Raw genomic sequence first — 72,089 nt, 5'->3', positions numbered from 1 at the left:
CTGTTTTCTGTACATGGGCAGTTTATTTTTTTGGCTGCACAGCGAGTCAATTTTTCACAGAATCCCCAGATTTCCTCTTCTTTCCGGTGGCTGTATCTTTAGCTGGTTTGTTTCAGATAAAATGCAGGGGAGGGCTTCATGTGAATAGGACATGTGTGTGACAGAGAGAGCATGAGTGTGTTTGAGAGAAAGGGATTGTGTGAGACAGAGTGTGTGTGAGACAGTGTTTGCGTGAGACTGCGTCTGTGTGTTTGAGAGAGTGTGGGTGAGACAGAGTGTGTGTGTAAGAGTGTGTGAGAGTGTGGGTGAGGATGTGTGTGTTAGAGACAGAGTCAGAGACAGAGACAGAAAGAGAGAAAGAGAGAGAGAGAGAGAGAGAGAGAGAGAGAGAGAAAGAGAGATTGTGCGCAAAACAGAGTGTGGGAGAAAGTTCAGACATAGAGTCATAAATATCAACAGCATGGAAACAGACCCGCCGGGCCAACTTGCCCGTTCCACCCAGTTTTCACAAGTTAAAATAGTCCCATGTGCTTATTTTGGCCCATAACCTTCCATACCCTTTCATACCTATCCAATCCATGCACCTGCTTAAGTGTTTCTGAAATAACAAAACTGTACTCGCTCCGATCACTCCTATGGGCATCTTGTTCCAGACATTCACACTCTGTGTGAAAAAATTGCACTTCTTAACTCTTTGGTATCTTTTCCCTCTTACATTAAACATATGCACTCTAATTTTAGATTCCCTAAAATGGGGAGAAGCTGCCAGCTATCCAACTTATCTATGCCTGTCATGACTTTATAGAACTCTACAAGGTCACCCTTCAATCTGCTACACTGCAGGCAAAGAAGTGCCAGCCTATCCAACCAATCCTTATTACTCAAGCCTTCCAGTCCAGGTAGCATCGTAATAAATCTTCTCTGAGCTCTTTCTAGTTTAAAAAATATCGTTTGCATAGGATGGTAGCCGGAATTGCACACAGTACCCCAAAAGTGGACTGACCAATGTCTTGAACAGCTTCAAAACTACATCTAAAATCCTATATTCAATGCTCTGGCCGATCAACGCACACATATCGAAAGCCTCCTTCACCAACCTGTTTACGTTTTGATTCTATTTTCAAGGAGCAATGAACCTGTACCATAGATCTCTTTGTTCTGCAGCATTCTCCAGACTGTGTAAGTCGTGCCCTGTTTTGACTTAGCAAAATGCAGCACCTTAAAATTTTAGAAATTGATGTCTATCTGCTATTCCTCAGTCGACTGGAGCACTTCCTCATCTCACTGCATTCACTTCCTCATCTCGCTGTCTTGTTCACTCAGAGGGTAGTGAAGAATCTGGAACTCACTGCTTGTAAGGGTGGGAGAGGCAGAAACCCTCATCACATTGAAAAAGGTAGTACATGTGCACTCCCGATGCCAAGGCTATGAGACAAGAGCTGGGGAATTGGGATCAGGAAATAGTGAGGTAGCTGCTATGACCATCACGGACTCAATGGGCTGATGGGCCTTTTTTCTGCACTGCAGATTTCGATAATCCTGTGCCATTTATCTTAAAAGCCCGGTGGGACAATTCGGGATGGGTGCAATAAACAATGTCCCAGCCAGTGGCCCCCCCGTCCCATGAATTAATGTAAAATAAATGGTCACCTTCCTTTAACATGAAGAGAGTTGAGTTGGTGACCACATTCTTGGGATTGCTAAGGATTTAATATTTGGAGTGATGGAGACGGGAGAGCACAGGCAGAGGACCTTCAGCCCATTTTCTCTGTGCTGGTGACAAGTTCAATTTTGACTGATCAATCTCTGCTTCAATCCATCTGGGTGAGCTCCCCACCACCAACAACAACCCCGCGACCGTAACCAGCCTGCTGTGAAACATGTGATTGACAGCCGGGCTAAGCTCAACTCGAAAGGCACCGTGTGCTCTGAGGCAGCTCCGTGAGGAAATGGCAATGGGTAATATCATCAACGTGGTCCCCGGCCACGAGTTAACCCGACAGTGTTGGGGGTGTGTGCACGCTACGACGTCTGTGGGATATAGGGCAGAAAATGTCACATTCTCTCCATCACAGCCACAACGCTGAGGTGACAGGTAACAGAAATGTTGCTTCTGTGTAAATTTACCTCGCCTGGTCACAACAAATTATCGACCCACCACAAATAGGAGCCGGAGTATGCCCTTCAAGCCTGATTCCCCGCTCCTTGCCATTCACCAGGATCTTGGCGAACCATCTAACTCAATCCCCTGCCCCCAACTATCTTCCTCTCCTCCCACATACCCTTTGATCCTTTAGTCCAAAGAACACGATGGGCCGAAGGACCACTTCAGCATTGTATAATTGGAACTTTGTTTCTCAGTTCCGAAGAAGTGTCACTCGAATGAAATGTGTTTATTCTCTCTCTTTTACAGATGCTGCCCGAATTTATCCAGCACATTCTGGTTTTCATTAAACTCTATACAACTCCTTCCTGAATAACATTCAGTGTTTTGGTCTCAACGTCTTTCCGTGGCAGACAATTCCACCATCTCACGTACTCTATCTCTCTCTCACACACACACACTCACGTACGAGCAGGTACTTTCTCTCTTACCTCTCTCTCTGACAAGTACACAATCTCTCTCCCTCTCTCACACACACGTAGTCTCTCTAACATACACATGTGCTCTCTCTATCTTCACAAGCACACACACTCTCTCCCATACACGTGCAATCTCTCAATCCTCTCACATACACACATGCTCAATCCCACACCCACACACATCCTCTCTCTCTCACGCACACACAGACCTTCTCTATCTATCTCTCTCTCTCACACACAGACACACACACACACACACTAATTTTCACACACACGCACTTGGTCTCTCTCTCACATACACACTCTCTCTTGTCCTCTGTCTCACACATGCAGTCTCTCCCACACATACATGTGCTCTCTCCCTACGCAAGCACACACCCTCTCTCTCTCACACACACACGCGCACACACACACTCGCACACACATGCAATCTCTCAATCCCCACGCATACACACATGCTCTCTCTCACACACACATGCTGTCTCTCTCTCTCACACACACATGCCCTCTCTCTCTCTCTCTCTCTCTCTCTCTCACACACACACACACACACATACACGCGCGCACACACACAGTTGGTCTCTCTCACATAAACACATACACACACATATACATTCTCTCTCTCTTTCTCACACACACACTCTGTCTCTGTCCCACACACATGCGCTGTCTCTCTCACACACCTTCACTCTATTCACCTCCCTCACACACACATGCACTCTCTGTCTCACACACACACAGCCTCTCTCTCCCACACACATGCACTGTCTCTCTCACACACATTCACTCTCTCTGTCTCCCCCACACAAACATATTCACTCTGTCTTTCTCACACGCACACAAATGCATACCCTCACTCACACATACATGCCTTATAACTTCCTCTCGCACACACACTCTCTCTTTCACACACGCGGGCACAGACACACAAGGGGGCTACACACACACATGCATTTTCTCCCTTTCTCTCACACACACGCACACACAGTCTCTGTCGCACATGCACACGCACTCTTTCTCTCACACACACTCTCTGTCTCATAGATGCACACACGCACCCTCTCTCTCTCATACGCATGCACTCCCTCTCATGCATTCAGATTATGTGTCTCGCACACACACATTCTCTCTCACACACACGCTCTCTCTCTCTCTCACGTACACACACAACTACACACACACTCTCTCATACAGACGCACTCCCTCACAAACACTCCCACTCACACGGACACTCTGTGTCATGCACACATACTATCTCTCTCACACACGCAATCCCTCCCTCTCTCGCACTCACAGTCTATTTCTCTGTCCCTTACACACACACACATGCACGCTCTCTCTCACACACATATTCTCTCTGTCTCACACACAAATCCTCTCCCTCACACATACACTCGCTCTCTCTCTCATAGATATATACTCCACCTCTCTCATATACACACACACACACTCTCGCATACACACTCTCTCACAACCATGCACGCTTTCTCTCTCACAGGCACACTCACTCACACGTACACGCACTCTCTCTCTCAACACATACACGCACATGCACTCCCTCTCTCACACACATGCACTCTCGCACACACATGCATTGTCTCTGTCTGACACGCACTCTCACAAACATGCACTGTCTCACCCATGGCCACTCTCTCGCATACACACTCTCTGTCACACACACGCACCCTCTTTGACACTCACCCTCTCTCACACCCTCTCTCACACACACTCTCATGCACACGCTCTCTATCACACATTCACACTCTCTCTCACACACACGTGCTCACCCTCTCTGACGTGCACTCTCCCTCACTCTCTCTCACACACACGCACTCTGCCATGCACATACACACATTCTCTCTCACAAACACGCAGCCTCTCTCTCGTGCACTCTCTCTCTCACACACACTTCCTCTCTCATACACATGCACATGCAATCTTGCACATATGCGCACTCTCTCACACATACACACTCTTACACACAAACACACTTGCTCTCTCATACGCCATCTCTCTGTCTCGCAGTCACTCCTTCTCTCACACAAACATGCACTCCCTCTCTCACACACGCATACGTACTTCCTCTCTCTCACGCTCTCATTCCATCTCACTCACACAAACACACACGCTCTATCTCACACAAACACACACACGCACATAAGCACTTCCCCTCTTTCACACATACACACATCGTACACAAAGGCACACACACACACACACACTCTCTCACAGACACACAGTTTTCTCTTGCTGACCCGCACTGTCACCAACACATACGTAGTCTTTCTCACGCACATGCACACATTGCCTCTCTCTCACACATAATCCCTCTCTCGCATGCACTCTCTCTCTCTCTCACACACACACACACGCGCACTCTCTCTGTGTGGCAGTGATATCTCTCCACAGAAAAGGAGGTTAAAACGACAAACAAACACAAACACGCACAGACAGACACACACGCACTCACACACGACTCCCCAAATCAAACGATCTTTCCCCCCAACCTTTTGACATTTCCCCACTCCATCCCACTTGCCCCTTTTTCAATTTCACTTCCCCACTTTGTCCTCCTTCCACTTCTCCTGTTTCCCTTCCCCCACTCTATCATCCTTCCCTCTCTCTTCCATTTCCATTCCCTCCACTCTATTCCGCTGCACTCCTATTCTAACCCCCTTTTCCCCTCAATATTGCCTCCGCCCATGTGCTCTCAATCTCGCCACACCCTACTCTATATCCATCCCGTTTCCCCTACCCTCTCCACTCGATTCCCCCTCCCATGTTTCCCCTGTACCCACTCTGTGCCCTTTCTCTGTTTTTCTGTCCTCTAACTCTAAACACTGACCCGTTTACCATGCCCCCATTATCGCACCCCTCTGTCATCCCTACTCCCCACTTTAAGCCCCTCCCTTATTTGCCCATCCCTCACTCTATTCCCTTCCCCGTTTCCCTGTCCCTCACTATGCCCTTACCCTGTTTCCACTGGCCCTCTCTCTGCTCCTTTACTGTATTTCCCTCCTCTACTGCTTCCCCTGCCACCGCACTCTAGCCCTCTCCCTCATTTCCTCTTCCCCAAAACTCCTCATTCTAACCCCCTTATCCACACAGTTCTGAGGAAAGGTTAAATGACCTGAAACATTTACTCCCCACATATGCATTTCCAGCAATTGCTACGTTTATTATTCTTCTGATTACTGCATAAAGAGTTATTTCAATTTTCAATCTCTGATAATCATCTCACATCAGATCAATAGAATTCCGCCAGCTTACCTCTACTTAATTTTTATTAACTATCAAGATGTTATGTATTGGAAATTTGCTCATTTTCAAATATAGAATTATTGTGTACAAAAGCAAAGCCCACCAAGAAATTACATTTCCAGCAACTCAGTGATAGATTAGACCCATCCCAAAGTACACTATCCGTGAAAAGTCATGATTTGGAGATGCCGGTGTTGGAATAGGGTGTACAAATTAAAAAAAAACACACAACAGCAGGTTATAGTACAACAGGTTTAATTGGAAGCACACCAGCTTTCGGAACGCTGTTCCATCATCAGGTGGTTGTGGAGGAATAAAACTTCCCACTGCTGAATAAATACCGCGCCCATCGTGTTTTTCTTTCATTTTCCATCTCAACACAGAATTTGGAGTGAGGCAAGCAGTGAAAGCGGATGCAGAGGTGCATCATTGTGATTTAGATAAGTTGTGAGTGGGACAATGCATGGCAGATGCAGTTTACAGTGAGTCAACATAAGGTTATCCAATCTGGGAAGAAGAACAGGAAGTGGACTATTATGCAAAAGTGATGGATTGTTAAAAGAACACTGAGGACACTGGGATGTTATGATATAGCTGTACCAGAAATTAATGACACCACATTTGGAGTACTGCATGCAATTCTGGTCGCCCTGCTGTAAGAAGACTATTATTAAACTGGAAATGATGCAGGAAAGATCTACAAGGATGTTATTAAGACTGGAGGTTTTGAGTAATAAGGAGAGGTTGGATAGGCTGGCGCTTTTGTTCCCTGGAATGTCAGAGGTTAAGGGATAGATCCTGTAGAGGTTTATAAAATCATGAGGTGTAATGATAAGATGAAAAACGAAGGTCTTTACCTCCGGGGAAGGGGAGACCAAAATTGAGGGCATATGTTAAAGGTGAGAGAGGAAAGTTTTAAAAGGGACCTGGGTGGTGCATATATGGAACGAACAGCTCGAGAATATTATCAAGGCGGGTACAGTTACAACATTTAAGAAACATTTGGACAGATACATTGATGGGAAATGTTCAAATAGATATGGGTAACAACAGGCAAATGGGGGTAGTTCAGTTTAGGAAGCCTTGTCAGAGGATGGGTTGGACTGAAGCGTCTGCATCCATGCAATATGACTCTGTTTATATGATTAGAGACACACATGCTATCCTTGCCAATAATGCCCTACATCGTTTGCCTGAATGAGGGGCTGTGGTGTTTAAAAACCGAAAACTCAATCACAGTCTGTGATTGCTCTAATCTTTAACAATTCATTGGCATAGTCCTGCTGTTCTTCCCATGGACACATGGCACCTATTGGGTAGGAGCTTTTGCCCTCACGCTGATGTTGTCCCTGATGTTGTTTACCAATTTGTAATCAGACGTGCACTGCTCCTTTCTTGGTGTGCTGCAGTTATCAAATCCGCACGTGGGCGGTGTTAAAGTATTAACCTCTTCAACAAAGCCTTCATTTACATCAGTCCGAGCCCTTAACTGGTGCCATAGTAGTGTCCGTACCGCCGGACTGAGAAACCAACATTTATTACACATGGGAGGAGAGCATCACTGGACAGGTCAGTATTTATTGCCATTTCCTAATTGCCAAGAGGGCAGTTAAATGCCAGCCATATTGCTCTGGGTCTGGCCTGAAAGCAGCTTCCTTTCCTAAAAGACATTAGTGAACCAGATGGGTTTTACCGATAATCAATTCACGGTCACAATCAGCCTCTTAATTCCAGAATTTTGTTGGAATCAAATTCCACCATCTGCCGTGATGTGATTCACACCCCGGTCCCAGAATATTACTGGGGTCTCTGGATTAACAGTCCACCCATAATAGCACCAGGCCATCGCTTCCCCTTTCAAAATTCAAATCTCCTGCTCTGGAGGTGTGTGATACGCCCACCCCCATCATCGTGGAGTTTCCAAAACATCTGCAGCGAGAGTAATCCCATACATTCCCACAATGGTGTTCAGAAACTCAGAAAGCCAGGCTGAGCCTTCCAGCAGGTTGTCAGATCTTTCGGAGATTTAGCCTTTTCTGTAGAGACTCTCTGTCAGCCGTGTCTCCTCTATCTGGATTGTCAGTAACTTGTCCCTCAGTGCCTGTTCTGCCTGTGCTGACAGAAGTTGCGAGTTGAAGCTCCACGTCCCAGGACACTTTCACCCTGAACAGTAGCCATTGTAGCTGCTTGGTTTCTGGTTTAGTATTTCCCACCTGTTAGATCAGTCTGACGATTCCTGTTCAAAGACAGTCAAAATGGGAGAGATTCCTAATCGTCCATTCACAGTATTCCTCCCCTTAAACATGGGCCAACTGAAAAAGCTCAATCCTCAGATATGTACATGAGAACGAAGGAAAGGCAGGCATTAAGTTTACAAAGGCCACTGGCAGCCGAAATAAATGGCAAATGTAAAACTCGGTGGTCTGTGAGGCTCAGAATAGATTGACAGACACAGCGACGTGAAAACAACTTCCACGGAAGAAAACGATTGTAGTCAAATGCCTTGTGAAACACAGTTTCCATCATAACGTTCACAAGTTTGTCTTCTGTACGCAGGAGTTGCATTATAACACTTCACCAAACGATCGATAGAGTCGATCGAACCCCACTTCTCCTTCCTAGTCTGTCTTCTTGCTTCTTACTTGGGCGGAATACTCTCATAGACATTTCCAGCTGTTCCATCTTCTTCCTGCAAGGGCTCGCTAATGTTCAATGCAGAGTATGTGATACAATACTCATCGGCGTCAGTCTGGCATCCTGCAATTAAATGATATCAAAAATAAAATTGGAATCGAGTGAGAGCAGAAAGCTGAAGGGGAAGGAGAGGTCAGTTGGGGTACAGAGCGCGGAATATAAGGAGAAAATGGGAATCACCAGCAGGCAGTTCAGGGTCTGCGAGTTTGAAATCTGGTGGCTCAGTGGAATGTCTCTAACTCTGAGCCAGGAAGGCAGGTTTGAATTCCCACATGCTCCTGTGGTGTGCCATTTGGATTACAGAAGTGGAATGGTGATGTTTGAGCGGTACAGAGTTTTGGTGAGGCCATTGTGAAGAGTTTCAATCTCTGCACTTTCGGAAGAATGAGATTGCAGTGAAGGAGTGCAGAAGAGATTCCTCAAGATGTTGTCCGGGATTGAAAATTTCAGCAATGAAGAAAAGCTGGATAATTCGTCTTGCTTTCTTTGGAACAGAGTAGGTGGAGAGGATTTTGATTTTGTTTCCATTTACTTATGGATGGCAGCATCGCTGCCTGGGCCCAGCTTTTTTTTAGATTACTTACTGTGTGGAAACAGGCCCTTCTGCCCAACAAGTCCACACCGACCCGCCGCAGCGGGGCCCACCCAGACCCATTCCCCTAGACCTAACACTACAGGCAATTTAGCATGACCAATTCCCCTAACCTGCACATTTTTGGACTATGCGAAGAAACCGGAACACCCAGAGGAAATCCACGGGGAGAATGTGCAAACTTCACACAGACAGTCGCCTAAGGCAGTTAATTGAACCCGGGTCTCTGGCGCTGTGAGGCAGCAGTGCTAACCACTGTGCCACTCTGCCACCCACAGATTCCAATTTAATTTGTTGCCCTGTCTCCAAGTGCTCTTGTGAGAATGTGACTGTGAGCTGCCTTCCTGAGCCACTGTGCTTCCACATGTTGTAGGTATACTCACAATTCACTTAGGGAGAGAATTGCAGCAGTTTGACCCAGCGACACTGAAGGAACGGCTAATGTATTTCTGAAAGATGGTGAGTGGGTCAGAGGAGAACTCGCAAGGTTTGGTGTTCCCATTTGCTGCCCTGGTCCTTCTCGATGGAAGTAGCTGTAGATTTGGAAGGTGCTGTCTGGTGATCTTTGGTGACTTTGTACAGTACACCTTGTAGATAGTACACACTACTGCTACCAAACGGTGCAAATGACAACGGACTGCCAACTACTTAACGAGTAATGTTTTCATAATGTAGGAAAGGGAACTAAATCAACACCAACAGTTTTGCCCCAATTTTGAAACTCACTTGCCCCAGAGAATTGGAAGTGGAATGCAATACAGAATGATCTATTCCATTGAGAAACCATTGCTGTTTATTTTTCTGTTTTTAGAGACAGACACAACTCTGAGAGGGACGGGGAGATGTGAAAGAGGATGCAGAGATGCATTGGTGTGATTTCGACACGTTGAGACAGTAGGCCAATGTACATCAGATGCGATTTATTGTGGATCAGCGTGAGATTATCCAATTGAGAGCAAAAACAGGATGGTGAATTATTAACCATATGGTGATGGATTGGGAAAGGTCCCTCATACACCAGTCACTGAAAGTGAGCATTGCAGGAGCAGCAGGCGGGGAAGAAGGTAAATAGAATGTTGGCCTGCATAGTGACAGGATTCATGTCCAGGAGCAGGGATGTCTCTCTGCAATTACACAGGGTGAGACGATATTCTGCCAGACTGTGGATGCAGTTTGGGGTCTCCTTATCTGTGGAATGACATTCTAGCTATGGAGGGACTGCAGGGAAGATTTTCCAATGTGATTCCTGGGACGACAAGACGGATGAAGAGAGACTGGATTAACTATTAGATTCTCAGTAGTTCATAAGAATAACGGGGAATCCAATAGAATTGCAAGAGGACTAAACATGGTAAACACAGGAAGGAGGTTCCCGATGAACAGGTGGGAGTACAGAACCGGAGGGGGGTTACAGTCGAAAGGAGACGGAGTAGGACCGTGATGGGGCATAATGTCTTCACACAGAGAGTGGGGGACCCTGTGGAATTCTTTACCACAGGTCCACAACACGGAATACTGTTCAGGGAGAAGTTGGATAGAGTTCTTGGGGGCTAAAATGAGAAAATGGGGGAAGAGAAGACAGATTTGGATGATCCGATTGAATGCAGAGAGTAGATTGGAAGGGCTGAATGACCTTCACCGGCCCCTAATTTCTATGGTGTATCCTTCAATTAATCTGAAAATAACCAACAGTTGACCACTTACACTGTGGATACAAGGTATTAATCTACCTACACTTTCTGTGGTAATAGATGTTGTCTATATAGACATAAAATGTGACATACCTTTTTCACATTGTGGAGAAAGCAATGCTGTTGCCTGAAAATAAAACAGACTAAGATGAGAAAAATCTCTTTGCAGGTATTAACAATTGGATCAGGACACATTGGTGGCTGATCAACACTGAAGACGGAGCTGCATTTTGCAAAAGCGTAGCTGTGTTTTTGTCATCTTGTGAAAAAAAAACAAAAATAAATGCAACAATTTCAAAAGTGTGTCCCTCTCAATCAATTCAGACACTTTAGAGTATCGCACTTAGAAAACTTGGCTCCCTTTAAATCCTGCAATTGGTTTTCTGATCATTAAGAAGGTGTATCAGCTTTTACAATGCTGTTTAGTGTATCATCTTCTACAGGCCATCTTAATGTCCTCAGCCTTTGCGTCACTTGCCCAGTTGTTGAACATAAAAGACATGATTGAATTATTCACGTTAAATACATTTGAGTTTTAACTGCTGTAAGCTGCTAGTTCCGTGTGGTTCAGCTGGCTGCATGGTTCGTTTTTGCAATGCATTATACGCCAACTTTTGTCAACATGAGTACAATTCCCACACCAGGTGAAAAATACTCTGAAGGGCTCTCCTTCTGAATCTATCCCCTCTCATGAGGCATAATGACACTCAAATTAAACCACCTCTCAGCTTACTCCCACCACTCTCTCTCGTTGTCCAAGGAGAGAACAGGATAATGGTCTGGATGAACAAGACTTTTACTGCTCATCCCCTGAAACGGTGACTAGAATGTGTTCTGAGAGACAGATTTCATTGTAGATAAGGCCAATTTCGGTTCAAATGCCCCTTATGTGTGTTTACAAGCATCTGCATGATAATTGTAAGCTCAACTTTCTGAGCAACAATACGCTTAGCGATGCTTTAATTTTCTGAGTTATCTCAAATCGTTGAGTGGCAGTATTAGGCAAATCGGCCTTGAGCATTATATAACAAAAAGATGACTTGTTTTCTCTCTCTCCACAGATGGTGCCATATCTGCTGAGTTTCTCCAACACTTTCTGCATTTATGTTCTGCAAAGGTAGCTCAGTCTCTATCCCTTTATCTCCACAGACGCTGCCAGACCTGTTGAGTTTCTCCAGAAATGTCCGAATTTGTTTCAGATCTGCAGCATCTACAGTTCTTAAATTTATGTGGAAATGATCTCTATCTGCCTCAGCTAAGAATAAAGTGCATGTCCCTCTGCCATTCTCACACAGAGAATTTATATACATGTGCAAAAAAGTAATTGCAAAGCAACCACCATCATAACCCACCCACCCAACACAAATAGATATATCTCACTCTAATCGCACTGCGTGATTGTTACGGATCACTGACAACATATAAATCATCTCCAAATTGTTTACCTTTACCTTATATTTAGGAGAATAAAGGAACAGAACAGATCAGATTGATGCTTGTTTCTGATTGGCTGGCTTACTGTCCACTCCGTTGACGCTGGTGATTTTTTTAGTTTTGCACACGCTGCATTCCCTCACAGTCTGTCTCTCAAAGTACTTTGGCACGTCCATGTTCAGAACTGGTCACAAACACAGACATTTGCTCAGCAACTGGAATCGTGTTATTGCTGGAGCTTCAATGATCCCAACCCCAACCTTCCTCATCCCCTTTCTCACAATCGTATTATTGAAAAAATGAGATCTTTATTGGTCTTTGTTCTCTTCTTGATGGTGACCTCTGAATAACCAGAGCCACAGTGGTTTTCTACAAAGAAAATAAATGCACACAAAAAATACGCATGAATCCGAAAGTTTTATTATAATGGGCTAATGATCCATAGAATAAATGAATTAGATAGAGAGATGATGAGAGAGAAACATAGACAAATAACTTATAGACCGAGATCAATAGAGCGTGATTAGTAAGGGGGATGAAGGTTAGTGGGAAGAAGGCAGGAGTGAGGTTGAGGAACATATCAGCCATGGTCGAGGGGTGAGCTGTATTGATAGGCTGAATGGCCTAATTCTGCTCATATAGCTTATGGTTCTATAACCTTATTTTGATAGATATATAGACAAACATGCATGTAGAGACATTTCATTAGGGATCATCAAGTTAGCCAAGTCCTCTCGAAAGACAACTATACTGGAAACGTGATCCAGTTCATTTTTGTTTGCTCGAGGCGTTCGTCTGTCTGAGGAATCGGATCTAAGCACATAATCGCTCGTTGTAACCAATGTCTGTTGGATTTCTCAACACCAGAGAACTGCACCCTGTTGAGTTTCCTGTGTTACTCGAGATTAAATAAGCATTACTGAGTCAGGCCAAACACCCTAGTGGAGGTCCAATCACAGAATATTAACAGCCATAGCCATTTAGAAAAGAGATTTGTTGAAGATAGATGTCTACAGCAAAAAAAAAACACATCAAATCTGTGCCAGTCAAAAGCAACCACCTCACTATATTCTGATCCCATCTCCCCTGCACGTGACCCAAAGCCTTATCATGGCAAGTGCATATTTAAATTTTTCTTCACTGGGGATTTATGCCACTCTTACAGGCACAGAGTTACCACCACCACCTGGTTTTTCCTCGGATCCTCCTCTGAAGGTCCTGCTCCTTACTTCAATATATGGTGGCCAAGGTAATAAAGAAAGCAAATGACATGCTCGTCTTCATCGGCCAGGCATGGAGTATGAGTGTTGGCAAATTATCTTGTTAGGCCACATTTGCCGCCACACTAACAGAGGACGTGGAAGGATGAGGCTGAGTGCAGCGAAGGTTCACTCGGATTTTGCCAGCTCTCGTGGACATTGGCCACAAGGAAAGGTTAAAACGACGAGAATTTTTTCACTGGTAGCTGAGACGAGACCTGATAGAGGTCGACAAACTTATGAGAGGCAGAAGGTTTTTCCCAGAGTTGATGTTTCAATTTGCAAGGGGGCACAGGTTCAAGGTGAGAAGGAGGGAAAGTTTAAGGGAGATGTGCAAGGGAAGCTTTTCATGCAGTGAGTGGCAGGAGCCTGAAAAGCATCGCTAGAAGTGGTGATGGAAGCAGGCACGTTGGTGACATTTAACAGGCACCTGGGTGGTCACGTGAACAGGGAGAAAATTGTGGTATACCAACCAAATAAGGGCGGGAGAGTTTTTTCTTAGGTTGGTAAGGGCATGATGATCGGCACAGGCTTGGAGGGCCAAGGGTTGTGTTCCTGTCCTGTATTTTTTTTGTTTCTTTTTCTTTTTATGGCATCCGTTGATCCCTCTATCGAAAGGAAACTTTTCTTCCAGTTTACCTTTTGTAAGATAGTCATCATTTTGTTCATCTCAAGCAAGAAGCAGTTGGCATCGTTTGGGGTGATTGGGGTTGAATAGTACGGCGGAGAAAGCGGGGAATCAAGGACTGAGTTTCATGTTCAGCCATGATCCTATCAAACGGGCGGAGCAGGCTAAAATGGCCAAATGGCCAATGCCTAGTTTGTACGGGAACTGGAGATTGAGTTGGATGGTAAGCCATGATCATAACGAATGGTGGGGCAGACTGAAATGGCTGAATAGTCTACTCCTGTTGTCTAGATTCTGCATTCTCCCTCAGCCTCCGCAGCACGAAGCAAATCGTCCACTCGAGCCCACCTGATGGCTCGGATGTTTATCCAGAAATTCTACCAGGTTATGTTTCTCTCTCACTCTGTAGAGCTCATTAATCACATCGATTGAATGGCACTCACCAACAGTGTGTGCTGCTCCAATTACTGCATACTCCAGATTGTTGGCTGCTGTCCTTTCACCAGAAGGTTGGGATCTAGTTCCAGTTGAAAAGAGAGGGAAAAGACTTCGTCATTTCGAACACAATGCTTTCAACACCATGTTCAACTTCAACAAGACGGCAATGCTATCACAGGAAATACTGAACCTAGCGAAACCTGGCATTCCCTGGTCCGACATCCCTGGTTTCCATCCGAACATAAAGAATTCTCATCCTCAAGGAGCTGCCCAGTTCTTCATTTTGTCTTCAGTAATGTCCTTTGGGGAAGGAAATATGTCGTATTTACCCGGTCTAGGCCCACATGAGACTCCAGACACTGGTAAACTATAACTGTCCTCTGTAGCAATTAAGGATGGACAATAAGGACTGGTCCACATCCCTGTGGGTGAATAAAAGCCATCTGGGACTTGCCTCGTGTGTGGTTTCCTGCTTTGTGTTAAAAGGATGCAGTCATATCCAAGCTTCTTCAATGACCTCTTCACTTTGGTCGTATCTGTGATTAAGAGGAATCAGGGAAACAACGGCAAATCTAAAAACTGTAGTTTCAGTCACTTACCTCCTGGTCTGTGACAGAGTTGAGGGATTGACTGCAGGCATAGAGAGAAAATATGCTCAGCATATTGGAGAGTAGTTTTGCACTGTAACAGTCAGGAGCTGCCAAGACCTTATCTCAGTCATAAACAGGGAACAAACACATCGATAGATGATAATTGTCAAACCCACTTAATGCACATTAAACAGGTGCAATAGGGTTAGAGTGAGGCTTAGTTAGTGAGAAGGCCTTCATTATGCTGAGGGTGAGAGCTAGGGTTAGCGTTAGTGTTTGAGTGAGGACCACGGTTAGAGTTATGTGAAGAGTTAGGTTTCAGATTAGAGTTACTGTTAGCATTAAGTTTATGTTTAGGTTTAGAATCGGGGTTAGGATTAGGGATAGAGCTAGGGCGACAGTTAGGGTTAAGATCAATGCTAGCTTCTGGATTAGGTGCAAAGTTAGAGTAAGGGAGAGGGTTGGGTTTGAGTTAAGTTTAGGTTTAAGGGTTGAGTTTGCGTTCAGGGTTGGTTTGAGTTCAGGTTTAGGGTTAATGTTAGGGTAATGGCTAAGGTTGGGTTAGGTTTGAGTTTAGGATTAGGGTTACTGCTAGGGTTCATTCGTGGTTAGGGTTAGATCAGTCTCCCCAGTGAATTTGAATAAATCTAAGGAGATAGATATTTTTAACGAGTCACAGTTTAAAGAGAATGGGGTCGGAAAATAAAGTTGATCCAAATGTATGGTACTAAATAACAGAGTACCATCCTGAGGGGATGAAGGTCCTCCTCATGTGTCCTATTCCCATCGTTTTATGTCTCTTCTTATCTTTGAGGTGCTCTGGCAGAGAGTGGCTGGAGGGAGGAGGGTCACAGCTACCCCATCCAATGGTCTAACTTTGTGAGTATTCTGCCTCCCTACATTCAGAAACATAGCTTACTCCAGTTCCCGACCCATCGCATTCTTCCGCCCAGCTCCCCTGTTCAGGTGAGATTAGATTTTTTTAGATTAGATTAGATTACAGTGTGGAAACAGGCCTTTCGGCCCAACAAGTCCACACCAACCCGCCGAAGCGCAACTCACCCATACCCCTTACCAAACACTACGGGCAATTTAGCATGGCCAATTCACCTGACCTGCACATCTTTGGACTGTGGGAGGAAACCGGAGCACCCGGAGGAAACCCACGCAGACACGGGGAGATCGTGCAAACTCCACACAGTCAGTCGCCTGAGGCGGAAATTGAACCCGGGTCTCCGGCACTGTGAGGCAGCAGTGCTAATCACTGTGCCACCGTGCCGCCCAAGATGACGTAAACACACCAAGGTCAAAATGCATTGAGTTCACCCATTGATTCAGATGATCAGTGGGAACCAGTTTGATGCAATGAATTTAAAATAGAGTTAGGTGATGTGATGTGTTCAAAAACTAATTTTCAAGGAGGGATGTTATTAAACTGGAAAGAATGCTGAAGAATTTACAAGGATGATGCCAGGACTAAACAGGGCAAAAACAATGACCGCAAATGCTGGAAACCAGATTCTGGATTACAGGTGCTGGAAAAGCACAGCAGTTCAGACAGCATCCGAGGAGCAGTAAAATCGACGTTTCGGGCAAAAGCCCTTCATCAGGAATACAGATAGAGTGCCTGAAGGGTGGAGAGATAAATGAGAGGATGGTGGGGGTGGGGAGAATGTAGCATAGAATACAATAGGTGAGTGGGGGAGGGGATGAAGGTGATAGGTCAGGCAGGAAGGTGGAGTGGATAGGTGGAAAAGAAGATAGGCAGCTAGGACAAGTCATGGGGACAGTGCTGAGCTTGAAGTTTAGAAGTGGGGTGAAGTGGGGGAAGGGGAAATGAAGAAACTGTTGAAGTCCACATTGATGCCCTGGGGTTGAAGTGTTCTGAGGAGGAAGATGAGGCGTTCTTCCTCCAGGCGTCTGGTGGTGAGGGAGCGGCTGTGAACTAGGCCCAGGACCTCCATGTCCTCGGCAGAGTGGGAGAGGGAGTTGAAATGTTGGGACACAGAGCGGTGTGGTTGGTTGCTGCGGGTGTCCCAGAGATGTTCCCTATAGCGCTCTGCTAGGAGGTGTCCGGTCTCCCCAATGTAGAGGAGACTGCATCGGGAGCAACGGATACAATAAATGATTTTGGTCAATGTGCAGATAAAACTTCGATGGATGTGAAAGGCTCCTTTAGGCCTTGGATGGAGGGGAGGGAGGAGGTGTTGGCGCAGGTTTTGCAATTCCTGCGCTGGCAGGGGAAGGTGCCAGGATGGGAGGGTGGGTTGTAGGGGTCGTGGACCTGACGAGGTAGTCACGGATGGAACGGTCTTTGTGGAAGGCGGAAAGGGGTGGGGAGTAATAGGTAAGTTCACAAGGGCTCTCTCCCAAAGAATAACTGAACCATTAGCACAGGGACTACTGCTGTTCGGATCAACTCAAAGCTGGTACTTTGTCCTTGAAGACCATATGCCCAAAACGTCGATGCTGCTGCTCCTCAGATGCCACTTGTCAGGCTGTGCTTTTCCAGCACCACATTTTTTGATGCTGAACCCTAGCATCTGCCGTCCTCTCTTACACCACCCCATCCCTCTCTCTCTCTCTCTCTCTCTCTGTGTGCTGCTTTAGTCAAAACTGGTCAAGGACAAAGTACCCACTTAGAGTTGATCCGAACAGCAGTAGTCTCTGGGCTAATGGTTCAGTTACTGTTTGGGAGAGAGCCCTTGTGAACTTACCTATTACTGTGATCTCTATGTCTTCACTGTGCTGAGGGCCTGTCACCTCATTTCTCTCTGAGCAATTGCAAAGTCCTTCGTCCCTTCTGCTGATAGCTCCAATTTTGCAAAAAACTCCCAGTACAGCTCCACGCTTGACCCCTTGTAAAATTGGTAGTATATCGGCAGACAACCCTTGGAGACTGAACAGATTAATGATCCTGTAAATCCTTCAATTAGCTTCTGTCTGGGTTGAATTATTAGTTCTGGTTTTGACACTGAAATCCCTATAAACATAGACAAATGCTAAATCCTTGTGTTTGGTGAAATTAATTGCAAACTCAACTATGAAAATCATCACAGTCACATAAAATTCATATGCATTTGTTTCTGTTTGTTCATTGGATGTGAGTGTCACTGGGTAATCCAGCATTTATCGCTCATCTCTAATTGCGCAGAGGGTAGTTAAGGGTTGTGAGACAGGAGTCACTTAGATCCCCATTAGAATTCAATACAGATTCTATCATCTGGTATGGTGTGATTTGAGTCCAGAAAACGAGCGGATTCTCTGAATTGTTTGGACATAGAACAGAACGGCACAGGGACAGGCCCTTCAACACATCATGTTTGCATACGACTGTTATGTCACTCTATACGAATTCCATCTCACTGCATGTGGTCTGTATCCAATTTAAGCATTGTTCTCGTATTTGTTTCTCTCACGTGCTTTGTCAGTATGTGCCAGGCATCATTCTGTGTAGAGTAATCGGGTCATAGATATGCACAGCACGGAGACAGACCCTTCAGTCCAACTCAACAAGCCGATCAGATATCCTAAATTAATGCAGTCCTATTTGCCAGCCCATGGCCCATATCCCTCTAAACTGTACCAATTCATAAACCTGACCAGATGCCTTTCTAATGTTGTAATCTTAACAGCCTCCACCATTCCCTCTGGCAGCTCACTCCAGAGATACACCACCCTTTGTGTGAAACAGTTGCCCCTTAGGTCCATTTTAACTTTTTTCTCCTCTGACCTTTAAACCTATGTGCTCTAGTTATAGGACAAACATTGCCTATTTAATCTGTCCATGTCTTTGATGATTTTATGAACCAGTATAGAGTCATCTCTCAGCCTCCCATGCTGCTGAGAAAACAGCCCCTGCCTCTCCTTCTTGCGCAAACCCTCTAATCCCGGTAATATTCTTGGAAATCTTTTCCAAACCTTTACAAGTTTCACAATTTCCTTCCTATAGCAGGGAGGCCAGAATTAGACAGTGTATTCCGAAAGTGGACTAACTAATGTCCTGGGCAAAGGTGAGGACTGCAGATGCTGGAAATCAGAGTCTAGATTAGAGTGGTTCTGGAAAAGCACAGCAGACCATGCAGCATCCGAGGAGTAGGAAAATCGACGTTTCGGCAAAAGCCCTCCTCATGTTCTGCACAACCGCAACATGACCTTCCAACTCGTAATCTAAACACTCCGATCGATAAAGGATAATATACCAAACGCTTTCTTCATCATCCTATCAGTCTGAGACTCCGCTTTCAAGAAGCTATGAACCTGCAGTACAAGGTTACTTTGTTCAAGACCTTACCATTAAGTGTATATGTCCTGCTCTCATTTGCGTTTCCAAAATACATCACCTCATATTTATCTAAATTAAAATCCTTCCGCCACTCCTCGGTCCATTGGGTGGTCTGATCATTTTTTTTTGTACTCTGAGGTAACCTTTCCTCGCACATCTCCCTTACACAGTCCTCCTGTCACCCAAAACCTGTGGTCCCTTTCCGAATATTTGACATTTCCAACCTTGGCGAAAGACTGACTATTCAGCCTGTTCATGCCTCTCATAATTTTAGTGATTTTTGAAAAGATTTGTAGTTCAGGCTGAGGTTCTGGATGCAAGTTTGCTCGCTGATCTGCAACGTTTGCTTTCAGACATTTCAGCACTATACTAGATAACATCTTCAGTGAGCTTCAAGGTTTCTTTGGGTGCGTGATGTCATGTCCGGTTCTTTTTCTCTGAAGATGGTAGATGGGGTCCAACTCGACGTGTTTATTGATAGAGTTACCGATTTAGAAGGACTGAAACAAACACTATATCAGACAAACAGGCAGAAATCTAGCCAAAAGGATACACGAACTTCAACTAGCCATCAAAAGACATGGTCCACTCTCACTAAGTATCCTTACACACAGACGAAGAAAACCACCACTTTCACTAGGACAAACATCGATCCACGGACAAGCCAAACAGAGGCACGCACGAGACTTCCTAAACCCATGGCAATCCAGCTGGATGACTATCAAGAAACACATCTCTGAGACATTCTCTGAGACAAAGAGGAAGAAATGACGTTAACTATGTGGGCTATTGCGCGAAATATGGAGACATGGGATTGAGGGCGATTACATGGTTGGGTTCAGACATTGGCTAGCTGAAAGAAGACAGAGGTGATGGTTGAGGGGAAATGTTCATCCTGGAGTTCAGTCGCATTTTCTGTACTGCAAGGATCTGTTTTGCGGTCACTGATTTTTGTCATTTTTGTAAATGACCTGGATGAGGGCATAGAAGAATCGGTTAATAACGTCGGTAGAGTTGTGGATAGTGAAGAAGGATGTTTTGAGTTATAGAAGGACATAGATACGCTGCAGAGCTGGCTGAGAATCGGCAAATGGAGTTTAATGGGGTAAAGTGTAAGGTGATTTATTTTGTAAGGAGCAACATGAGTGAAGAGTTTTGGACTAATGATAAGACTCTATGAAGTGTAGATTGGCAGAGAGATCTCAGTGCCCATATACATTGATCCATGAAAGTTTTCACCATGGTTGATAAGGTTGTTAAGAAGGTGTATGGTGTGTTTGTAGAGGGATTGAGTTTCAGAGCCATGAGGTTATGCTGCAGCTGTACAAAACTCAGGTGGGGACGCACTTTGAGCATTGCATACAATTCTGGTTATCATATTACAGGAAGAATGTGGAAGATTTGGAAAAGGTTCAAAGGAGATTTACTAGTGTGTTGCCTGGTATGGAGGGAAGGTCTTAAGAGGAAAAGCTGAGGGATGTGAGGCTATTTTATTAAAGAGAAGAAGGTTGAGCAGTGACTTAATTCAAACATATAAGATAATCAGTGGGTTAGATAGGGTGGACAGTGAGAGCCTTTTTCCAACTTTAAATTGAGGGATGATAGATATAGGACAGATATCAGAAGAAGTTTCTTTACTCAGAGAGCAGTAGAGGCACAGAACGACCTGTCTGCAACGGTAGGAGACTCGATAACTTTAAGGGCATTTAAGCCGTCATTGGATAGACATATAGATGAAAATGGAACAGTGTAAGTTCGATTGGCTTCAGATCGTTTCCACAGATTGGTGCAACATCAAGGGCCGAAGAGCCTGTACCGCGCTGGAATGTTCAATGTTCTAAGTTCACTCAACTGAAGAAAACAAAGCACATAATGGGAAAGCGGACATAACGCCAGTGCGTAACTGGAGGCTCACGGATGATGATATCGAGTATGGTGACGAATCGTCTGAAAACAGACCTTCCAACTCAGCGAGCATTCTTACAACTCATAATTTTATATATGCCAGGTGGCTCCACTCACACTTTGCAATGCTCTCGTGAAAACAATTCAAATTTGTCCAAACTTTCCTCATAGCTCACATACTCCAGTCTAGGCAACATCTAGATAAACCTGTTTTGCAACCTCTCGAAATCCTTCACATCTCTCCGATCGTTTGGAGACCAATCCAAGAAACGTGCTGGAACTAAAGTCTTATACAGCTCAGTATGACTTGCCAAATATTATACTAATTGACAGACCGATGACAACAAACTTGCCATCTGAATTCTTAAACATCATATCCAATTGTGTTTCCACTTTCAGGGAACAATGGACTTGCATCCCAATATCCCTCTGTATATCAATGCTTTTAAGGATCCTGCCATTTACTGTATATTTTCCTGGAGCATTTCACTTCCCAAAAATGCATCAGCTTACACTCGAACATAGAACATAGAAAATTACAGCGCAGTACAGGCCCCTTGGCCCTCAATGTTGCACCAACCTGTGGAATGAGTTTGAAGCCCATCGAACTTACGCTATTCCATTCTCGCCCACATGCCTATCCAATGTCCATTGAAATGCCCTTAAAATTGGCTAGTCCACTATTGTTGCAGGCAATGCATTCCACTCACTATATCTGAGTAACAAAACTACCTCAAACATCTGTCATATATCTAATAATCCTCAATTTAAGGATATTCCCCCTATGTGAGCCATCACTATACAGGTGAAAATGATCTCACTGTCCAACCTATCTAACCCTCTGATTATCTTATATGTCACAATCAAGTTACCTCTCAATCATCTTCTCTCTGACGAACACAACTTCAAGTCTTTCCTCATAAGACATTCCCTCCATACCAGACAACATACTAGTCAACCTTATCTGAACCCTTTCCAAAGCTTCTACACCCTTCCGAGAATGCGGTGACAGAAGTGTACGCAATACTCCGAATGTGGCCACACCCGAGATTTGGAGAGTTGAAGCATGACTTCATGGTTCCGAAACGCTTTCCCTCTACCAATACAAGCTAACACACCATATGTCTTCTTAGTGACCCTACCAACCTGTGTGGCAACTTTCATGGATCGATGGACACGAACAACGAGATCTCTGCTCAGCTACACTGCCAAGAATCTTACGGGAAGCCCAGTACTCTGCGTTCATGCTAATCCTTCCAAAGTGAATCACCTCACAAGTTACCGCACTAAACTCCATTTGCCACCTCTCAGCCCAGTTCTGCAACTTATCTATGTCTCTCTGTAAACTACAACACTCTTCATCACTATCTACATCACTACCGTCATTAGCATCATCAGCAAATTTATTAACTCATTCTTCTCTACCCTCACCCAGGTCATTGTTTCGACGACAAACCGCAGTGACCCCTAAACAGATTCCTGCCGTACGCAATAGTAACTGAACTTCAGGATGAATATTTCCCATCAACCACCATCCTCTATCTTCTTGCAGCTTGACGATTTCTGATCCAAACCGCTAAATCACTCTCAATCCCATGCCTCTGTACCTTATGCAATAGTCTCCCGTGGGGAACCTTATCAAACGACTTACTGAAATCCATATACACCACATTAACCACTTTACCTTCATCCGCCTATTTGGTTACATTCTCAAAGTTCTCAGAAAGGTTTGTGAGGCACGACCTATCCTTAACAAAACCGTGTTGACCAGCCCTAATCAGCTTATTCATCTCCAGATGATTTTAAACCCTGTCTCTTCTAAACCTTTCCAACACTTCACCCACCACCAAAGTAAGGCTCATGGACCTATAATAACCAGGATGGTCTCTAATTCACTTCTTGAACAAGGGATCAACATTTGCTATCCTCCAGTCTTCTGCACTATTTCTGTGGATAATGACGACATAAGCATCAAAGCAAATGGCTTGGGAATCTCCTCATTGGCTTTCAAGAGAATTCTAGGATAAATCCCTTCTGGCCCAGCGGACCTATATATTTTTACACTTTCCACTAGTGCGGATTAAACTGCATCTGCCATTTCCATACACAACTTTCAGGCAGATCTATATTATTTGGCCATCTTCCTCGCTATCCACAACACCACCAATTTTTATGTAACCTGAAAACTTGCTAATTAGACGTGGTAAATGCAGGAAAAATATTATTGATAATCGAGAGACATCCGGGGTCACAGTCCAAAAGAGATGGAGTAGGACACAGACGGACACAGATGGCACAGAAATGCCATCACCAAGCGAGTGGGAAGCCTGTGGAATTCTCTGTCATAGAAATTGGTCAGAGCTGGGACATTGAATGTTGTTCAAAAAGGAGTTGGGTAGAGTTATCAGGGCCTAAAGGAAGAGAGCAAGGGGTCAGGAGACTGAGGTGGATAATCAGCCACAATCCTTATGAATGGGCACAGAAAGCTGGAAGGATCGAATGGCCAGTTGCCATTTATTTGATCCATAATTTTCTGGGACAGTTAATCTTACAGGCTCTCCACTCATTGGGAGAAGATGTTCCTCCTCATCTCAGACCTAAATGGCCCGTCCATTACTCTGTGCTGTTTGTCACTAGCTCTCCAATGCACGACTCTGAGATGTGGGGAAGGATGAGAATTTGTCTCTATTATGAATCTTTAATTGTTAAGAAAGGAACGATAAGAAATGGTACTCACATCTGATGGACAAAGGGAGTTGATTACTGCATTTCCACACCTTCCCGTCTGTGACTTCACAATGGTAAGTGCCCGAGTCTGCCGGACGAGCTGACTCAGAGATGTAATCGCTGTGTTCGGATGAAGACTGGAGAGGAACCCCATTTCTAAAAAGCTGTTCTGCAAGGACGCTTGAGACGGATTTACTTCAGCCAAGCACACCAATTTAACCAATTGGCCATTAAACACTTGTTCCTCGGGTTGCACGGTCAACTTAGGAATGGCGAACGCCTCTGGAAAGCAGAAAGACATGTTTCTGTTTCTTTCTGTAAAGTGTCCGGGCTTGGGAAAACTTAGTGAGCAGAACGAGAGTAAGTACATCCCGACACCCGGTCAGTGCGGGAGACTTCAAACAATCCTTCAAGCCATTCAAGGCTGTTAGCATCGTTTTAGCTCGAGGTCAGATTTGGTGACAATCACAATCACATTTGGAATGAATATGTACAATTGCAGAGAGAGTTTTGTACCGGGTTCTGGAATTCCCATTCTAGGAGAGATGGGATAGCACTGGGAGAGGGTGCAGAGGGAGACTTGCCAGGATGTTGCCTTGGAGGTTGGAGAGTTTCAGTGATGGAGAGAGATTGGACAGACCGGAGTTATTTACCTTAAAGTATATTAGATTGACACGAGTGTGAGAGTCATGATTGAGATGTATAAAATAATGAGGGTGTATAAACAGAGTTGACAGGAAAAACATTTCTCCTTGGTGAGATAAAGAGACAGAGGGGGTGGACATAGATTGAGGGTAAGGGGCGGAAAAGTTTAGATCAGATTCGCTACAGTGTGGAAACAGGCTCTTCAGCACAACAAGTCCACACCGAACGTCCGAAGAGTAACCCACACAAATCCATTCCCCTATGACTAATGCACCTAACACTATGGGCAAAATAGCATGGCAAATTCATCCGACCTACACATCTTTGGACTGTGGAAGGAAACCCACAGGGAAAATTTGCAAACTCCACACAGACAGCCACGCGAGGCTGGAATCAAACCGAGGACCCTGGTGCTGTGAGGCTGTAATGCTAACCACTGAGTCACCTCGTTGAGTGGGGGCATGAAGGAAAGCATTTTCACCCAGACAATCTGGAACACATTTTTGTAAATGTGGGAGAGCCAGAAAGCGTTATCACAGAGAAGAGTGTTTAGATGCGCACTTGCAATGCCAAGCTGAGGAAATGGGAGTTAGAGAATAGTCAGGAGGTCGTTTCTGATTCAGTGGGTTGAAGTGCCTTTACCCTACACTGGGGACTCTGCAATAGTGACAGAGAGTTACGTTTAACGGAAATGTGAATGCTGTCGCTTCTCTTCCTCAGACTGTAAACCATCTCGATCACTTTACAGGCGTAATTCCTGGAAATGTTTTCAGTCGCTGCGTTGATGGTGTCCACGCTGCCATGATCAAGCGTGGCAGACAGGGCGGCGCTGTCTCTGTAAAACAAGTAGTGAAAGTGGTCGGAGGGCCGTGCCGCCTGGACAGTGCCCGTCAGCATGAACCAAAGCCCCTCGAATACTTCAGCCGCCTGCTCCACCGTCAGCACGGTCTTGGCAAGGCATTCTGGAATGTACCACACAATCGAGCTCATCAATTAACTGTTGTCATCACAGAGCAAAAGCACAATGGTGACACAGGTCAAAGTCTGTGAGCATTTACTGACAAAGGACAGGGGAGAGGGTGAAACTTTACCTTTCTCTTACTTAGCAAATTTCAAATTCTCTTTCAATGCCACCTGAATTTTGGAATAGTAGAGCCATAGCGTGCGGAAACTGACCCTTCAGCCCAACTCGTCCATGCCTACCAGATTTCGTAAAATGACGTAATGCCATTTGCCTGCATTTTGCCCATATCCCGCTAACCCCTTCCTATCGATGTGCAGATCAAAAGTCTTTTTAATGCTGTAATTGTCCCAGCCTCCACCACTTCCTCTGGCAGCTATTTCCATACACACACCACACTCTGTGAGAAAAAAATTGCCTTTCAGGTTCCTTTCAAATCTTTTCCCTCTCACTTTAAGCCTATGCCGTCTAGTTTTGGACAACCATACCCTCGGGAAAATACCTTGGAGATTCACCTTATTTCTGCTCCTCCTTTATATAAATTCACCTTCAGCCAGCTAAGCTCGAGCCTATTCAGCCTCGTCCTATAACACAATTTTTATTTTTGAGGGATCCCGTGATGGGAATAACCCAAATACCAACTGTTTATTCTCCCCATGTTTCGATTGGATCTTGTTCCATTTCTCTCTCTCTCTCTCGCTCTCTCTCTCTCTCTCTCTCTCTCTCTCTGACCTTGTATTCATCTCTCTCTGTTCAGAGAATGTGCCAGTAAAAACAGAAATCTAATAACGTATAAGATTATTAAAGGATCGGACGTTCTGGAGACAGGAAGCATGTTTCCGCTGGTGGGTGAGGACACAGAGGACACAGTTTAAAAATAAGGGGTAGACCACTTAGAACTGAGTTAAGGCGAAACATCTTCACACAGAGTGGTGGGAGTATGGAATGCTCTGCCCCAGAAGGCTGTGGAGGGCAAGTCTCTGGATACTTTCGAGAAAGAGTTGGCTAGAGCTCTTCAGGATAGTGGAATCAAGGATTATGGGGATAAGGCAGGAACAGGGTCCTGATTGAGGATGATCAGCCATGACCATAATGAATGGTGGTGCTGGCTCGAAGGGCAGAATGGCCTACTCTTGCACCTATTGTCTATTGATTATAATAGAATGCTATCAATCACCTCCAGGATTATCACTGAAATCATGTTTGGCACCATAGGAAGACCAACAACAGTACTGTGTATCATATCAGTCACCTTATTTAAGAAAGCATCAAAATTAATTGTGAAAGGTTCAGATTGCTTTTAATAGATTGTACGGGCATAAGATGTAGGGACAGAAGTAGACCTTTCAGTCCATTGAGACTGTACCCACTATTCAAGACGATCATGTCTAATTCGATCATCCTCAACTCCACTTTCTTGCTGTTTATTCACAATAACCTCCGTGATTAAAAACAATTACATCCCTCAACCTGGAATGTACTTAACAACCCTGCCACAATAGCTTTCCGTGGTAAAGAATTCCACAGATTCAGTCCACTTAGAGAGAAGGAATTTCTCCTCACCTCCGGTTTTAAGTCGATGCCTCTCTGATTCCAGAATCTTCTGGAAGGGGGATAACACATTTTTTCGGCATATCCCCTGTCAAGTCCCTCTAAGAATCTTCAATAAGATTGCCTCTCATTTTTTTTAATCCTCAGTCAGAACCGTCCCTTCATGCCCAAGATCAGCCGAGTGATTCTTCTCTGAACTGCCTCCAATGATCAGTCTATCTTTCCTGAGATAAAGGTCCCAAAAACTGTTCATAGTGTTTTCCTGAAGTTTGACTAGTGCTTGTAGAGTGTTAGTGTAATCTCCTGAGTTTTACACTCCATTCCCTTCAAATTAAAAACCATTTGCCTTCCGTATGACCCACCGAACTTGGACACTCACTTTTTCTGTTTCACAGATGAGGAATCACTCCTGTAGCTTTCTGCAGTCTTTCATAATTTAAATATATTCAGTTCCTCTATTCTTCCTGCCAGATCACAAAATCTCACGGTTTTCCACATTGTATTCCAGTTTACGATTTTGTTTTTGGTCTTAAACCACCTCTGTCCCTCTGCAGGCCCTTTATGATATCCTCATCACTCATCTTACCAACTAGCTCTATATCTTCCACAAATTTTGTGACATCCATTCCATTGACTGGGTCAGACCCAGGAAGAATGGACTGTCTTGTGCACATTGTGCAAAATTGGTTACGTGCCTTGAACCTGAATCTTAACATCTCGTGATTTTTCCAAGTCAACATTGCAATTGTACCATCCACTGTCATCAGTGTTGTTTACTTAAATGCGATACGAGGATTCAGATGTTGTGAACTTCACTGAATGGATATTCTTGCCATTTTTGTAAAAGATAAATTCCCTCTCCCACCAATAACTGTAAACATCCTGACAATTCAGTTCCAGTGACTCTCCTTCCAATGGTGAAACAGGGACAACATGGAAAGCCATATTTCTGTTTAAGACTGAAAGCACAGTTGCATCATTACAGCTTACCACAGGCTGTCATTACACCAGTAAGTGCTCCGAAAACATTCACTATCACATTCTGTTCAAAATGCATTTTCAAGTATTAGTTCCGCAAACCCATCCCCGATATTTTGTCTGATCTAGTCTGAATAAATAAATCAATTATGCTAATTTGTTTTCAACTTACCTAAGTATTGCCATAGCTTAGTTCTCCTTAACTGAGGAGTTAGTCAAGAACATAAAACAACAGAACAGCTGGAGGTCATTCAGCCATTTTACGGACTTAGTATGTCACATAATACCTGTTACCATTTCTCTCTCAGCTGACATCAACTGTGTGAGTGGAGGTGAGGAGAAGTAAATAGGCAGATACAATACGAGGATTGACACGACTTATTAATAAGTTGTAAGTGTAAAAGGCAAGGGCAAAGGATAATATAGCAGCACAATCCGGCACGATCAACAAGATATATGCATATCAGGTCTTACTGATATTATATGACACACTCAGATTAAGTATTCAGTCGGCAATAGCGATCATAAGTTACAGCTGATGCAGATAAATTGTTTGGAAACTAATAGGAACTGGCCTGTTTACAGAGAAGGCAAGGATGCAAATCTCTGCAAAAGGCATTTCTCCTCATCTCAGTGTAATCCAGTCTCCTTTAGACGGTCAATCCCTGGTTCTGGACTCCCCTGTGCTTTCCCCGCCAACCCCACCCCAGTCGTCAGGCACATCCATTCTGCATTAACCCTGTCCAGTCCTAGAGACATCCTACACTGAAAAAACTGTTCAATCCAACCAGTCCATGCCGACCATGTTCCCAAACTATACTTGTCCCACCTGCTTGAATTTGAGCCATATCACTCCAAAACTTCCTGTTCATGAACTTATCCAAGTGTCTCTGAAAAAATCTACCTGTACATGTATCCATTACTTGCACTGACAGTTCAATCCAAACATGAACTATTCTCAGTTGCCCACGTGTCCTTCTTAAATTCTTCACCTCTTACATTAAAAATATGTCCCTTAGTTTTGAACTTCTTCACCCGGGTGAAAAAGACCCTCGTCAGTTACCTTATCTATGCCTCTCATTGTTTATGAACTTTAATAAAGTCACCCCTCAACCTGCTACACTTCAGTGGAAAAAAGTCACAGATTTTTCAGTCTATTTTTATATCTTAAACCTTCCATTCACAGTAACATTATGATAAATCTTTCCTGAACTATGTCCAGTTTAATAATATCCTTCCAGAATAGCACACCGCACTCCAATGCCCCTTGAGACCTCAACATAACATCCAATTCCGATACTTAAAAGTCTGAGCAATGAAGCAAAGCGTGCTTCTTAAACAACCGGCCTACTTCAGAGAATTATGTACCTGAAACCCTCGGTCCCTCAGCCCTGCAGCACTACCAAGGGCACTACCCTGAATTGCCCAAGTTCTGTCATTATTTATAGTACCAAAATGCAATAAGTCACATTTATCCAAATTAAATTCCAACTACCATTCCTCAGCCCATTGACCCAATTGATCAAGATTTCTTCATAATCTTTATAACCTTCTTTATTATCGATGTGACCACCAGTTTGGGTGTCATCTGCAAATATGCTAACAATGCCTCATTTTGTTCTCATCCACATCATTTACATGAAGTGGACCCATCACCGATCCCTGTTGAACACCGCTGGTTACGTGCGTCCCGTCATCACCCACTGCCGCCCACTATCAAGACGAACCTGTATCCAACTGGCAGGTTCTCCCTGAATCCCAAGTGATCGAAAGTTTCTAATTGTTCTACCTCCTGACACCTTGTCAAAGGCTTCACTAAAGTACAAGTCAACGATGTCAAACACTCTGTTTTCATCAATCTTTTTAGTTACTCCATTTACAAACTCAATCAAGCTAAAGACACAAAACAATACTTCGTCAGATATGGAGATCCATACTTCACACACAAAAATCCAGGGTGTGGTCTCACCCTGGACAATTACAGCAAAACGTTTTCCATTCACGCATGGGCCATGGGTGTCTCTGGCTGTCTAATATTTTATTGTCTGTCCCTAGCTGTCTCCCCGAGAAGCTGGTGGTGAGCTATCTTTTTGAGCCACTACAAGCCATTGGCTGCTGGTTGATCCACAATACCGTTTGGGAGGGATTTCCACGATTTCGGTCCAGTGACACTGAAGGAATGGCTGAATTATTTCTACGTCAGGATGGTGAGTGCCTCAGATTTTTACTTGTTGGAGGGTGGTATTCCTATTTATCTGCTGTTCTTGAGCTTATATATGGAAGTGGTCTGAGTTTGGGAGGTTCTCTTTGAGGATCTTTGGTGACTTTCTGCAGTGCATCGTGTAGATTTTATACACTACTCCTACTGAGAAACGAAGGTGGAGGCATTGGTTGTGGTACCGATCAAGCAGAGCCTGCCTTGTCTCTGGATAGTATCGAGCTTCTCGAGTCATGTTTGAGCTGCACCCATCCAGGCAAGTCGGAAGTACTCCAGCACACTCCCGACTGGTGCTTTGTTGATGGTCGACAGGCTTCAAGGAGTCAGGAAGTAAGTTATTTGCTGTTGGATTCCCAGCCTCTGACAAGCTCATGGAGCTGCTGTGTTTACATGCTGATTGCAATTGTTTTTCTTTTTAATCTGTCGGAAACTCTAGAATGTTGATAATAGGGGATTCATTGATGGCGACATCATTGAATGTCTAGTGGGTGACAGTTAGAGACGCTACTATTATTGATGACCGGTTTTGGGTATTTGTGTGGCACAGATGTTACTTGCCACTTGTTGTACCAATTCTGGATATTATACAGGCCTTGCTTCATTTGAACACAGACTGCATCAATATCGGAGTAGTGGAGAATGATTCTGAACATTGTGCAATCATCAGTGAACATCCCCACTTCTGATCTTATGATGGAGGGAAGATCAGTGATGAAGCACCCTGCTCCTGTCCTCGAGTCCCCATCACTGGGAGGGTTCTGTCAAAAGCAGCTTACACAGATGCAGCATCTAATCATCAAGTCACTCACTAACGAAACAAAGGAAACACCAACCTGATGCTGTGACAGTTAGATTGTTGGAAACCCACTTTCTATAGTGATTTGTTAATTCACATCGATAGGGTGCTTCATCTGAATGTTCTGCACTTTCTATGGTGAATGAATCATCTTCAGTTTCTTTTATCACCTCATTATTCCGATACCACTGGAAATGCTTGTGTCCTCGCAAGTTTTGGGATGGCATACGGCAGTACATTACAATGTTCTCGTACCTCCGAACATGCGGCCGCTTAGATTCCAGAGTTAGAGTTTCTGTGGAAACTGCAAAAGAACTGTGACAAAAGCTGGATCCCAAATGAGAGTTAAGCACAACAAAATACAGTTCTAACGAAAGGAGGTACTATAGGAGGTGAACAGGACTTTTCTGAGGCCACAGCTGGAGCACTGTACACGGTCCCAGCCTCTGAACTAAAGAAAGCCTGTGATTGCACTGGAGGGCGTGCAGAGAAGATTCACCAGGATGTTGCCTGGGATGGGGAAAATTGCAGCAATGAAGAGAGACTGGATAAGATCAGGTTGTTCACTTTGAAGTAGAGAAGGCTGAGAGGGAATCATGGAATCCTAATGTGTGGGAAAAGGACCTTCAGCCCAACAATTCCATAATGACCCTCCGAAGAGTAACCTGCCCAAATCTATTCCCCTATAACTCCACATTTACCCCGGACTGATGCACCCAAACGGCGCAGTTTTTGGCTTGGGGAAGCAAACCTGAGCATCCAAAAGAAACCCACGCAGGTAAAGGGAGAATGTGCAAACTCCACAAATTCAGTCGCTTGTCAATTGAATCAAAGCCGGGTCCCTGACGCTATGAGGCAGCAGTGCTAACCACTAAGCCACCATGCCACCTGATATAGATGCGTAAGATTATGAAGCGTATGGACAGTGGGAGATGGGTAGCAGGTGTTCCCTGTAGTTGAAGGGAAATAACACGGGGGGTGGGCATGACGTTAAAATGAAAGGCAGGAGACGTAGAGGGTAATTTCAGGATTGTTTGACACAGAGGGTGACAGGTGTGAATGGCCCAGCATCGAAAGCCTTCTGCAGTAATGAATTCCATAGATTTAATGCCTTTCGAGAGAAGAAATTCCTCCTCATCTGTGCATCCCCATCATTCTGAGACGATGCCCTTCTGGTTCCAGACTCTCCATGGTAAGGGGAAACCACGTCTCTCCTCATCTCCCCTGTCAGGTCCTTCGAAGGACTTTCAATAAGTGGCCTCTCATTCTTCTAAGCACGAATATTGCAAGCCCAATCTACTCAACCTCTCCTCATGTGAAATTACAAACTCCCATTTCAGATACCTAACCTTACTTAACTGATTCATGCTAAAACATGTGTGTTTGGCTGAAAGTTATCTGGGGGATCAGAAAAATCATTACATCAATGCGCACTCGACTTCCATGCAGTATTTTCAGTTTAAATCAGAGTCAAGCTGGACTACACAGCAAAGTGGTTGACTCTTATCTGCTCTCTGGGATGCGCAATAAATATTGGCCTAGCCAGTGACACCATCGTCCTGTGAAGGAATTTTTTAAAAAGTTTACTTACAAATGATGACAATTACAACAGATGCACTCTTGAGACATTCATAATGTCTTATGCAGGAATAAGATTCAGCAATTTCACTGTTCACGAGTATTTCATTAGCATTGCTCTGTGTTTGAGTGAATTGCTCTTCATTTTTGCAACAATAAACAACTCTTCCTTTATCTGCCCCACATTCCAATTTTAAAGTCTCTCCTTCTTTCACAAACCTACTTGTTGGGTATATGTAAAACACGGGCCTTCCAAAACCTGAAGAAAGAGATAGAAGCAGAAAGACTGATCCAATCATTATATATTTTGAACTCTCACTGCTATAAATACAACGCACAGTTCAACCTCAGTATCCCAATGTGCAGAGCTCCAGTTCAAATTGGCTAATGATCAAACGATGCAGTCAAGACAAAAAGGTTTGAGCTTGATGAATTTTGGTGGCACCTAATCCTGGATTGCATAGAGCATAGCGTATACAACATTAGCCCTTGATATCGTGCTGAGCTGTGGAATCAACCTGAAGCCCATCAATCCAACAATATTCCATTTTCATCCATATGTTTATCCAATGACCATTTTGATGCACTTAATGTCGGCGAGTTTACTACTGTTGCAGCAGTGAGTTCCACGCTCCTACTACTCTCTGAGTAAAGATACTACCTATGACATCTGTCGTACATCTGCCACACATCACTTTAAAGCTATGTCCCTCGTGCTAGCCATCATCCGTTGACCCTATATAACCCTCTGATTATCTTACATGTCTCAATTAAGTTATCTCTCAATCTGTTTCCCTCTAACGAAAAGAGTCTCCACTCCCTTAGCCTGCCTTCAAAAAACCTTCCCTCCATACCAGGCATCATCCTAGTAAATGTCCTCTGAACCCTTTCCAGAGCTTCTGCATTCCTCCTGTAATAATGTGACTAGAATTGGATGCAATAATCCAAGTTCGGCCGCATATTTGATGCATTATTACTGTGAGGCGAACCATTAGCTTGGTATGTTTCGTTTTCAAAGGGCCGATAACTGACAGACATCAGTTAATTTACTGCTTGGAAGTTTTAACTGTACCGATTATCATCGTGTATAATGTGGAATCAGGCCATTTGGGCCAATAATTCCAAACTAAACTGCGGTAGGTATCCCACACATTCCCCTACCCTATTCCCCTATATTTACCCCTGACTATAGCACCAAAATTACGCATCTCTGAACACTTTAGGCAATTTAGCATGGCTAATTTACCTAACCTAACCATCTTTGAATTGTGGAAGGAGCCGGAGCACCCGAAGGAGATTCCAGACAGACAATAGCCCAACGGGAAATATCGAAGCCAGGACGCTAGCACTATTAAGCAGCAGCTGAAAATGTGTTGCTGGAAAAGCGCAGAAGGTCAGGCAGCATGCAAGGAGCAGGAGAATCGACGTTTCAGGCATGAGCCCTTCTTCAGGAATGAGGAAAGTGTGTCCAGCAGGCTAAGGTAAAAGGTAGGGAGGAGGGACTTGGGGGAGGGGCGTTGGAAATGCGATAGGTGGAAGGAGGTTAAGGTGAGGGTGATAGGCCGGAGTGTGGGTGTGGGCGGAGAGGTCAGGAAGAAGATTGCAGTTTAGAAAGGTCGTGCGGAGTTCGAGGGATTTGAGTGAGACAAGTTGGGGAGAGGGGAAATGAGGAAAACGGAGAAATCTGAGTTCAACCCTTGTGGTTGGAGGGTTCCTCGGCGGAAGATGAGGCGTTCTTCCCCCAACCTTCGTGTTGCTATGGTCTGGCGATGGAGGAGTCTAAGGACCTGCATGTCCTTGGTGGAGTGGGAGGGGGAGTTGAAGAGTTGAGCCACGGGTTGGTTGGGTTGGTTGGTCCGGGTGTCCCAGAGGTGTTCTCTGAAACGTTCCACAAGTAGGCGGCCTGTCTCCCCAATATAGAGGAGGCCACATCGGGTGCAGCGGATGCAATAAATGATGTGTGTGGATGTGCAGGTGAATTTGTGGCGGATATGGAAGGATTCCTTGGGGCCTTGGAGGGAAGTAAGGGGGGAGGTGTGGGCGCAAGTTTTGCATTTTTTGCGGTTGCAGGGGAAGGTGCCTGGAGTGGAGTTTGGGTTGGTGGGGGGTGTGGACCTGACGAGGGAGTCACGGAGGGAGTGGTCTTTTCGGAACGCTGATAGGGGAGGGGAGGGAAATATATCCCTGGTGGTGGGGTCCGTTTGGAGGTGGTTCAACACTTCAACTCCCCCTCCCACTCCACCAAGGACATGCAGGTCCTTGGACTCCTCCATCGCCAAAACATAGCAACACGACGGTTGGAGGAAGAACGCCTCATATTCCGCTTAGGAACCCTCCAACCACAAGGGATGAACTCAGATTTCTCCAGTTTCCTCATTTCCCCTCCCCCCACCTTGTCTCAGTCAAATCCCTCGAACTCAGCACCGCCTTCCTTACCTGCAATCTTCTTCCTGACCTCTCCGCTCCCACTCCGGCCTATCACCCTCACCTTGACCTCCTTCCACCGATCGCATTTCCAACGCCCCTCCCCCAAGTCCCTCCTCCCTACCTTTTATCTTAGCCTGCTGGACACGCTTTCCTCATTCCTGAAGAAGGGCTCATGCCCGAAACGTCGATTCTCATGTTCCTTGGATGCTGCCTGACCTGCTGCACTTTTCCTGCAACACATTTTCAGCTCTGATCTCCCGCATCTGAAGTCCTCACTTTCTCCACTATTAAGCAGCAGCACTGCAGCGAGTAACTCACCTCCTGATTCTCCCCAAAAGCCTGTCCACCATGGAAAAGGCACAACTGAGGTGTGTGATGGAATACTTCCCATTTTCCTGAATTTCTGCAGATCCATCAGTACTCCAAAAGCTCCATGCATTCAGGGACAAGATTGGCACATTTGATGGGCACCACATTTAAATATCTAAATATCCACTTCCTCCATCAGCGGTACTCAGTATAAAGTCATAGGGTCTTACAGCATGTAAATACACCCTTCAGTCCAACCAATCTATGCCGAATATAATCCCAAACTAAACAAGTCCCTCCGGCCTGCTCCTGGCCCATATCCCTCCAAACATTTCCGAATAATGTATTAATCCAAATGTCTTTTTAACATAATTACACCCACAGCTATAACTTCCTCGGGAAGTTCATCTCAGAGTAAAAAAAAAACCTCCGTGGTAAAAAGGTAGCCTCTTATGTCTTTTTTCAAGCTCTCTCCTTTCACCTTAAAAAGGTGCCTCCGAGTCTGTAAATCTGTCCCCCATATCTGCCATTTTTCAGCCCATTGACTCAATTATTCAAGATTCGTTTGTAATCTTTGAAAACCTTATTCACTTCGACTAAGCCGCACTTTTATTGTCATCTGCAAACGTGCTAATTATTCCATTTTCTCATCCAAACCATTCATATAAATGATAAACAAAAGAGGACCCGGAACCGATCCGTGCGGAACGCCGCTGGTGACATGCCTCCAGTCTGAAAAGCAACTTTCTATCATGACACTCTATCTTCTTCTGGAAAGATAACTGTATCCAGCTGGGAAGCTCACCCTGAATCTTATATGACGTAACTTTGCTAATTATTCTACCATACTGAACCTTGTCAAAGGCTTACTGACATGAAAATAAACAACATCAACTGCACTGTCCTCATCAGTCTGTTTGATAGTTCTTCAGAAAACTCAGGCAAGTTTGTGACGATATTTTTCTCACACAAAACTTTGCTGATGATCCCTAATCAATTGATGCCTCTCGAAATGAACACATATCCTTTCTACTAGAATCGCCTGTAACAATTTAGCCACAACTGCAGGCAGATTCACAAGTATACAGTTACTCAGTTTCTCCTTACAAATTGTCTTAAAGGAAGGTACAGCATTAGCCACCCTCCATACATCAGGCACCTGACCCATCGTCATAGATGATGGAAATATTTCTGCAAGATGCCTTATAATTAACCTCTGTATTTTCCATAACACTTTGCCATACATTGAATCAGGTTCAGGAGATTTATCCACCTTTGTATTCTCCAAGACCTCCCGAACATCCTCTTCTGTGATGTGAACTGGTTTAGAAACATCTGAATTTATTGCTCCGTATTCTCCTGGCTTTATTTTTTTCTCAATAGCAAAACTGACTCACAATAATCATTCAGTATCTCCCCCATCTCCTGGTGATAAACGCAAAGAAAAATCCTTGATCTTTAAGAGTAGCAGCAGCGTCTACGATCTATAAGATCCACTGGAGAAATTCGCAATAGCTCCTCAAACACCACCTCCCAAACTAATCAACATTCGCATTCAGAAAGCCAAGGGCAGCAGATACGTGGGAACACCATCCCCTAAGGGTTCCCGTCCGAGCCATTCGCCATCCCGACTTGGAAAATTGGCTGTACATTCAGTGCCATTGAAACAAATTCCTGGAATTCCTTCTCCAAACGCATTTTAACCCGATCTAGAGCACTGGAACCGCAGTAATTCAACAAGGCACTCACTACCACCTTCTCTGTGACAAGGAGTTCGAAAGGCTCACAACCCTGTGAGAGAAGAAATTCCTCCCCATGTCAGTCTTTAATTAGTGACAATTTATTCTGAGACTATGTCCTCTGCTCCTAGACTGTCTCATGAGGGGGCATCCTCGTCTCAGAATTGATCCTCTATATGTTTCAGTGAGATCACCTCACATTCTTCCAAACTCCTGTGAGTAGAGTCCAATCTATTTAGTCTTTGTCTATATGCGAATCCTTCGTACTAGAGATCATCCCAGTAAACCTTCATTGAACTGCCTCTAGCGAAATTCTCTTTTTCCTTATATAAGGGGAGCAAAACTGCTCAAAGTGCTCCAGGTGTGGTCTCCGCAGCACCTTGTTTAGTTGCAGAAAGACTTCCCTATTCTTATACTCCAACCCTCTTTAAATTAGGATTTGCATTTTCTTCTCCCATCCTGATTAACGTGCGTGCGAGCTTTCTGTGCGATACGATTTATCTCAGTTGGCTGGGTTTTTGGTTTAAAGACCAGTGTGGTGCCAGAAACGTGGGTTCAATTCCCAGTTTGAGTTTACTATGAAGGATGTTCCTTCTCAACCTCTTCCCTCGTCTGATTTCTGCTAACCCTCGTGTTAAATCGCCAATAGTAGGTCCTCTCCAACGAGAGAGCAGGTTCCTATGATCTGGTAAGACTATGCGATACAAAAACAGCTTTCTGTGTTTCATGCACAAGTTCTGTCAAACAGCCTAAATTCTCAAACAAGTCTCTATTGTTTTGCAGCTCTCTGCAGTTTATCACCATTTAAATAATACACTGATCTCTGCTCTCTCTGCCAAAATGATCACAATTCCAGACGACAAAGACGGGGTCAAGTTCCAGTTGTTGCATGTTTGGGAAAGGTCGCTCAAAAGATATGCACGGCACGGCTTCATGTTTCCAAACGATAATTCAAGAAATTTGTAGTTTTCCCATGGAGAGCAACGTTCACGGAAAACAGAAAGGAATTGAAATGCAATTGTCATTATTTCCATCAGTGTCCTAGAAACGGCATCGTAAAGACAATGTCAAAGCAATGTAAGTGGAGCAGCAACAGAGAAACAGCACATGTCCTGTCTGTAACTCAATGGAAACTGTTGACTGTTCAGTCCCGTTGATGTGGAGGCAGCAATATGAATTGATATGAATTGCATTATGACCCTTTTGGTTTCTCGTCCTTGTCTCGTACAACCAGAAATTTTGGTTTGTATATTTCTATTATTTTTCCTCTCGTTTTCCCCTCCTGTTTTCTCTATGCTCAGGTTCCCTATGTGACTTTTCTTAAAAGAATAAAGGATCACATAATTTTAGGTTTCTAAAAAATAAATTATGTTTGGGAAGATTATTGCAAAAGGAATCCAGTTCACATGGTTTTGCGTTTCTTGCCTTGGAGAAATTCTTAGAATACCCTCAAAGTCGGTCAATACCCATCAATGACCTCCACACTAAGGTTTCTAGCTCAGAGACAAAAGGCAACAATAACAGCAGAGCTGTTTTCAGAACATATCTGAAATCTGAAGGCTCTTACATAAATTTCGCTTTGTTTAACGTCATTTCACAAAAGAGCTAGGACCGTCATCAGTCTAGGTTCGGAGCCAAAGAGGTCGACAGCGCAGAAAATACCTTTCGGCCCATCAAATCTGTGCCAGTCAGAAACAATCACCTGACTATACTGTCGTCCCATTTTCCCAGCATTGGCACATTGGTTTCGCAAGTGCACATTGAAGGACCCTTGCAGGCAGTGATTCTCCATCACCCTCATTTTTGCCTCAGATCCCATCTACACCTCCTCCCCCTTACCTTCCATCTATTCATCCCGTCCGAAACCCGCACCCTCGCTATTGATTTCACCATCAAAGGGAAAGGCATTTTTCTTGTCTACCCTCTCTACCCCCTTATCATTTCATACTTCATATCCCACCACAACCTCCCACCCCACTTCTCAATCTCCTCTGCTCTAAGGAAAACAATCCATCTCTGTCCAATCTCGCTCCATCACTGAAACTCTCCAGATCCCAAGGTGACAGCCTGCTAAATGTCTTATTGTTGATGAAAAGTAATCGCATTTCCATTCCTTTGCGGTATTCTGAAATTCTCCTGAAATTTTCTGACCATAGTGTACGTGTGTGTGTAACTTGCATCCATTTCAGAGAAGATTGAATAATATTGTACAAAGGACAATAACCTGAAATGCTCGTTCTTTCTCTCTCTCTCTCTCTCTCCCTCTCTCGGGAAACGCTATCATCCAAGCTCACAATTCCTTTCATTTCCGCTTTCTGCCAACCTTGGTTTTTTTTGTTAGCCACAGTAATCAATTCCTTCTTTCCAGGAACTGAGAAGGAAGTGTGTGGTTATCTGCTGCAGAATATAACCTCCCGTGACCGGAGAACAAAGCAGGTTTGTCAGGGATAAAGTTCCTCCATCACACACACTTACAGAGGATCAGAAGCACGGAGATCTGCGATATTTCCGACGCGGTTTGATGGCACAGCAGTTTCCAACTCAGAATGACCTGGTGCCTGCTACAGCAATGCCTTTGCTCACTCACATTTACCTGTAACAGGAGACAGTAACAAGAAAAAGAGGTTGCTCGCTCCATACTGTGCTCACATTTCCAGTTAGTCAATTGCTTTCACAGGAACAGCAGTAGGTCATTCAGCCTCACGAGACTATTTTGCTATTTAATGGCTGATCTGTGGCTTATCTCCATATAACTGCCTTTGGCCCCTATCACCTTCATATTGCTGTTAAACAAACATTGATCGATCTCGGATTGAAATTTCACAACTGCTCCATCATCCACTGCCGTTTCTGGAAAAGAGTTAAAAATCTCTCCCAGCCTTTGTGATGTGGAAGTGCTTCATAACATCTCTCCTCAATGGTCCAGTCCTAAGTCTCAGACTATGCCCTCACAATTTCCCCATAAAGTGGACATAGCTTCTCCTTATCCACCATGTCTTTTCCTGTCAATATCTTCGATCAGATCACCCATTAACCGTCCAAATCCTGGAAAAAATCAGGCCTAATCTGTGTAAGATCGCCTCAGTATTTAATCCCTAAAATCCAGGTCCAATTCTTGCCAATCCAATTTCTACTCCCCCAGGGCCAATCTGTCCTTCCTAGCAATGCTTTTGGAACAGCAGTGCTCTCGTTAGAAAAGTAAAATAAGAATTGCTGCAGAAATTCAGCAGGTCTGGCAGCATTTGTGTGAAGAGAGAGGGAGAAACAAAGTTAATGTTAGAGTTATGAACACAGGAAGTCCTGGAAAATCTCAACAGGTCTCGGTGCCTGTGTGGAGAATGTGAGAGAGAGGGAAACAGAGTTAATGTTACAGGTTATTGACACAGGGAGTCCTGGAGAAACTCAGCAGGTCTGACAGCATCTGTGTAGAGAGAGAAACAGATATGCACCAAATGCAGGCAAAACCTCGTTCAATTTGGGAAACCTGGCTGGGATGGATGGGTTCCGACAAAGGGCCTGCTTCCGCCCTGTCAAACTTTATGACTCCAGTCCACGTAGCTGTCCAGGATCAGACTCTAACCTGGTCACTAGGAATCTTGAAGCAGATTGTGGCACACTGCTAAGAGAACCTGAACCCGTTCCTTTGCCCAAAGTCTTTGCTTCTTGCAGGACCAGAGATAAGCCACAGCCAACTTATTTCTGACCATCATCTTCGAGACAGAGAGAGAGAGGGGAAATTTTACCCGATTCATGGCACGCATATGCACCCCTATCCTGACCCAACTCCTCTCCAAGGAGGAAACCCCACACCAAACCTACACGGTCTTTGGAATGAGCTTTATCGGAGTTTAACAGCAGGCACTGGGACTGAATACACCTCTGCAGCTGTTATGACGATGATATATTGCCACGTCTCTTTCTGCCGTTAAACCAGTAGCATCCGTGATTAAAATAGAAATCGCTGGAGAAAGTGAAAGCAAAGAAAGTCGTGCAACCCACCAAGACAGAATGACTCTCTTTTCCCCCCACCTTAATATCTATCCATTTTATATCTCTTTTCCTCTTTCACCAGAATTAACAACCCCTTTGTCCTTTGCACCAGCAGACACTTTTCCATTCACGCCTCCTCTATTGACTGTATCACAAACACCATTTTTCCAATCCTATTCAGTTCTGAAGATGGGTCACTGGAGTCGAAATGTTAACTCTGTTTCACTTTGAGTTTTTCCGGAAATTTCAGTGTTTTTAACCAGTAGCAGAGAACATAAAACAACACAGCGCAGCTACAGGATCCTCTGCCCCCGATGTTATGTCAAGCAGAACACCAAATGAAACTGATCCCTCATGTTGGCTCTTGGTCCATGTCACTCCATTCCTTGAATTCTCAAATGCTTATCAAAAATTCCCTTAAATGCCCTTAATGTGCCTGCCTCAACCTCCATCCCTGGCAGTACGTTCCAGACACTATCACTCGCTGTGTAAAAACAACTCGCCCCTCACATGTACTTTTAATGGACCCCCCCAAAAGTATGCCTCCAGTATCAGAAATTTTAACTCTGTGAAAAAAGATTCCAACCGTCACCCCTTTCTATAGTTCGATTAAATTTCCCCTCAGCCTGCGCCACTCAAGAGAAAACAATCCAAATTTTTCCGAACTCTCATTATATTTAATTCCCTCAAATCCAGCCAGCATCCTGGTAACACTCTTCTGTATCCTTTCAAATCCGCCACATCCTTCCTGAAACATTACGAATAAAATTAAACACAATGCTCTAAGTAAGAACAAACCACGGTCTTATGAAGCTGCAATATTAAACCCTGACTCTTGTACTCAATTATCCATTCAATAAAGGCAAGCATGACAACGCCTTCTTTACCATCCTATCTACTTGCAAGGCTACTTTTAGCGAGACTGGAAACGCGAGATCCCTCTGTACCTCAGTGCTGGACGATTAACTGAATGATTTTCCTTAACATTTGATCTCCCGAAGTGTAGCACCTCACATTTGCATGGATTCCACTCCATCTGCCATTTCACTGCCCAAATCTGCAACTGATCTATATCCGGCTGTATCCTATAACAGCCTTCTACACTATCCAAAACTCCATCCATCTTTGTGTCATCTGAAAACTTAATGATCCACCCATCTACACTTTCAACTAAGTCATTTATGTAATCACAAACAGCAGTGATCCTGAGTCAGATCCCTCTGTAACACCACTAGTCACGGACCACCAGCCTGAAAACTACCCTTCCACAACTACCATCTGTCTTCTTTGGGCAAGCCAATTCTGAATCAACGCAAACTAGTCACTGTGGATCTTAATCTTCTGGATGAGCCAACCAAGAAGGACATTGATGGAAGTTTTAGTAAAAGTTATGTAAATAATACCCACAGTTCAAACGTCATATATCACCTTCGTCACCATCTTAAAAAAAATTCAATCAAGTTAGTAAGACATGAGATGGCCCGCACAAACCCATACTGACTGTCACTGATTATGCCATGCTTTTCCAAATGTGCACACATCCTCTTGCTTGGAACTCTCTCCAACAGTTTCCAAACCACTGATGTGAGTTTTACTGATCTACAGTTTCCTGCATTATCCTTAATTTCTTTGTTGAACAAAGGGACAACGTTAGGTACTTGCCAGTTCGCCAGCATCTCTCCATTGGCTAGCGAGGATTCAAAGATCTTAGTCAAGGCCCCAGAAAATTCCCTCTCTTGCCTCTCTCAATAACCTAGAGTAGATACCATCGGACTTTGGAGTAGGTACCGTAGGGCCCTTAGGACGTAGCCACCTTAATGCTCTTTAAGAGACCCACCATCTCTTCTTTCTTGGTCTCCACTAATAATTAATATGCTGTAGCATATTAGTATGCTCCACACAAATCTCACTATCTCCTTGATATCCTTTTACTGAATGAATGCCAAATGCTCATTTAGAATCACACCTACACATTCTGCCTCCAAACACATGATCCCTCTTTTTTCTTTGACTGGGCAGACTGTCTCCCTCGTTATCCATGTTTACACTGAGATCTGCTGAGTTTCTCCAGCACTTTATGTGTTTGTGATCTGTTACGCTAACTCTCTTTCTGGCACTTCTGTTTCGTATTGCTCGTGCTCGCACTTGCGATTCGGAAAATAACATTGTGGCAGCACAAATTTGCATGTCATAATTTTTGGATAGAGTCTAAAAAGTATTAATCTGATATTTCCATCTGTATACTGTGCCACTGACCCATCTCGACTTATTTTACGGCACACAGTATTTTTACTTACAACTGGTCAATATGGCATCAGGAATGCTATGATCAGAATTGCAGTATCCATTAACAAAAACTGTCGGATGATGGAGATCTGAAACAAGCAGTGGAAGTGCTGGAAAACTCAGCAGGTCGGACAGCATCTGTGGAGAGAGAGCAAGAGAATTAACGTTACACGTTAAACGCACAGAAAGTAATAGAGAAACTCAGCAAGGCTGGCAGCATTTGTGAACAGAGACAGAACAGAGTTAACTTTACAGGTTATAAGAACAGAAATAGCAGCTGTTGTGTGTTACGAACCTCCTGCATCCATTACTAGGACGGTGAACAATTCTGCAGAGTACTACAGATGCGGAAACGCCAGCCCCCTGTCTAATTGAAGCAAAACCGCCCCACTCTTACATTCAATTCTCGTCACAATGAAGCAGAATATCCTACGAGCGTTCCTGATTACTTGCTGTAACTGCATACAAACCTTCCGTCCTTACAGAGTCGACTGCCTGTACTGTGCTGATTTTCCCATTGACAGTCTCTCAGAAAGGTAACTGCATATTTTGTTTGATTCTGAAAGAGAAAAGGGAATTGCAGTGACAGACGGATTAGCTGCATTGCTGTTTCGATGCTGTTTCCAAGCAATATTCTAGTCAGTCCCGCTCCCTGGTGGCCACTGCAAACAGCACGAGTGCTGGCACCATTTTCAGGAGAGGCCGCTGTGGGGTAACAGGTTCCCACTTTGTAAATGTCATGTTCAGTGGAGTACAGAGGGGGAAGAGTGGGATTGAGGAAGTGAAATTATGTGTCAGAAAGAGAAACTGAAGAACCAATGAGTTTTCATGAACATTTCATATAACAGATTGGAGGCTTGGCTGCTTATCGTGTCTGATATATAAGTGGAAGGCAACTTAGGAATTAAGTTCAACAGTGGTAATAACACTTCTCCTGAGAATAAAGGCAACTTATTATCTGAATGCGGAGAAATTTCAGAGTGATTCAGTGCAGAGGGATCCGGATATCCTTGGGCATGAATCTCTGAAAGCAAGTGAAATAACTCTAAGAGGCTGATTCAGTGCAGAGGGGTCCGGGTATCTTTGGGCATGAATCTCGGAAAGCGAGTGAAATAACTCTAAGAGGCTGCTATTAAAATCCCGGAATCCTAGATTAAATAGAACCCCTGCCCCTCTGTCATCCAGGCCGCCCTGATCGGAACAGGTTAACAGTCCCAATCAGGGAACTTATATTCTGTCAGGACAACCTGGCTGACCTCATTCCAAACACTGTGTCCTACCTTCCCTCAGTCCTGAGACATAGGCCTGTTCTTTTTCCGTACCTTCTCCTTGGGCGTCCAGTCCCTCTGACTCTGCCTTGGATACCAGACGGTAGCCAGCCTCTTGCACCTGGAGCGTTTCAGAAGAAATGCATCGTCTTCCTCACTTGGATACAGCGTTGAGGCTGTGATACATACGTCTTCATCTCGTCCTGAAAGATGTCTGTGAGAATAGGCAGACTGGGCGAATTCATGGTCTCTGACATCCTTGCTAGATATTTTGAGGGTGTGAGGTAAGTTTTGCTACTGCCCCGTTTCTGAAGTTGCTGCTTTCATGTGGTCACTGTGCTTCAGAATTGCATCTCCTACCCAAATTTGTACGTCACGGGATCACGCCTCTTACTCATGTTGAACCATTCCCCTCGTTTCAACACCAAGCGTCGTCCCCTAACGTAAACAGTCTCTCTCGCTTAGAGGCGTCATATGTCCAGCAGTGGAGTTCCAGAAGACGTTTCAAACTCTCCCTCAGTAAGACCAGGTTTTACCTGATATGGACAGTTCTCTCCATTAGCAACTCTGCTGGAGCTATCCCTGTAGCTGCTTGCGAGAAGGTCCAATAATAGAACACAAACCAGGACAGATTGTTATCGAGTGAATCTGTAGGTTGTTTCTTGAAGTCTGCCTTCAATGTTTGGACTGGTCTTTCTGCCAGACTATTGGGCGAAGGAGGGTATGGAGATATACTTACATGCCAAAGTAATTCGATTTTAGGAAATTTTAGCAAGTGGAACAAGTATTAGGTGGATGCCATTGAGCAAAAGATCCCTGATTTGGGCCATTAATGTGGGCCAATCAGGGAGCTGTGGCTAAAGATATAAGTAGGAGTCTCAGATGATACCTCAAAAAGCTGTCTCATATATGAATATAAAACCCTGTGGATAGTCATTTTAGTATACTTGTGGGCATCCTTATCCAATTGCAATCACAGGCATTCATGTCTCCTGTTCAGCATTGTGAAGTCCAGCGCCCTACCAGTTTTGCGTATAAGTGCGCATATTTGCGGGATTGGGTATTCATCCAGCTCTGAAAACCCGTTTATTGTTTGAAATCCCCACAAAGGCAAATCGACATGTTGTGCCTCATAATTGGCATGACCAATCCTGCCCATTGCACAAACTGGAATTTGATGATTCCTTCATTTTCCACTCGCCTGGTATCTGCCTCTACACATAAGACGAACGGCATTTGATGGGTTTTTCAGAATTATTGAATTATGTTTTGGCCGCTTTGACAGTCTATAAAGTCTGGACAGCATGGTGACTCACAGCACCAAGGATCAGATTTTTTTCCACCCTGAGATGCTGTCTACCTGATGTTTGCATATTCTCCCCATGGAGACCCCATGAAGACCCTATGGGTTTCCTCCTGGTGCTCTGGCTTCCACCCACACTCCAAATATATGCAGGTTAGGTTGATTGGCAAAGCTATATGCCCTGTCGGTGGGTTAGCTATGGGAAGTGCAGGGTTAAAGGATCGTTCTAATTGGGATACTCTTTGGATGTTCAGTGTGACTCGATGGGCCAAATGCGTTTCAATGTGGGAAGGATTCTATTCCACAAGCGCACTGAAAACGTTGCCAGTATTTAATTAGAATATCACTCAGACAGCCATTTCCTAATTATAAACGATGAGCCAATCAAATTGAATCTTTCTCAACCAATTTCATCATCAAGATTGTGTCTGAGGCTGTTAGTACAATCAGTGGTAACTGAACTAGCTGCTTCTCATAAGAGACCAGAACTGAAGATGTACACTTAACCTGTAGGGGTTAAAGGTAATGTACCTGTTCCAAATCATCCGTAGGTGAATTTTCTAGAGTGTGCAGTCTCCTGAATACCATCGATGAATTCTCTAATTGCATTCAGGCCGACTGGGCATCATGTGCTGTCTTGCGTTCACATAGCAGTAGAAACAACAACGGCCTGTTGGCCCATATGAGTACAATCTTTAAACATGAACCATTCACTATCCACCATCAACCACTTTAGTATGGGTCCACAATCCATTCTTGCCAATCCAGTGCCTCTTTCATCATACGTCACTTTATTTAGATTCAGGATCCTAACTTCTAGTTCTGCTACTTGACTCTTCATCTTCATGAAGAACGCTGTCACGTTATGGTCACACTTCCACGAAGTAGTTTTGCATGGCAAGACTGTTAATGCATCATTTCTCCTTGCAAAATATGCAATTGAGAATAGCCTGTTGTCCAGCTGGTTGCTCAAGTTTAAAGAAGCAATCCTCTCTCTCTCTCTCTTACACACACACACACACACGCACACACGCACCCACAAACGCACACATACACACACAAAAACACACAAACGCATACTGATTCACGCACAGATATACGCACACACTTACAAAAACACACACTGTCTCACATATTCACACACACTCACAAACACTCTGTCTGACACACACACTTACTCACACAATCACACACGAACTCTCACACACAAACTAAAAACACTGCGATACACACACACTCATTCGATTGCACACACATTCTCAGACTCTCACACACTCACTCACGCAAATGAACTTACGTGTGAACAAACACACACATTCATGTAAGATTCACGCATAGACACACATGCACTTATGCATCCACAGATACTCACACACACACTCACATACACAGACACTGACACACAGTCACTCGAGCGCGTGTACACACAGATTCTCACATAGATTCTCTCTCTCAAGCACACGAACGCACACACTTGCACATACTCACATACACACACACACTCACACCTGAAAGCGCAGACACACACACACACTCAGACATTCTTCAAGAATGAGGCTCACCACCTTCACAAGGACACCTAGGAATGGGCAATAAATACTGGCCTGCCAGTGAAACCCACACTCTTCAAATGAATAAAAGCAAATACAAGCAAGCCCTCATGGAAAAATTGCACCATTTTGTTTTATCAAATATCTAGCTCAATTAAAGACAGCTATGATTACAGTTATACTGTTATTGCCAAAATCACTGATGCTTGCTTATTGCCTGATTACGTATCGAGGAAGGATGATGGAATGTTAGCCTTTGTTACAAGGGAATTTGAGTACAGGACAAGTGCTGTCTTATTACAAACACACCACACTTTGGTTAGACCGCACCTGCAGGACAGTGTGAGTTTGAGTCTCTTATCTCAGGAAATACGTCATTTCCATGTAGAGAGAGGGCCATGAACATTCAACAGATTTGTCCCTGGAATGGGGACAAAATCCTATGAAGGAAGAGTGGGCAAACAGGTCATGTGCTATCGACGGACTGGACAGATGACCAATGATATCTTTGAAAATACAGAAACACAATCGTTAAAGTGAGGGACATGGTAGATTTGGGTTTAACATTTTCTGTTTGGGGATATCGTGAACCAGGCAAAGTTTTACAATAACTGGGACTTAGGTCCAAGATAAGGGTTTATTTTCTTTTGTTCATTTGAATTATAATCCTTTTGAACTCTGTCCCCGCATGGGGCGAGCGTCACTGGATCTCTGTTTATTTTTAAGGTAGTGGATGAATGAGTTTTGTTTGACACTTGTTAACTGTATTATGGTAATGGAGTATGTAAAATGTATTGAAATGCTGGATCGGCCATGATCATATTCAATCGGATGGAGGTTTCAAGGGATTGAATGGCCGACTCCTCTTCCTGCATTCATCTGTTGCGAAAACAACACTTTCAGTTTCTTTTGTCTGAGAAATACGCTCAAGTACTTTCCTTTCCTAACAATGAACATACTTGAAATCTACAGTTTATAAAGTTGTCTGCTCCAAGACTTGTTCTCTGAATTAATGCAGGAGCCATTAAAATGTAGCCATACAGACACAGAGATGTATGGCACGGACCGAAGTAGACCCTTCAGTCCAACTTGTCCCTGCCCACCAGATATCCTAACATAAACCAGTCCCATTTGCCAGCACTTGACCTATATCTCTCTAAACCCTTTCTATTCATATACCCATGCCTTTTAAATGTTGTAATTGCACCAGTCTCCACCAGTTCTCTCGCCCGGCTCATTCCATACACACAAAACTCTTTGAATGAAAAAGTTGACCATTAGGAAACTTTTAGATCTTTCCTTTCTCACCCTAAACCTGTGGCTTCTAGATCTGACACCCCGCCTTCCCCACCCAGGGAAAAGACTTGTCTATTTATGCTATCCATGCGCCCGATAACCTTATGACCTACATAAGGTGCCTCAGCTTCAGACGCTCCAAGGAAAACAGTCCCAAATTATTCAATCCTGACAACAATCTTGTAAATCCTTTTTTGATCCCTTTCAACTTTCAAAACATTCTTCGTTCAGGAGGGAGATAAGGATTCCACTCAATATTCCAAAGATGTGAGATTAGACCCCAGCTATCCTTTGTGTCAGGAAGGGATTGAAGATTAGCAACGACTGAGTCAAGCCTCGTCAAAGCAAATATGCCCAGTGAAGATATCTAACAACTATTTGTTTTTGTAAACGGCGGCGTCAACACATTTTAATGTATCTCCTGGCCTGGAAAAGCAGTATTCTCAACTTTGTTTAATTTCTCCTGTACTCCAAGTAAGGTGGAGTCGAACACTAGAAGTGGTGCATGTGAAAATACATAGATGGATATGACATTTGCTGCTTAAACTTCTAACATCGTTTTACATAATGGAGTATACATCCATCAAAATGGTGCCATATCATTAACCCTGTAACTCTTGAGCCCTCTTTTAAATGCACGACGAACTGTCTTACCTTCATATACTTATCAATTGTTGAAAAGATAAATTATTTATTAAATTAAAGGATTTGTTTTTGAAAATATTGCTAAGAATGGAGTTAGTTCCATTCAAGTTTAAAAGGTAAAAACAAGATCAAATCTCAAATGCTAAATCTTAATGCTTTTGGAAAACGAAGGCACTAGTTCGATAACAACTCCATTGAAACAACGATCACGTAACGCACTGAAATGTTGCACCATCTGACAATGCTTCCCACTTAACCCCTGTCAGAATACAGACACATATAAATGATTTTCTCAGTTACTTACACCGTTGTTGTGATGGAACCGGAAATTCCAGCTAAAGTTTGCACATAACACCTAGTGTCAAGAAGGGATAAGTGTGGATTCTTCCCAGAAAAGAAACAGCCCTGAAGCTCGCAGCCTCTCCAAGCGCTTCTCTCCTCGCAGACTGTCTGAACCATACTGAACAACTCTGCAAGAATCTGCATGCTACTTCTTTGTTTTCAAAAACATTATTTTACACTCACAAGACAGCCAGTGGAGTGATTTTAGTTTGGAAGATCTGTGTAAGCAGTGTTGCAAATGCAACAAAATATAAACTAAAACATGCACTGAAATAAAATATATTGCTATTTCTGACGTGTGGGTATCACTGATTCTTGGATTTGCATTCATTCCGCAGTGAGCAATAGCCAGAGCTGTGACTGGAAACTTGTCTTTATAAAATAAAAGTGGAGGACATAGTACAACATTGCACACGTGTCACCCCTGACAGAGGAAATGTCTCACTGGATGCAACATCTCAAAATTTATGGCATATCCACAATTAAGTAATGGCCTTGTTGGCATTGTCTCTTGCCTTCATCTGAGAGAGAAAAAAGAAAAGATGAAAATCCACCAACACAAGCTCCAAGTTTTGAACTCATATGTATTGCTGAGAGATACTTAACTTAGCTTTGTCTGAAAGTGAAGATCAGTACACTCACATACACACACACACACACACACACACACACACACACACACACACACACACACACACACACACACACACACACACACACACACACACACACACACACACACACACACACACACACACACACACACACACACACACACACACACACACACACAAACAGTGATTACTGTCATTGCCCCGAGCGTTCACAACGTGGATGGGACTATTACAGGGTAAAAACAAAAACAGATGCTGGAAACTAGATTCTAGATTAGAGTGGTTCTGGAGAAGCACAGCAGTTCAAGCAGCATCCAAGGAGCAGGGAAATCGACGTTTCGGGCAAAAGCCCTTCATCAGGAATAGAGGCAGAGTGCCTGCAGGAAGCTCACGATCGTTTCTTATCTCTCCATCCTGCAGGCACTCTGCCTCTATTCCTGATGAAGGGCTTTTGCCCGAAACGTCGATTTTCCTGCTCCTTGGATGCTGCCTGAACTGCTGTGCTTTTCCAGCACCACTCTAATCTAGAATGGGACTATTGCATCATGTGGCATGGGAAGATTCTTTGTGTCCTAAGGCAAATTTTGAGGATCAATACAGTCAAAGGTGGAGTGATTTCCTTAATCTTGCGCTTTGGATCATGTTTGTTTTCTCTCTCGAATTTATCAACACCCAGTAGTCCATTGTTTAAATAATTTGTGTCAAGTACCTGCTGGCAGATTGTTATTTAAATTCTGGGTAGCTTTTGACAACAAAAAGCAGAAAGGCAGTTTGGCAGCAAAATTAGGAAGGTGGATCATCATCTGATTATCTGTGAACTAAGATAGAGGAATGTTAAACCAGACCTAGAGTGTTCCTTATACACCAATCGCTAGAAATGCGTATTGCAGACACAACAGATAGTTTAGAAAACAACCTGTATATTGGCCTTCACGGCGACGTGATTTATTAATGCAGACTAATTTAGAAATGTGCAAAATAATGAACACATCTATGAAATTAAAGTGTTATACATATATTCAATAAGTGCGACTCCCCGCCTTGTCTTATGCTTCGGTAACTCCTCGCACTTGGAGCTCGAGCCCAACTTGCAAGTCACATAACCCTGGCCAATGGTGAAAGGTTCCAAAAGAGAAGGATCCCAAAAATCTGGGAGATGTCTTTGATGCACTGTCCTGAATCTGACATTGCATGCTGCATTGTCATTCTGAACAAGTTCCCAAGCCTTCTTCTTTGTTTGGTGATGGCAAACCTGTGTTGCTACAAACAAGCTTTTCTCAAGGTAAGGCAAGTTTAATGCTCGTCAAAACAGCCTGCTTGCACACTAACAAAAACAGAAAGAGCTGGAAATGTTCAGCAGCATCTGAGAAGAGAAATCAGAGTTTATGTTTCAGGTCCGGTGACCCTTCCTCAGAACTCATAGATTAGATTAGATTTTTTTTTTAGATTAGATTACATTACAGTGTGGAAACAGGCCCTTCAGCCCAACAAGTCCACACCGACCCGCCGAAGCGCAACCCACCCATACCCCTACATTTACCCCTTACCTAACACTACGGGCAATTTAGCATGGCCAATTCACCTGACCCGCACATCTTTGGACTGTGGGAGGAAACCGGAGCACCCGGAGGAAACCCACGCAGACACGGGGAGAATGTGCAAACTCCACACAGTGGGTCGCCTGAGGCTGGAATTGAACCCGGGTCTCAGGCGCTGTGAGGCAGCAGTGCTAACCACTGTGCCACCGTGCCGCCCACGAACTCGGAAATTATGGAAGATCGGGTGGTGGCGGTGGAAAGGAGTAAACGTTATGTAGGGATAGAGTCCAAAGAGAAAGAAGACTGTTGGACTGACAAGAAGTCGTAACAATCTGGTTAGAAGGGTTAATACCTGTTAATGGAGACTGTTAGTAGCTGACAATAGATAGTGTGTAATGGCAGATCACGTGATAACAAACCTGGTGATTGGAGTAGGGGCGAGGATATGGGTGAGCTTAGACCCTAAAATTATTGAACTCAGTACAGTATTGATTCCAGAGAATTGTATTGTCTCCAAGTGAAAAATAAGGTGTTGTTCTTTCATCTTGTGCTGAGCTTCGCTGGAAGACTACAGCCAGCCTGAGGTAAAATGCTGGGCAAGGAACAGAATGGTGTGTTAAACTGGCAGATAATGGAAGCTTAGGGCCTTTTTTAAAAAGGTACAACGTAAATGTCTTGCGAAGCAGTCAGCCAGTTAGGCTTCATTTCCCCAATGTGGAGGAGATAACATTGTGAGCAGTGAATGCAGTCGACCAAATTGTGAGAAGTTCAGGCAAAGTGCTGCTTCAGCTGGAAGGTATGTTTGGTCCCTTGGATACAGAGGGGGAAGACGTTAATGGGCAGGTGTAACAACTTTGAAGGTTGCAGGGGAAGGTATTGTGGAGTTGTGGGAGGCGAGGGCGTTGTTATTACTGAAGTAACAGTGGACTAGGATATCCAAGAGGGAATAATCCCGGTAAAATGTGGGCAAGGGAGGGAAGAAGAATATGTGCTAGATGGTGGCATCTAGCTGGAGGTGGAGAAAGGGTAGCTGGCGATTTTGTGGATGTGGATGGTGGTGGGGTGTAACATAAGGGCAAGGGATCTCTATTGATGTTTCAGTAAGGAAGAGAGGGTGTGAAAATGGATGTGCAGGAGAGGGTCATACATTCTTCAGAGCCTTATCTACAACGGTACTGAGAAATCCTCAATTGAGAAAGCCGGTGGATATTTCAGGGGCTCTCTTTCAAAGTTTGCCTCATCTAAACATAAGTGATGGAAGTGGAGGAACCAGGAGAATGGAATAAAATCTATACAGGAAACGGGGTATGAGGATGTACAATCCAGGTAGCTGTGGAATCAGTGCGTTTATACTGAATATTTGCGGCCAGTCTATACACATAAATGGAAACAGAGATTTCAAGGAAATATTAAGAGAAGTGAAAGTGAGGCTAGACCAGGTGAAAGTGAAGGTCGGGTTGAAATGGGAAGTGAAAACGATTATCTTTTCCAATTCCAGATGAGAGAGTGAAGCAGCACTAATGATATCATCGATATATCAGATACAGTTGTGGATAATATCCAGAATAGGGATGGAACAAATACTGTTCCCTGTATCCTGCGAAGACACCGGCATAATTGGGGCCCATGTGGGTAACCATGGCCACCCGTCTGACGTGAAGAAAATGATAAGAGTTAAAAGTAAAGTTGTTGATGGCCAAGCAGAGGAGGTTTGTGTTGGGTGTGTCGGTTCAGTTTTTGTTGTGCTTATACACTAAGCCTGTTTTTCTTTCATGTATTTTCCTTCAAATGCTCGTTACAATTTCCAATTTATCATGAACAACTATTTTGGAAACATAATTTTTAAACCTGATACCCCAGAAACAAAAGTACACTCACTCCTTTTATTTGAGTTATAGGCAGAGTGATAGGAGTCATAGGAGAGTCATCCATATGTCTATTGATATCATTTAACACGACTTATCTAAGATCAGTCATCCAATCATCATGGCGTTTTTGACTGACAGCCATGTGACTTGCCCCAGTCTTTTGTTTTCTGAATGTAACTGTCTATTCCAGGCATGAGAAGGCAATCATTGGGAACTGTTGGTTTTTCAATGGTTTGACTTACCAGTCAGTGACTATCAATGTCCATGAAATATTAAACCATATTCTGGATATTCTAAAGGTCAGATGAATGTGAATTCATGTACGGGAGTGAATCGGACTGCAGCCTAATTAGCAGATGACACAAAAAATATGTGGAAAGGCAAGTTGTGAGAGCGATCCAAATACCTTACAGAGAGATATTGAAATACTAAATAAGTGGGCAAAGAATTGCCAAATGGGGTATATTGTGGGAGATTGTGAAGTGGTACATTTTGGAAAGGCGAGCAAAATTACTGAATATTATTCATATGGGGAGATACTGCAGAAAGCTGCAACACAAAGGGATTTGGGCAGCGATTGTGTGTAAAACACAGAAAGCTGGCACAAAAGGGCTAACAGGTAATCAGGAAGGAGACACCACCAACAATCTCGACTGGGCTATCCACGTTGACGCTGCCATCAAGAAAGCATGGTTTTAAGGCATGTTATGGACGACACCTGACACCCCCCCCCCCGCCCCGCCCCCCACACAATCATATTATGGGGATAGCCTGGACCCAAAGTTCATAGTTTTATAAAGGCAAGTGTAACATGCTCTATACCAGACATGATTCAAATTGTCCACTGTTAAGCTTTAGTCAAAACATATTTTATCCTCAAGACACATTCAAAATTCAGGAATAGATGAATTGTCATAGCTCTGCACTGGGGAAATACTTAACATGTCCAAGCATTACTTAAACACTAAACTTCAACTGTTCCATTGTTGACAGGATCCCATAAGCACCCCCTTGGTTTAACACAAAGTTAGGAATAATCAGACAATTTTGAGGATCATTGATTTTATTCTATTTGGTTTATTATTAGAATTTCACTTATGTTAAATGTGTTCAATATAAAAGTATAGAGACAATCTGCACCGTCACCCATGAATAGGCCCCATTTATATTAACTTTGAATTAAACTTTAAAAATGACAGTCCAAATACTTCTTTCCAGCAACTACACCATAGCACGAGCAGACTCCCGCTGCGGGCTTCCCAAGTCACGCCATGCTGCTGAAAGTGACCCCTTTGGCTTTCTAACCCACACCATGCAGCCAGGAGTCTCCCCTCCTGGTGTTCCAGCCTGTGCCATTCAGCCAAGAGTGTCCCCCTCCTTGGCTTCCCAGCGCCCACCATACAGCTGAGAGTGGCAAGCTCTGGGCTTTCCACCCCACACCGTGCAGCCGAGGCTGTCCCCCTCCTGGCTTCCCAGCGTAAACCATGCAGCCAAGAATGTGCCCCTCCTGGCTTCCCAGCACACAGCATACAGCTTAGAGTGTTACGCTTTGAGCTTCCCAGCCCGCACCATGCAGCCAAGGGTATCCCCCTCCTGGCTTACTGACCCACGCATTGCAGTCGAGTGTGTTCCACTCCGAGTTCCCCAGCACACGCTTGCTACTGGGGGTGTCCCATTCCAGGCTTCCTATCCCACACCATGCCGCCGACAGTGTCCCCCTCCATGATTCCCAGTTCACACCATGCAGCCGAGAGTGTCTCGCTCTGGGCTTTCAGACCTTCAAGCTTTCCAACCTACACCATGCCGTGGAGAGGATCCAGCACCAGGCTTCCAGCATATACTATGCCGCCACGTGATGCCTAGTTCATTCTCAAGTGGGAGTCCTGCTCCAGATTTCACAGACTGACCGGTTCTGTAGCCGCGCTGTCTCTGAAAATGCCTCCGCTGGTCTGGAGCCCAACCAAGCCGCTACCTGTGTAAGTGCTCTCTTCAATAGGTAGATTGAGAAGAAAGTGGAAGAATGAAAAAACGCAAGAAAAAAAAAATTGTGGATGGAGAGGAGAAGCCAAGGCACAGGAGTCCATGCACTCCCTACTTCTCTGCCAACGTGTTGAATCAGAGATATTGTGAAAAGTATTGGTTTGCATGCTAACCAGGCAAATCATATCTTATATAAGTATAACAGGGTACTCGAACAGAATGCAGAATATAGTGTTACCGCTACAGAGTAGGTGCAGATAAAGAGAGGATCATTCGATAATGTGATAACAGCAGAGAAGAAGTTGTTCTTAATTCTATTGGTATATGCTTTCAAACGTTTGTGTCTTCTGCCTGATGGAAGGGGATGGAAGGATAATAACTATAGTGTGTAGGGCTTTGATTGTGTTGGTTGCTGTCGCAAGTCAGTGGGAAGGATAGACAGAGTCAATGGGTGAAAAGTTAGTTTCCATCTTGGACTCGGCTGCGTTCACAACTCTCTGTAATTTATTCTGTGGTCTTGAGCAAAGCGGTAGCCATACCACACATTGTGATGCATCCAGATAGGATGCTCTCTACGGTGCACCGAGCAAAATTTGGAAAAGTCATTGTGGACAAAGCAGTAAAGCCATTGATGTGCTTTATTGATTATCAAGACAATGTGGATAGATGAGAACAAATTATTGACAGTATTTACTCTGAAAACATTGAAGCTCTTGATCACCTCCATCTGAGCACCGTTGGTAAAGAAGTTGTTTTCTTAATTTTACTACATTGTGAATCCAGTGATAGCGAGGCTGATTTAACTGGGCTTACTTGTTTTCTACTTTTATCAAAAGGAAATGCACTGTCAACGTATTGGCTGGCACAGGCACTGACCAGAAAGTAAATCTGAAATCTGGCATGTGTCCTAAATTGTAATTGAAGTCCAGGAAATAAGTATGTGCTTGATACATCAATGATGGAACAGTGTCAATGGGCTGAATGGCCTACTCCTCTCCCTATGTTCCCATGAGTGCACACTTCAAAGAATTCCCCTTAACTGAGGAAAGATTTGTTACAATTCATCCACTGTCACGTGATGCAGGTTAACACACACCGGCTTGATCCACTAATACATGAGTATGCATTTATGGAGGCTAAGAATAAGATGCAGTCACTTGCACTGACAGATAAGATTGGACGGGAGACTTTAAGATTAGATCATTCAGCCCTTCAATCTTGATCCACCATTGAGTGACGAATCTGTGGGCTAATTCTGTAGACTTACCTTTGGTCCCTATCCCTTTTATATCTTTACTTAATGAAAAAATCTCTCTTTCAGATTTAAAACTAACAACTGATCTAGCATCCACTGCTGTTTGTGAAAGAAAGTTCCAATCCACCAGCAACCTTTGTGTGCAGAAGTGCTTGCTGACATCCCTCTTGCATGGTCTGGATACAAGATTTAAAAATCTAAGACCTCGGGAGAGCAATTTACTTCAATTGTGAGCTGCTTCCAAGGAGACCATCATGTCATCGGTGAATTTCACTGTGATACCTTGAAGGAATCACTGAGTTACCTTTCATCGATATTTCAGCTTACTCTCTTTGACTGTCACTGACAAATTATCTTCAACATAGAAACGTAGAATCTAGGAGCAGGAGGAGGCTATTATGCCCATCAAGCTTTCTCTGCCCATTCGATGTGTTTGTTGCTGATCATTGACTCGATCTCCTCATTTTGCCCTCCGCCCCATTTCCCTTAAGACACAGAAGCTCTATTCTTCTTGAAAGCACAATGTCTTGGGATGAAACAACAATGTTCAACACTCTGTGGGGGAGAGACATTTCTCCCTGGCACATTCCTAAATTGCCGACCCTCTATCCTTAGTCAGACGCCCTTGTCCTGGACCCCTCCATTATCAGGAATATCCTTCCTGCATCTACCCTGTCTAGTCCCATTAGAATTTTATAGGTTTCTATCAGATCCCTTTGTCATTCTTCTAATCTCCAGTGAATATAATCATCTTTGATACATTCTCTCTTCACCTGCCGTCTCAGGAATCTGTCTGCGAAATCTTCGCTGCATTTCCCTCCATAGGCACAAAATCCTTTATCAGGTAAGACGACTCAAACTGCACACATAATACACCAGGTGTGGCCTCGCCCCACTAACTGTATGTTTGTGGTCTTCTAACGTTTTCATTTGCAACACTTGACCACATAATAAGATCATAAGAAACAGGAACAGGAATAGACCATTCGATCCCTTCAGCCTGTTCCACCATTCAATAAGAGCATGGCTCATTTAACATTCTGCCTTTTCACTTGAATCTTCAACTGGTCAAAAATATATCTGTCTCTGTTTTCAATATATGTAAGGATTTTCCTTCTGCACAGCTCCCTGTGAGAAGGAGTTCCAAAGATCCATAACTCTCTGAGTGAAGAAATCCCTTCTCATATAAATCTTCAGTTGGTGCCCCTTTATTCTGAGATTGTGCCATCTGGTCGTGGAGTCTCCCATGAGGGGGGAAAACATACTCTCAGCATTGCCTCTGTCAAATTCCTATTGATATCAATGAAATCATGTCTCATTCTCGTATGTACCAGTGCGTAGAGTACCTAATTTTGCAGCATTCGCTCATAAAACAATCCCTACATGGCAGGGATTATGCTAAAGAAACTTGTCTTGACTGCTTTCAGTGAATTGATATCTTTTCTGAAATAAGAGGATAAAAACTGCTCCCAATTTTCCAGATATGGTCTCACCATCACCTGGCACGGTAACAGTAAGTCTTCCCTACTCTTATACTCCAAGCCCGTTCAAATGAGGACCAGCATTCCATTAGCCGTTCCTGATTACCTGCTGTCCCTGTGTGCTAGCCTTCTGTGTTTCATGCACAAGTCCCTTCAAATCTCTTTGTGTTGGAGCATCTTGCATTTTATCTCCATTTAATTAATTTTTGCTATTTAATGCTTTTCCCTTCCAAAATACAGGATGACCGCAGTATCCACGAATCCGATTTCAGTGGTTTCAGTGTTTTCAGTTATCCACGGTTTGCCATCCCCGGCCTCATCCTGATTTTGCGCCATTCCAGGTAACGTGGTACAAGCTTCTCGCCCCTTTGAGATCAGTACTTGACTCACCTTCTTTGTGTCTGTATCGACGCTAGCCTGCTTAACCCTTAATTCAGCTCAAAAAGTGACCCAAAACGTAAACGTAGTGATGCAGGCAGTGCTGGTGAGTACCATAATAGGCTCGAATATTACTTTACTAAGAAATACAATAAAGGCAAAATGTAATCATGCAATGACTTGGAAGAGCCGGTGTTGGACAAATGTCACAAACCGTTCTGTCCAGAGATAGCACAAGTATAATAATGCACTGCACAATCCTTGTTATTATTATTTCATGTTAGTATTGTCGAATTTTACGTACTTTCTCAATAAGACATTGCCATCTGTATGTGTGTGAATGGAAAAGCGAGCCATATACATCGTTCACGGCTATCTGTAAATTATTTCACATTTGTTCCGCACCATACTTCATTTGCCAACTTTTTGCATCCTGACTTATCCAAATAAATCTCCCTGTAATCTATTTGTATCCCTCTCGCAGCTTGCCTTTCCGCATATTTTTTTGTGTCTTCTGCGAATCTGGTTACAGTTTGATACACTTCCTTCCCTCAAATCACGTTTAACTAACCTTCAGGATGTCCAGTCTTACCTTATGACCGAGTCTTTCACAGACCTCGATAGTCAGTGAATGGTCACATAACTCATTGAAAATGCAACAGCTCACAACAATTACATTTCTGCAATTAGAATCATTCGACCTTTTAATACATGTCTCTGAACTCATCCTATTACCGATTCAAAAAGTCAGTACTTTGCAGTATATGCGTTGCAGATACTCTCCAGTTTACATGTGACATTACTTTCCAAACCAGCAATAGCAGAACTCCATCCAATGATTGGGAAGTATTTCAATTAAATATTCCCCTCAAATGCAATACACCAATATAGTTGGGGGTCCTTGAAGCAACCTTACCCATCTGTTCCCATTTCACAGTTTCTCACCTGCATTCTTGTGTACCAGCAGAAAAAAACAAGAAAGATCATTAAAAGTAAATCGAAAACCTGCAGATAATTACAAAGCCAACTGAAAGACAAAAGTAAAGAAAATGAAACCTCAGCAGTGTATCTGAAATAAGTGAATAATCTAGTTAGACCAAAGTACATGTGAAATGTGGAATCAGTAATTTGTGATATTAAACCTTCATGTAAGATTGCAACAAAACAGGACAAGGGCAGTCTGACACAATGGAAAGATTGTATTCAGTGTAAAATAGGATCAAAATTCACAGTTTCAAGAACATGACATTTTGTGGATCATTCTTTTGTAGATTGGTGTTGATCCAAACATTATCATGTGTGGAGTCACAGATTCCAATCTCTTGCACAGCTAGTACTACCAAAAACTCTTAAACTAAATTATGTGGTCACCACTCAGATCATCTGAAGATCCAAGGAGTGTACCTTGACTTTAACGATTTAGTCATTTCCGTTTGCTGTTACAACACGCACACGGACGGTCAGACCATAAAATACAGGCGCAGGATTAGACCATTCAGATTTCACCTGAAGAAAGAACAGCTCTACGAAAGCCTGTGATTTCAAATAAACCTGTTGGACTATAACTCGCAGCGTGACTTCTCAGTTATCCAGTCCAGACCAAAACCAGCATCTCCACGTTGTAGACTATTCGACCCATCCATCTACTCTGCCATGCGATATGTTTCTCAACTCCTTTCTCCTGTCTTCTCCCTGAGACCATCGATCACCTTACAAATGGACACCTTATTCATCTGTGTTTTAATTACAAGCGATGACTTGGCCCTCTGCAGCAATGGTTTCTATGGATTCACCACCCTTTAGCTGAAGAAACTCCTCATCTCAGTCTTAAACGGCCATCTCTTCTCTTGGCCGTTGTGCCTCTCAGGTCACAGTCTTTCCATCGAGTGGAATTAACTTCTCTATATCCACTCTATCCAGGCCTTACAATTTTCTCTCGGCTTCAGTCAGATTCAGCACCCCATCCTTCTAAAATCTATCTAGTACAGACACAATGTCCTCAACTGCTCCTTATATGACAATGTATCGCTCTTGTCGAACCCCTCTGGACCCCCTCCAATTTCAGCACATCCTTCTTTAGATCCGGGTCCAAACACTGCTTGCAATGTTCCAAATGTGTCTGACTAAAGCATTATGCAGCCTCAGCAATTCATCTGCTCTCATATTCAAGCCCTCTTAAAACGAATGCTCGCATTGCATTTGTCTTCCTTATTGGGTTAATTGGTGAGTTAAAATGGGCACTGTTGTTTTCCAGTCAAAACGAAGGTACTAATAACAATTAGGGACAACTGGAATCCTTCAGGTCTCTTAACCCATCCGAGGGTACTTCGTACCCTATTAACATCAGACTGATTAACAGTCCAGGATTAACAGTGACCATAAGCAAGATTTGTGAAGGTTTGTAGCTTAGGTTGAGGTTTAGGGTGTAGGTTTGCTCGCTGAGCTGTAGGTTTGATATCCAGACGTTTCATTACCTGGCTAGGTAACATCATCAGTGGCGACCTCCAAGTGAAGCAAAGTTGTTGTCTCCTGCTTTCTGTTTATATCTTTCTCCTGGATGGGGTTCCTGGGGTTTGTGGTGATGTTGAATGTCATCACCACAAACCCCAGGAACCCCATCCAGGAGAAAGATATAAATAGAAAGCAGGAGACAACAGCTTCGCTTCACTTGGAGGTCGCCACTGATGATGTTACCTAGCCAGGTAATGAAACGTCTGGATATCAAACCTACAGCTCAGCGAGCAATCCTACACCCTAACGTGACCATTAGGTAACATGTTAGACCATAACAAGAAGACATTCAGCAGCCACCAATACACTGGCGCTCCAGTTGTACATTTGGAACGCCTTGTTATTCTTCAGCAGTCAATGCAGTATTTAGAAGTTTAAAAAAAAGTAATTGCTCACATCAGTTCACATTGGAAAAAAAAATAAGCTTTTCATTCAATACCGTCCTGGAACAAAGCTCTCGTACAATTAACTACGTTCTAAGGAAACATTTGTTTATAAGTTGCATGTGACATGCCAAAGTATTTATTTTTATCCAAGAAGGTTAGATTCCCTATAAGGAATTAAGTTATAGGCATAAACAGGACATCAATTCAATGTAGTGACACTCATTCAAAGGTCTGAATTTGATGCCCAAAATCTTCAACATTTCCTGTGACTTTGTCAGTCGTCCGTGTAACGTTTCAGAAGACCACGTCATTTTACTGAGATGGAGAAAGTACAAACATGAGATCATCTCGGCACTACAAATATGTTAAAATAGTGTTTAAAAATTCTCAAATGTAGTGAAACGTAACAATAGACAGCATCCTGAGCAAAACCACCCACATCTTCAACAATTCGTGCCCTCCAATGCCAATGTTCAGTGGTACCAGACTGTGTGCCACATGTAAGATGCTCTGAAAAAAATATTAACAGACAAGGCAGGGGGGAAGATTGAAAAGGGAGTTCAGGGGAAACGTTTTCGCCCAGAAGGCAATGTGAATCTGGAACGAACTGCTAGAGGAAGTGGCAAAAGCAGATACCATGACAATATTTTTTAAAAAATCGAATATTTAGACAGGAGCGTGGATAAGAAAGGTATATATGGACATGTCCAAACGTCCATAAATGAGACTAGCTGAGTTTGGGAAACAGGCATGAATGAGTTGGGCCAAAGAGCCTGCTTCCGTGCTGAATACCATTATGATCAAATATAGGAGGGTTTAATCGAAAGTGTGGCCTTCAGGACGAAGCACCAACTTTGAGATGATCCCATGAGCTGAAGGTTCAGTCAATCTTTGGGAGAGAGCCTTTGTGATCTCACCTATCACTGTGATCTCTATGTCTTCACTGTGTTGAGGGCCTGTCACCTCAATTTTCACAGAGCAATGGTAAAGCTCTTCATCCCTTCTGTTGATGGATCCAATGTTGTTAACAAGCTCAGTGCTGTTGGAAAACTCCCAGCACAGTTGCATGCTTGAGCCCTGGTAAAATTGATAATAAATTAGCAGAGGACCCTTGGAGACTGAACAGATTAAGGATCCTGTGTCTCTTTCGATAAGCTGCTTTCTAGGTTGAAATACTAATTCCAGTTTTGACACTGGAAATCCTGAAATTACAGACAAATGCCAGGTAATTCGGTGGAGTTCCTAGTGCACACTCCACTAGGAACGTCCTCACAGTCAAATCTATTTTCGTTTCCTTTTTCATCTCATTCATACATTGGAAATGGTTGTCACCGGGTAGTCCAGCATTTATTGCCCATCCCACATTACACAGAGGGCAGTTTCGGATTGTGGGGCTGGAGGCACATAGATTCTCTTTTCAATTGAATTCAGATTCCACCATCTGCCATGGCGGGTTTCAAGCTAAAACAAGCTAAGACTCTGGATTTCGAGGTAGTAAAGCCTTTCAATACAGGAACAAATCCTTTGGCGAACGATCATGCTGTTATTCTACTCTGATCCGACTTGTCTGCACATGGTCCATATCTCTCTATTCCTGCCTGTTCATTTGTCTGTCTAATTTGCTCTCAAACGTTGGTATCGTAACTGCTTCTGTCACCTCCCCTAGCAGCACGTTCCAGTCTCTGTGTAATCCATTCGTCTCACATCTCCTTTAAACTCTCCCCCTCTCATTTTAAAGTTATGTCCTCCATCCTTCAGTATTTGACACTTTCACCCTGGTACATTTTCAACTTTCTACTCTGTCCATGCCTCTCATAATTTTGTATACTTTGTTCCGATCACACACCCCACCACCCCCCAACCTCCGATGCTCTAGCGAAAACAAACCAAGTTTGTCCAACCTCTCCTCATAGCTAATACACTCCAATAAACGCAACATCCTGGTAAACCTCGTTTGCACCCTTTCCAAAACTTCCACATCTTTCCTTTAATAGGGAGACCAGAACTGCACACAATCCTCCAAATGAGGCATAACTAAAGTCTTACACTTCATCCCCTGTCTAGGTGACATCCTCAGTGCTTGGGAGCCTCCTGTGAAGCGCTTCTGTGATCATTTCTATGGCATTTGTAATGATTTGTCTCTGCTGCTTCCGGTTGTCAATTCCAGCTGTCCGCAACAGTGGCCGGTATATTGGGTCCAGGTTGATGTGCTTGTTGATTGAATCAGTGGATGAGTGCCATGCCTCTATGAATTCCCTGGCTGTTCTCTGTTTGGCTTGTCCTATAATAGTCGTGTTGTCCCAGTCAAACTCATGTTGCTTGACATCTGCGTGTGTGGCTACGAAGGAAGACAGCAAACGCTCCGCATCCATGAACACCAACTAGCCACGAAACGACACGACCAGCTCTCACCATTCAGTGAGAATCTGAACATCAGCCCTTAACGGCCAACAATTAGTCTCCCCACTATCAATATTTTGTTGATCACACTGACCACAAACGGAGCTGTTGTGAGTGGACTGCAGTGATTTAGGAACAGAACTCCATAAAATCCGTTTCAAGGGAACAGCTAAAGATAGACAACGAATGCTGGCCCAGGCAGAGATGCCCACACTCTATGGTGTATACAAATATCAAATACACGCGTTAGCGGGGACTCAAAGGCTGGTGCTGTCTATGGAGACCGAAACACAGGGAAATTCTAAGATCATTCACCTGAAAATCAAATGCTCTTTTCTGCCTCTTCCCAATGCGTTTGTATCTTAAGCCCATTCAACTTGAACCAAAGTTGCTTCATTCTTCGTCCAGAAATAATTTATCATCATAAATTATACCGAATGATGCACTCTTCCACTGGCCATTCTATTGAAACATTCTGTGTCTCAGACTTCGCATCACCAAGGGAATTCCTCCAAGGTGCATCCTCCCTACCTTGACTATGTAACAACTCCCGGCTTCCCAATGACTAGAAACCATAGAGTTATACAGCTCAGAAACAGACCGTAAGTACATCTGGTCCATGCTGACTGGGCATCCCATTCGCCAGCATTTGGCCTATGTCCGTCTAAACCTTCCTGTTCACATATCCATCCAGATGCTTTTTACAAGTTGTAAGTGCACCCATCAGCACCACTTCTTTTGGCAGTTCTTCCCAAAGTGCACCATCCTCTGCGGTAAAAAAAAAAGGTGCTCTTAAGCTTCCTTTTGAATCCTTTCCTCTTTCACCGTATACATGCCATCGAGTTTTTCACTCCCCTCCCCTTGGAAACAAAAGTTGTTTATTTACCAAATCCATGTCCCTGCTGATTTTATAAAGCTCTATAAAAGTCACCCCTCAACCCCTAATGCTCCAGAGAAAATAACCCCAGCCTATTCAACCTCTCCTTACTGCTCAAACTCTCCAATCCAGGCAACAGTGTTTTGAATCTTTTCAGAACCCTTTGATATTCTGCAACATCCTTCCTATTGCAGGGAGCCCAGAATTGCTCGCAGACTGCAATACATACTTTACGCTAATTTGCTTTCAACTTCCCTGGAATATTGAGTACAGCTTACTGCTTCTTACCCGTGGGGGGACCAGAAGAAATTGGAACAGAAGGAGGCCATTCAGCTCGTTTGCTTCTCATAAACTATCAGACAATATCAGTTAGAACACCTTTTCTGCGTCAGATGAAATCAAATGTGACTGGAGATGAGGAGAAGCTGATGTACAGATACAATATGTGGATTGGCACAAAATATAAAAGAAGCTATAAGTGTCAAAGGCAAGGAGAGAGAATATTAAAATAGCGCAGGAGGCAGAGAAGAGCGCACACTCAGCAAGAGAAATGCGAGACTAACAATTTTATGTCACACCTCAAAAGAAACATCACTGCACGCAAGTGATGTCAAATTGTCGATTAAAATAGGAATTAATGTGTTGATAGAGAACACATGGACATCTCCCTTTGTGTGAAGTCATTTCTCCCCATCTCAGGCCTACCCATATCCTTTAAACTGTGACGCCCTGGAATTGAACTCCCCCCAGTACCTTGAACATCAGGAACATCCTTTTTTTTTAATTTATCGCAGTTAGCCATTGATGCAATAGACCCTTCGGACCAAGCAGTCTACACTGACCATGTCACCAAACTAAATTAATCCCACCTGCTTGCGATTGTGCCATATTCCTCCAACCTGTTTATGTTCATAACCGTATGCAAATGTCTTTCAACGATACCTGCATTTATGACTTTCTCTGGCAGCTCTTTCCACGCTTTAACCGCAGTTCCACAGTTCTTAACCACTTTGCGTAAAAGAGTTACCCCTCATATCTTTGTAAATCTTTGTCCTCTCACCTTAAAAATATGCCCTCTGGTTATGCACTTCCCAGCGCTAGCGAAAAGAACTTGGCTACCCACCTTACCTATATCCATTGCGATTTTAGAAACCTCAATAAGGTTACCCTTTAATCTCCTCTGCCCCAGTGAAAAAGGTCCCAGCCCTTCTAAACTATTTTTATGTCTTAAACCACAAACTTCCAGCAACATCTGGTAAATCTTTTCTGAACCTGCTCAGATTTAATAATATCCTTCCTATAACAGGGAGACCAGCACCGCACACAGTATTCCAGAAGAGGCCTCAGCAATGTCTTATGCAACTTCAACATGACATACCAAATCCTATATTCAATGATCTGAACAATGAATGCAAGCATGCAAAATGCCTTCTTAACCATCAAATCCAGTTGTGATTCAGATTTAGAAAGAATTATGAGCATGTACCCCTAACAATTCCACTATCTTTCAATACAACCAAGGACCCTACCATTAATTGTGTAAGTCCTGTCCTTGTTTGTATTACCAAAATGCAATATCTCACATTTATTCAAATTAAACTCCATTTGCTATTCCTCAGTCTATTGAAGCAATTGATCGAGATCTCATGGAAATCTTAGATAACCTTGTGAATGGTCCAACAATTTTGATACCACCTGCAAACTTACTAATCATGATTCTATATTCTCACTGAAATCATTTATATAAATAGGAACCAAAGTGGACCCGGCACCGATCCCGGAGGAACATTGCCTTTCACAGACCTACTGTCTCAAAACACAACAACACGCTCAAATGAGGAAATTTGCCAAATCAATCCTTGCCTCTCCAAAGGTTTTTTTTTGACAGAATCGCCTCCAACAACTTACCCATCTTCGATATCAGTGTCACAGATCTTTAGATTCCAGGCTTCTAATTACAGCCATTTTTTAAACAAGGGCACAAAATTAGCTGTCGTCCAGTTCTCTGGTAGTTCGCCCGTGTATGAGCCTCGCAATTTCCTCGCTAACTCCCCATAGTATCCTTGGATGCATTTGATCAAGTTTTGGTCATTTCTGTACCTTTATATTTCTTAACATTTCTCACACTTCTGTAAATGTCAACTATTTTCAAAACTTCAATTTTACTTCCGTGAGTTCTCGAGTCAGTGTTTCTTCCTCAACAGTAGAATCTGATGCAAATATATTCATTTGATATCTCCTGTTATAATTTTACAGTTCTCTACCAGATCTCCTCTCATTCATCTAAACCGCAGTGAACATCATCGTAAACAATCCAGTGTCTCTTCATCCATCAGCCCTATTACCGCACGAATCAGTCCGGGACATCGTAGCTGTCTTTTCTTCATAGCTAGAACACCCTTCCTCAAATAAGGAGACGCAAACTGCACACGCCATAATCCAGGGTATAGGCTCGCCCAGCGCAATTGCACGGTGGCCCAGTGGTTAGCACTGCTGCCTCACAGCGCCTGTAGACCCGGGTTCAATTCCCGACTCAGGCGACTGACTGTGTGGAGTTTGCACATTCTCCCCGTGTCTGCGTGGGTTTCCTCCGGGTGCTCCGGTTTCCTCCCACAGTCCCAAGATGTGCGGGTCAGGTGAATTGGCCATGCTAAATTGCCCGTAGTGTTAGGTTAAAGGGGTAAAGGTAGGGGTATGGGTGGGTTGCGCTTCGGCGGGTCGGTGTGGACTTGTTGGGCCGAAGGGCCTGTTTCCACACTGTAAGTAATCTAATCTAATCTAAAACATGGGACATGAGCATCGCTGGTTACCCACTACGAAATTGTCTGTTCTTACTTGGCCACTCATCAGAATGTGATGGTGAGCTGTCGTTTGCAACCGCTGCAATCTGTTTGTAGTATGTAGATCCACAATGCCCTTAAGGAAGGAACTCCAGGATTTTGACTCAGTGACACTGGGGGGACTATTGATATGTTTCCAAGTAACGATGGTGATTCTCTTGGAGAAGAACTGGCATGGATTTTGTTTGCATGTACCTGCTGTCTATCTAGATCAAGGTGATTCAGGGTTTGGAAGGTGCTATCTGAGGATCTTTGGTCAATATCTGTAGTGCATCTTGTAGAATGCATACAGTGCTGCTACTGAGCATTGGCAGTGGAGGTAGTGGATGTTTGTGGATGTGGCACCAATTGAGTGGGGGTAGCTTTGCGGAATGATGGGTTGTTTTGAACATATCGGGTGTTTTACAGCTGCATCCATCGAGGCAAGTGGCGAATATTCCTTCACACTTATGACTTGTGCATTGTAGACGATGGACAAGCTTTCGAGAATCAGGAATTGAGTTACTCGCTGCAGGATTCCCAGCATCTGACTTGCTCTCTAAGCCACTATGTTTATGTGACGAGTCCAGGTGAGTTTCTGCTCAAAGGTAAACCTCAGATTGATTTTCATAGGAAGCTCAGTGATGGTAGCACCATTGAATGTAAAGGGGTGATGGTTGTATTGTCTGCTATTATTGATGGAAGAAATTGAAGACTGCAGATGCTGGAGATCAGAGTCGAGAGTGTGGTGCTGGCAAAACACAGGAGATCTGGCAGCATCCAAGGAGCAGGAGAATCGACATTTCGGGCTAAAGCCCATCGTCAAAAGCCATTATTATTGATGGACATTGTGTGGCTTTGTGTGGCATAAATGTAACTTGTCACTTGTCAACCCAAGCCTGGATAATTTCGAGAACTTGTTGCATTTGATAATGGACTGCTTCAGTATCTGAGGAATGGCGAATGGTGCTGAACATTGCACAAATATCAGTGCACATCCATACTTCTATTTTTATGATAGAGGGAAGATCATTGATGAAGCAGCCTTCCTCCTGTCCTTAAGTCTCCATCGCTGGGAGAGTACTGCCCAAATCAGATTACAAAGAGGCGGTATAGAGTCATCAATATATTCAATAGCACTAACTAGACAAAGGAATGACAAACCTGATACTGTGAGGCTTAGCTGGTTCAAAACTGACTTCCTAAAGTCAATTTTTAATTCAGTTTGATAAGATGCCTCATCTGAATACGCTGCACTTTCTGTTGCGAATGAACAATCTTCATTTTCCTTTATTAACCCGAAATTCCATTACCATTGGAAATGCTCACACCATTTCAAATTCTGGGATGGTATCTGGCAGTTCATGACAATTTTCTTGTCTCTCAGAGCATGTTGCGAATTGGCTTCCAGAGTTAGAGTTTCATCAGAAACTGTAAAGAAATGTGACAAAAGTTGGAAACAATATCTGATTGGAACACAAAACATTGCAGTCAATAAATCTTTGGTTTGGATTCTAACAGCATTGAGGTGGTCTTGTAGGTGGGTAGGAAATTGGTGAGGACACAGCTCGAGCACTGTGAGCAGTGCCAGTGTCCAACCTTGATGAAGGACAAAGTCAAAAATCACATGACAATGGATTATAGTCCGACAGGTTTTGTGAAACCACAAGCTTTCAGAGCACTGTTCCTTCTTCCAATAGCTATGCGATTGTCCTGGAGAGAGTGCATAGGAGATTTCCCAAAATGTTGCGTGGATGGAGTATTTCAATGATGAAGAGAAGCTGGATAAGCTCTGTTATTTTCTTCCAGGCAGTGAAGGTTGAGAGGAGACCTGATAAAGGTTGCCTGGAGACATAACATAACTGACAATCAACTTAAATTGTAGCCCAAAAAAACAAACACCAATCCATTTTGAATTTAGAATATTAACAATCTTAAAATCTAATGGCACAATACGATGCTTGAGGGCAAAAAACCTGGGAAAATTGAACGTTGGGAGGATATAAAAAGACTGCCGGTAAAATAGCTCTCTTAAAAGTAACCTTTATTGATCTGTAAACTGTGAATCAGTAATCGCTATAAAGAAGAAAAGAAGACCTAAGAAGATATGAAGAGAAGATTTGATATCTGGGTGGTTTTGAAAACTTGAATTTTTGGTAATTCTTAATCGGGGGGGGGGGGGGGGGGGGGGGGGAAGGTGGGGAGGAGAGGTTTATCGGACCACTATTATAGAAAAGTGTAAAGGCAGTAGGAGTATACTTAATAGGGAAATCAGGAGGGAAAACGGGCATGAGGTAGCTTTGGTAAATAGAGTTAAGGAGAATGGAAAGAGTTTTTACAAATACATTAAGAACGAAAGGGTAACTTGATAGAAAATAGGGCCCCTCAAATATCAGCAAGGCAACTTTGTGTGGAGCCGCAGGAGATGGGAGAGATACTAAAAATATATTTTGCATTAGTGTTTATTGTAAAAAACACATGGAAGATATAGAATGTAGGGAAATAGATGGTTACATCTTGAAAAATGTTTAAATAGCTGAGGAGGAAATGTTGGCTATCGTGAAACATATGAAAGTGGAAACATTCCCAGGACCTGATCAGGTATAATCTAGAACGCTGTGGGAAGGGAGGGCTTTGATTGCTGGGCACCTTGTTTAGATATTCGTTTCATCAGTAGTCACAGGTGAAATGCCGAAAGACTGAAGGTTGGCTAACGTGGTGCCACTGTTTAAGAAGTGTGGTAACGACAAGCCAGGGAACTAGAGAGCAATGAGCTTGACGTCGGTGGTGAGCATGTTTTTTAGAGTGAGTCTTGAGGGACAGTACGTACGTTTATTTGGAAAGGCAAGGACTAATTCATGATAGTCAACATGCGTAGGAACTCATGTCGCACAAATATGATGGAGTTTTTTGAAGATATAACAAAGATGATTGATGAGGGCCAAGAGGTGGACGTGATCTACATGGACTTCAGAAAGGCATTTGACAAGGTTCACATGGGAGACTGGTTAGCAAGGTTAGATCACATGAAACACAGGGAGAACTAGCCATTTGGATATAGAACTGGTTCAAAGGTAGGAAACAGAGGGTGGTGGTGGAGGTTTGTTTTTCAGATTAGAGGCCTGTGACCACGGTTTTGCCATATGCATCGGTGCTGGGTCCACGACCTTTCGTCATAAATGCATTGGATGTGATCATAAGAGGTACAGTTAGTACGTTTGCAGATGACATCAAAATTGGGCGTGTAGGGGGCAGCAAAGACGGTTGCCTTAAAATCCAACGATATCATGATCAGATGGGCTAATGGGCTGACAAATGGCAAGTGGAGTTTAATTCAGGTGAATGCGAGGTGCTGTAGTTTGGGAACGCAAATTTTAGCAGGACTGATGCACTTCATGCTAAGGTCATAGGGAATGATGCTGAACAAAGAGAACTTGGAGTGCAAATTCATAGCTCATTGAAAGTGGAGATGCAGGTAAATGGGTTAGTGAAGAAGGCGTTTGGTATGCTTTCCTTTTTTGAGCAGAGTATTGAGTACAGGAGTTGGCAGGTCACGTTGCAGCTGTACAGGGCATTAGGTCACCATTCGAATATTGCGTGTAATTCTGGTCTCCTTCCTGTTTGACTGAGGGTCTGAAACTTGAAAGGGTTGAGAAAAAATCTACAAGGATATTGTCAGGTGTGGGGGATTTTGTGCTATAGGGAGAGGATGAACAGGCTGGGGTTGTTTCCTTGGACCGTCAGAGGCTAAGGAGTGACATAATAATGCTTTATAAGATCGTGAAGTGCATGGATAGGATAAATAGAAAAACTTTCTTTCCTGGGTGGGGGTGTCCAGAACTAGAGAGCATAGATATAGGGTGAGAGGGGAAAGATATAAAAGAGACCTAAGGGGATTTTTCTCATGCAGAGGATGGTATATGTAAGGAATGAGCTGCCAGAGAAAGTGATGGAAGCTAGTAACATTGCAGCATTTAAAAGGCATCTGAACGGGTCTATGAATAGCAAGGGTT

The 72,089-nt window shown here is 43.7% G+C and overlaps 1 pseudogene; it reads right to left on the bottom strand.

The window, feature by feature from the left end:
- Positions 1 to 12,532: 12,532 nt before the first annotated feature.
- Positions 12,533 to 45,231, bottom strand: LOC148135609 (platelet endothelial cell adhesion molecule-like; annotated as a pseudogene).
- Between the last annotated feature and the right edge of the window lie 26,858 nt (positions 45,232 to 72,089).

Source organism: Chiloscyllium plagiosum, unplaced genomic scaffold (genome assembly GCF_037043375.1).
Source record: "Chiloscyllium plagiosum isolate Xiang-an unplaced genomic scaffold, Cpla_swu_hap1 HiC_scaffold_49, whole genome shotgun sequence".
Taxonomy (NCBI): Eukaryota; Metazoa; Chordata; class Chondrichthyes; order Orectolobiformes; family Hemiscylliidae; genus Chiloscyllium; species Chiloscyllium plagiosum.
The sequence above is the reverse complement of the archived record's forward strand: the minus strand, read 5'-3'. Positions and strand labels throughout refer to the sequence as shown.